The following is a 67,896-nucleotide window of genomic DNA, read 5'->3' as shown; positions in this document are numbered from 1 at the left end:
TCAAATCTGAGTGAAAGCTTCAGTGACACCCTAACCACAGAATTCTGCATTCTGGCATAATCAGCACGACATAGAAAATGTCGGGGTCTGCCACCAGCTCAAGCAGTAGCTTGGCCCCCTTGAACAACTACTATAGTATACACACAGCAAAACTCCCCTTCTCAGTATCAATTTTTTTTTGTACCAGGGAATGAACCCAGAAGAGCTTTAGCACTGAGCTATTTTTATTTTTTATTTTGATGTAGGGTCTCACTAAGTTGCGTAGGGCCTCACTAAGTTGCTGAGTCTGACTTTGAACTTGCAATCCTTCTGCCTTAGTCTCCTGAGCTGCTGGGATTGCAGGCATGTACCACGTCACCCAGCATCAATTTTGTGTCAGTCAGCTTTGCGTTGCTGTGACTAAAATAACTGAGAAAAACAACTTAGGGAGGAAAAGTTTATTTTAGGATCATGGATTCAGAGGTCTCAGTTTATGGATGGCTGACTCCATTGCTCTGGACCTGAGTCAGATGAGAAAAACAACTTAGGGAGGAAAAGTTTATCTTAGGATCATGGTTTCAGAGGTCTCAGTTTATGGATGGCTGACTCCATTGCTATGGACCTTCTGAGATGAGGCAGAACAACATGGTAGAAGGGCATGGTAGAGGAAAGCTTTCCAGCTCACAGCAGCCAGGAGAGGAAGAGGCTGGGGACTAGATAAACCCTTCCCTGACATGCCCAAGTGACCTACTTCTTCCAACTAAGTCCCACCTCCAAATAGTTCATTCAGCTACTAATGGATTAATCCAACAAATGGATTAATTCACTGATGAGGTCACTGATGAGCTCTAATTATTGCCTATAAGCTCCACCTCCAAACCTTGCTGTATTGGGGACTTGCTTTCAACACATGAGCTTGGGAGCATTCCATATACAATCTATAATACATCTCATATGTCACTTCCTTGAAGAGGCCTTCACTGATCACCCCATTTTATGTGTCTCTCTCAGAATGTAAGTTTCATGGTGACATCTTATTTACTTCTGTGTCAGTCCATAACCAATGTCTGTTTCAGTTCAAATATTTAATAAATGTTTATTACATGTACAATTATGTATTAACCAAAGAAGATAAATGAACACAGATCATACAAGCTTTGTAAATACTTACATGATATACTCCTGTAGATATATATATATATATATATATATATATATATATATATATATATACTATTATATAAATTTATTGATTTTATGATATTGCTACTTCAATAAAATTTAAATTCCATGAAAAGTTAAAGAATAAACATTTCTTGAATGAACAGTGATTGAATGCTCACTTTGTTCTCTGACTGAGTCTCTGGAAAGTACAATAGAATCAAGTTTTCCCTGAGGGAAATGGTGCTTATCTAAAACTCCTGAAGATACCCATTTCTCTCCCCCTTTGAATAAATCAATCTTATCTAAGGGACCAATTATAAAACAATAAAATAATTTTACTCCTTTCTCCAAAACTTACCTGTTTTCACTCTACTTGTACTACTAGGAAACCACCTGGCAGCAGCAGAAATAGGATCAACGGGAGAGAGATCAGTTCCAAGAAAAGATATGTTTTCAGGCTTTACTCAAAGATTGTCCATCACCTGCTGTCTCTTCTGCCTTGCTAGTTCTTTACAGGTCCAGGAGGCACACATTAGTGGGCCTGACTCGACTACTTATTAGGAAAAAAGAGAATCCCTTCCATTGAATCAACAGACTCAGAAAAGGCCAAGGAACTAAGAGGACTTCCATCTAAGATTTTAAAATGTAAGACCTTGAAACAAAGCAATGGCTATATTTTGTCCCTCATAAGTTTTTTTTTTTTTTGTTTTTAAAAAATTTTCCACTTTGAGTTCTGGCCTGCCTGAGAATAGAGAGGTGAAACCTAAAGACCTCCCAGCTCCAGACTGTAGGACCTATGACAGGTGCTAAGATAAATTGATATCTTTTTTTAAACATTTTTTAGTTGTCAATGGACCTTTATTTTGTTTATTTATATGTGGTGCTGAGAATCGAACCCAGTGCCTCACGCATACTAAGCAAGCACTCTGCCTCTGAGCCACAACTCCAGCCCTAAATTTATCTTTACAAAGTCTCTTGGCATTTTTTCATTGGTGTTTGTTTTCCCATCTCCTTTACAATCAAAAGAGGCTTCTAAACGACATCTTTGATGTTTAACTAACTAAAATTGGGCCTTTCCTGTAATAAAATTGGAGGGATTGTTTGTGAAGATTCAGGCAAGGTGGGGAGGAAAGTTGATTTAAAAAAATCCCTCCCTTTAAAGGTAGGGAGGAAGTTTGATGTTTAAGACCTACTTCCCTTCAAAGGCAAATCTTCTTCGCTGGGTACAGTAGAGCATGCCTGTTATCCCAGCTACTTGGGAGGCTGAGGCAGGTGGATAACAAGTTCAATGTCAGCCTTGGCTGCTTAGCAAAAAAATGTCTCAAACAATAAAAAGGCTTGGGATATAGTGCAGTTGTAGAATATTGTTGGGTCCAATCCCCAGTACAAAAAGATAAAAAAGACAAATCTTCTAAATAAAGGAAAAAAGGAACTTAAACCATTTTTTTGAGATCAGTTCCCAACTTTCTTCCATTGAGTCTCCCCCAACCTGTTTAAGTCAGTGGTTTTAAGTCCTTGTGGGTTGTGGACCCCTTAGAGCAATGCACATAAATCACCTGGTAATCCTGTTGAAATGACAATTCTAAGTCAGTGGTTCTGGGGAGAGAATTGGGGTGAATCAAATGGGTCTTTACTCTTCCCCCTTTAGGCACTTACTTTGGCTTCAGTCCATTTCCCAATGCCCAACTCACTCCTCTTCTACTGTTTTTCAGAGTGCTCTGCTGCAGCACCCTATTCTAACTACCTTTTTTGCCAGTGCATCTGTTACAGATCTTTATGGTTTTGCCTCACCTTCAGATTGACCTCTCCTAGCTTCCTTTCTCTCTGGACATGCTCTGTGTGAAAATATGAGAATGGGCTGATGAATTACTTCCCCCTCTCTCTCCTGGACAAAAGAACAACTCCTCACCCCTTCACCACCACAAGGTAACAATCAGGAGTTGAGGAACAGAGACAGAGCTTGTCAGCACTAGAGCTGAAAGTAAAAGGATGCCATCAAGTCAAATAAAGGTCAGGAAAAAGCAAGATGGTGAAGGAACAGAAAAAATATAGAGAAGAGAGAGAAAGGAATCCATAGAAAGGAGAGAGGAAATCCACCTCAAAATATGCCCCATTTTTTCTTGTAGTATGTTGAGTTGTTTCTGTTTTTTAAGTTACAGGGCACATTCTAGGGCTGTGGTGAGGAATATATACAATTAGCATCTTATAGTAACAAAAAATAAGGAATTGCTCAAACAACCAAAATTATGGGGGCAGGCCATAGGGACACAGAAGCCAAACTGAAAGAACTCCCAATGATGTCTGAATAGTACATTATAGTTTTGTTATGTAATATTTTACTTTTTCATTTTTGTTTTCTTTTTAATTTTTTCCTTTTTTTCTTCTTTTATTTTTTTTCTTTTTTCTTTTTTTTAACTCTCTGTATATATATTTTCCTCTCACTTATCTGTTTCCCCAGAGTCTCTTTCTCTCTTTTCTCCTAAGAGTCAAATTCTTTTGATTTCTCTTTCACACTTCTTATGATCTAATACCACTATATTCTCACCTCATACCTAATGAACATCACATCCTACACCACCCCTGTTCTTTGTCTACCATTAGAAATGGTAGATCCTTTTGCAAACCTACTGTTTATATTGTAGACAATAATTGAGCACATAATTTCCGTTTATTGTGACAAAACTGTAAATGTCTTAATAGGTGCTATTTGGTTTAAGGCTGCATATTGTTTGCACTGGGTGCTGTTAATATTGATCTCCCCCTTAAAGGTGAGGTATTGGAAACCTACAGGGGCACTATAAGTCTATAGGGTAGAAACAGTTATACCTCAGATCCACAATGCTAGATGGGAAGACACACAACAACATGAAAAAACAAGAGAATAAAGTGTCCCAAACAAACCAAGATGCTACAATAATACATTGACAGTAGAAGAAATGCCAGAGAAGGACTTCAGAATGTGCATACTTAAACTGATCTGCAAAGTAAAGAATGATGTAAGGGAACAAATACAGGTAGCAAAATATCAATTCAATAAAGAGAGATTCTGAAAAAAAAAAACTGAAATCCTTGAAATGAAGGAAACGGTAAACCAAATTAAAAATTTAATAGACAGCATTATCAAAAGACTAAATCACTTGGAAGACAGAGCCTCAGACAACAAAGACAAAATATATAATCTTGAAAATATAGGTTACCACACAGTGAAGATGGTAAGAAACCATGAACCAAATATCCAGGAATTATGGGATAACATGAAAAGACCAAATGTAATATTTATCGGGATAGAGGAAGGCATAGAGATACAAACAAAAGGAATTCACAATGTCTTCAATGAAATAATGTCAGAAAATTTCCCAACCCTGAAGAATAAAATGAAAAATTAAATATAAGAGGCTAACAGGACACCAAATGTACAAAATTACAACAGATCCACACGAAGTCACATTATAATGAAAATGCCTGGGATACAGAATAAGGATACAATTTTAAAAGCTGCAAGAGAAAAGTACCCGATTAAATATAGGGGAAACCTCAAAACTAGGAGGTCCTGGAACAACATATTTCAATCTCTGAAAGAAAATGAGTGCTAATCAAGAATCTATTATCCAGCAAAATTAAGCTTCATATTTGATGACAAAATAAAAACTTTCCATGATAAACAAAAGTTAAAAGACTTCACAGTTAGAAAGCCTGCACTACAGAACATGCTTTGCAAAATATACCTTGAGGAGGAAATGGGGGGGTGGGGAACCAGCAAAGGGAGGAATTACACCAAAGGAAAGGACAATCAAAGAAGAAACTAAGTCCAGTTAAAAACCAAAAATAAACTAAAATGACCAGGAATACAAATCATATCTCAATAATAACCCTGAATGTTAATGGCCTAAATTCATCAATCAAAAGACATAGACTGGCAGATTGGATATTTAAGAAGACCCAACAATATGCTGCCTTCAAGAGACTCATCTCACAGGAAAAGACATCCACAGACTAGAGGTGAAAGCATGGGGGTAAAAACATATCACTTGCATAGACTGTGTAAACAAGCAGGAGTTTCCATCCTCATATCAGATAAAGTGGACTTCAAGCCAAAGTTACTCAGAAGGGATAAAGAAGGACATTTCATACTGCTTACAGGAATCATACATCAAGAAGACATAACAATCGTAAATATTTATGCCCCAAACAATGGAATATCTATATACATCAAACAAACCCTTCTCAATTTCTAGAATCAAATAGATCATGACACAATAATAATGAGTGACTTTAACACAGCTCTCTTATCACTGGATAGATCTTCCAAACAAAACAAACTAAACAAAACTAAACAAAGAATTATAGAACACAATAATACAACCAATAATTTAGACTTAATAGGCATATATAGAATATTTCATCCATCAACAAAAGAATACACTTTCTTCTCAGCAGCACATGATCCTTCTCTAAAATAGACCATATGTAATGCAACAAAGCAACTCTTATCAAATACAGAAAAATAGAGATACTACTCTGCATTCTACCAGATCATAATGAAATGAAATTAGAAATCAATGACAAAATAAAAAATAGAAGCTATTCCAACACCCAGAGACTAAAAAATACACTATTGAATTACAAATGGATAATAGAAGAAATCAGGGATGAACTAAAGAAATACATAGAGGTAAATGAGGATAGTGATACAACATATCAAAATCTCTGGGACACCATGAAGGCACTGCTAAGAGGAAAGTTCATTGCATTGAGCTCATTCATTAAAAGAATAAAAAGTCAAGATATAAATGACCTAACATTACATCTCACAACCCTAGGGAAAAAAGAACAAATCAACACCAGAGTAGTAAACGACAGGAAATAATTAAAATTAGAGCTGAAATCAATAAAATTGAAACAAAAGAAACAATTCAAAAAGTGAACAAAATGAAAAATTGATTCTTTGAAAAAAATAAATAAATTGATAAACCCTTAGCCACACTAACAAAGAGAAAGAAAGACAAAACTCAAATTACTAAAATTCATGATGAAAAAAAGAACTATCACAGTGGACACTATTGAAATACAAAAGATAATTAGAAACTATTTTGAAAATTTATACTCCAGTAAAATAGAAAATCTCAAAGACATCAACAAATTTTAGATACATATGATCTACCCAAACTGAATCAGGAGGACAACATAATTTAAACAGATCAATTTCAAGTAATGAAATAAAAGAAGCCATCAAAAGCCTACCAACCAAGAAAATCCCAGGACCAGATGACTTCTCACCAGAGTTCTACAAGACCTTCAAAGAAGACCTAATATCAATTCTCCTCAAATTATTCCATGAAATAGAAAAGGAGGAAACCCTTCCAAACTCATATGAGGCTAGTATCACCCTTGATACCAAAACCAGACAAAACACATCAACGAAAGAAAACTTCAGACCAATATCCCTGATGACTATAGATACAAAAATTCTCAGTAAAATTCTGGAAAATCACATATAAAACCATATTTAAAAGACAGTGCAGGGTCTGGAGTTGTGGCTCAGCAATAGGCACTTCCCTAGCACGCATGAAGCACTGGATTGTATCCTTGGTACTACATAAAAATAAAATAAAAGTCATTGTGTCCACCTACAACTAAAAAAATTTTTTTCTTTCTTTTTTTATTTATTTCTTACATATGTGACAATAGTGGAGTGCATTATATTCATAATTATCCATTCACAGCACAAGTTGCTGTAACTCTGTATATAAAGTATGTTCATACCAAATTATGCCATTATACATGAGCACTCTTATTTTTTGCATACATATAATACACCTTTATACCACCATTGATAAACGTTGACACCAAATTCACATCTTCATACATGTATTTTGTATAATGATGACCCTTTCCTTCCACCATCCTAGCTATTCCCCTTCTCTCTCCCTTTCCCTCCCACCCCTATTCCCTAGCTAGAGGTAATTTTCCTCCCATGCTCTCCCTCCCTACCCCACTTTGAGTCACCCCCTTATATCAGAGAAAATATTCGGCATTTGTTTTTTTTTGAGATTGGCTAACTTCACTTAGCATAATCTTCTCTAATGCCATCCATTTCACTGCAAATGCTTAAAAAAAGATAGTGCACCATGATCAAGTGGGGTTCATTCCAGGGACGCAAAGTTGGTTCGACATATGGAAATCAATAAACGTAATTCATCACATCAATACACTTAAAGACAAGAATCAGATGATCATCTCAACAGATGCAGGAGAAGGGCTGGGATGTAGCTCATTGGCAAAGTATCTGCCTTGCATTCGCAAAGCTCTGGGTTTGACCCCCAGTTCCAACAAAGACCAAAAAAAATAGAACCCCACCCCAAAAAAATAAGATAAAAAATAGATGCAGAAAAAGCATTTGACAAAATACAGCAAACCTTCATGTTCAAAACTCTAGAAAAACTAGGGATATTAGGAACATACCTCAACATTGTAAAAGCTATCTACACTAAGTTCAAGGCCAACATCATTCTAAATGAAGAAAAAATGAAAGCATTCCCTCTAAAAACTGGAACAAGACAGATATGCTCTCTTTCACCACTTCTATTTAACAAAGTTCTGGAAACTCTAGCCAAAGCAATTAGATGGATGAAAGAAATTAAACAGATATGAATATAAAAAGAAGAACTCAAACTATCACTATTTACTGAAGACATGATTCTATATTTAGAGGTCCAAAAATTTCACCAGAAAACTTCTAGAACTAATAAATTCAGAAAAGTAGGATGATATAAAATCAATACCCATAAATCAAATTCATTTCTATACATCAGTGATGAATTCTGTGAAAGAGAAATTAGAAAAACTACCCCCACTCACAATAGCCTCAAAAATAAAATGTTTGGGAATCAATCTAACAAAAGAGGTGAAATACCTCTACAATGAAAACTATAGAATACTAAAGAAAGACATTGAAGAAGACCTTAGAAAATGGAAAGATCACCCATGTTCTCAGACAGGCAGAATTAATATTATCAAAATGGCCATACTACCAAAATATTATACAGATTTAATGTAATTTCTATTAAAATCCCAATGGCATTCCTTATTGAAATAGAAAAAAAGCAATCATTAAATTCATTTGGAAAAAATTAAGAGACCTAGAATAGCCAAAGCAATCCTTAGCAATAAGAGTGAAACAGGAGGCATAACAATACCAGCCCTTAAACTATACTACAGAGCAACAGTAACAAAAATAGCATGGTATTGGCACCAAAATAGACATGTAGACCAATGGTACAGAATAGAAGATAGAAAGACAAACCCACATATATACAGTTATCTTAAAATAAACAAAGGCACCAAAAACATACATTGGAGAAAAGATAGCCTTTCCAACAATGGTGCTGGGAAAACTGGAAATCCATATGTAGCAAAATGAAATTAAATCCCTCTCTCTCACCCTGCACAAAACTCAACTCAAAGTGGATCAACAACCTAGGAATTAAACCAGATATCCTGCACCTAATAAAAGACCAAGTAGGCCCAAAACTTCATTATGTCAGATTAGGCCCCGACTTCCTTAACAAGACTCCTAGAGCACAAGAAATAAAATCAGGAATCAATAAATGGGATGGATTCAAACTAAAACCTTCTTCTCAGCAAAAGAAAATAATAATGTGAAGAGCGAGCCTACCAAATGGGAGAGAATTTTTACCACATGCACATCAGATAGAGCACTAATCTCCAGGATATATAAAGAGTTCAAAAAACTTAACACCAAAAAAACATAAAGCCCAATCAATTAATGGGCTAAGGAACTGAGCAGACACTTCACAGAAGATATACAATTGATCAACAAACATATGAAAAAATGTTCAACATCTCTAGCAATTAGAGAAATGCAAATCAAAACTACTCTAGGATTTCATCTCACTCCAATCAGAATGGCAATTATCAAGAATACAAGCAACAATAAACATTGGTGAGGTTGTACATTGCTGGTGGGACTGCAAATTGGTGCAAGCACTCTGGAAAAGAGTATGGAGATTCTTTAGAAAACTTGGAATGTTTTGACCCGCTCCTTGGTTTATTCCCAAAGCACTTGAAATCAGCATACTACAGTGACACAGCCACATCAATGTTTATAGCAGCTCTATTCACAATAGTTAAACTATGGAACCAACCAACTTAGATGCCCTTTAACAGATGAATGGATAAAGAAAATATGGCATATATATATATATATATATATATATATATATATATATATATATTCACAATGGAATATTACTCAGCCTTAAATAAGAGTGAAATTATGGCATTTGCAGGTAAATGGGTTGAGTTGGAGAATATCATGCTAAGTGAAATAAGCCAATCCCAGAAAACCAAAGGCAAAATGTTTTCTCTTTTATGAGGTTGCTGATCCATAATTGGGCGGGGGAGCAAAAGAAGAAGGGAGGATCTTTGGATTGGGCAGAGAGAAGTAAGGGGAGGGGAGGAAGTATACAGGTGTGAAGGATGGTGGAATGAGATGGACATTATTATCCTATGTACATGTATGATTACACAAACAGTGTGACTGCAACACATACAGCCAGAGAAATGAGAAGTTGTGCTCCATTTGTGTACAATGAGTTGAAATGCATTCTGCTGTCATATGTAACTAATTAAAACAAATTAAATTTTTTTTAAATAAATAACAAATATTGGCAGAGACATCAACCAATTGGAACTTTTTGCACTGAACAGTGAAAAATAGTACAGTCACTTTTGAAAATGGTATGACAGTTCCTCAAAAATTAAAACATAAAATTACCATATGATCCAGCAGTTCTACTTCTGGATATAAACACAAAAGAATTCAAAGTAGAAATTCAAAGTACACCCATGTTCATAGCACCTTTAATCACAATAAGTAGAAGTTGAACAAACAATGGATAAAATATATGGTACATACATATAATGAAATATTATTCAGTCTTTAAAAATAAATAAATTTGGACACATACTACAACATAGACAAACTTTGAAGACATGCTCAGTGAAATAAGTCAACCATAAAAGGACAAATATTGTATGATTCCACTTATATGAGGTACCTAGAGTAATCAAATTCACAGAAACAGAAGAATGGTGGTTTCCAGGAGGTAGGAGGAAGGAATGGAGAGTTAGTATTTAATGGGTATAGAGTTTCATTTTGGGTCAATTTTTTTAAAGTTTTAGAGATGGATGATGGTGACAGGTGCACAACCTTGTGAATGTACCTCATTCCTAAAAATGGTTAAAACGGTAAATTTTAAATTTGTGGGTGCATTTTACCACAATAAAAAAAAAGTCCTACTAAAACTATCTCAAAGGTTTTTGCAAGAATCAAATTCGATCCATGTAGATAAGACTTAATCTATACATCCTGTCACAAATGTTAGCTCTTAGTCATTATCACTCTCTTTTCCCCAACCAGATAACATTATCCACATGCTCTACCTAGCCATGCTTAACAAGCAGCATGCTGTTGGAGTTTGAGTGCTATCTGGTGATATTTACCTTCATTTTGCTAAACGCTGGATGCTATGTCCTAGGTAACAATATCCCAGAGTTCTGGTTCTGAAGCAGAACAAAATCATATACTCTACACTTTTCCCAAAAATGGTAATAAAATACCTTGAGTCATTTGCAGTTTCTTGGTTATACTCGACAATAGATACAGTAGTAAAGCAGCCTCTGGCACCAGAGCAACCTGTTTAAACCATGCCTTAGCTGCTTGTTGTGGGGCAAAAAAAAAAAAAAGGTACTTAAACTTCTTTAAATGTGTTAATCAGCAAAATAGTAGTGGTAGGCAGAAGTTGAGATGGCCTCCAAGAGCCAGGCACAGTGGTGCAAACCTGTAATACAAGCAGCTTGGGAGGCTGAGACAGGAAGATAGCAAGTTCAAAGCCAGAGTCAGCAACAGTGAGGCACTAAGCAACTCAGTGAGACCTTATCTCTAAATTAAATACAAAATAGGGCTGGGGATGTGGCTCAGTGCCCCTGAGTTCAATCCACAGTACCGAGGGTGGGGGGAGCTCCAAGATTTCCTGACCCCCTGATGTATTTGCATGCATAATTCCAAAGATCTCACATGATTATAATGGATTTTACTCTCATAATTTGGTTGATCTCAACACAGGAAGATTATCTGGGCAGGCCTGACCTAAACACAAAAGCCCTTTAAATACAGAATACAGGGTTGATATGTACCTCAATGGTAAAGCACTTGCCTAGCATGTACAAAGCCCCCGGTTCAGTCCCTAGCACCACAACAAACTAAATAAAATAAATAAAAGATTACTCCCCAGTTGGTTACAGAAAAGGAAGCCAGAGATTCAAAGCATAAGGTTTCAATGCACCATTGGTGGTTCTGAGATACAGTAGTAGCAGTCTGCATACAAGGACAGAGAGAACCTTCTAGGAGCTGAGAAACACCCCCCCTGAAAATAATCAGCAAGGAAACAAGAACCCCAGTTCCATGATTACAAAGAACCAAATTCTGCCAATATATATGAGGTTGTAAGCTAATTCTTTCTTCAGAGATTCCAGATAAGAGTCCAACACCCTGATTCTAGATGAGACCCTAAGCAGAGAACCAACCAAGTCTTCTGACTAGAACCCAGACTTCCGATCTAAAGAAGGTAAACTAATAAATGAATGGTGTTATAAGCCACTAAGTTTGTAGAACTACATTACAGAGCCATAGAAAACATATAATGATGCTGGGTGCAGTGGCACACACCTGTAATCCCAGTGGCTGGAGAGGCTAACGCAGGAGGATCACAAGTTCAAAGCCAGCCTCAGCAACAGAGCGGCACTAAGCAACTCAGTGAGACCCTTTCTCTAAATAAAAGTACAAAAAAGGGCTGAGGATGTGGCTCAGTAGTTGAGTGCCCCTGAGTTCAATCCCAGTCCAAAAAAAAAAAAATCTAATACAATGAGGATAGGACAAATGCTCAGTAATTTTTTTTTATTGGGATCAGTTGTAAGCTGGTTAAAATACAGATTTTTCCATGCAAAAGCTGGCAAAGCAAGAAGGCCTTCAGATCCAAGGTCCATTTGATCTAGTATGGCTTGATATTAACAGTGTTTTTCAAGGGGAGAGAACATTATTTGCATTTGATGGAGTTAAGAGGCTCATTAAGTAGGATCTGCCCTGATCTTCCAGTCCACTTACCATCTCTGGAGAAGAGTTCCCAATAAGAGTGCTCATCAGTTCATTGCAACAACCCAAAACACCCTTCCAAACAAGGGAACTGGACTGAGAACATTGAGAATTGCTGTAAGGGAAGTTTCCTTAAATGTGTTGCTGACTCTGGCTTTCCTTAAACCCTGGGCTGGGGTTTTGGCTCAGAGGTAGAGTACTAGCCTAGCATGTGTGAAGCACTGGGTTCAATCCTCAGCACCACATAAAATAAAATAAAATAAAAATAACTACGGTTGTCCTAAATTTTACCATAAAACTATCTCAGTAATTGCAATGCTACCAAATTGCTTGAATCTAAGAATCACCAGGGGCACCTATTTAAAACAAGGACTCCCAAGTTTCTTGCCTGGAATCATTCCACAAAACTCAGGTGGAACCATGCAGAAATCTCTAATTTTAATTAAACACCTCAGGTGAACCTTCTGTTCATCCAAGCTTAGAAAATACTAAGTTAGAAATATACTTAGCCATACATACATTTAGCAAAACACACACACACACACACACACACACACACTGGAACAGTGACTCACACCAAAACTCTTTGAAGTCATGCCTTTTATAGAAATGTAAATCTCATACTGGACAATTCTATTATACAAGATGTTCCCTAGGTCCCACAACAATTGTAAATGGTACTCAAGTCATGAAAATGGGAGTCCTCTTCCAAAACTTTCTTTACCAGAATTACTCCTTGAAATGATATGCTCCATGGTGTAAAGCAGCACTTAAGTTTTTCAAAATATTTCTCACATTTGAAGCAAGAGCTTATATACACTCTTTTAATACGTCTGCGATTTTTAAAACGTCAGTGCCTCAAATTCTGTACCTATTTTACTATCTCTGGCTTTCTCTTTTCGGAGAGCAAAATATAACTCTCTAAGCAAAAAGATGCTTCCCTTTCTTTACGGTCTTGTAGATTTTCCACAATATCATTGAGGGAGTTAGACTAGCCTTCATCTTCTATGTTTTTCCCTTTTCATTATCAATTATCTTTTTTCCTCCTCTATCTAACCCAGTTCTCATTAGGTATTCTACTCTGGATTTCCTCCAACCCCGGCAGTTACCCAGATTGGTAACTACAGCAGTACGCCATATCCCAAAAAGATGGATGGGCACCAGAGTATGATAACACCAGTCAATAATGTTTTCTGTTCTATTTCCAAACCCTGCCTTCTAATGTGGTCTCCTGCAGCGCTCCACCACTACAAACCCCAGGAACCCACAGGCCACATGAGAAATACAGGGGTCTGTTCTCTCTTAGCATCCCCATCTCCTCACTAATGTTGGCGCACAGACATTTGTGCCATGCTCCTTCTCAAAATTCTCTTGGCTAGCGCAATGTTCATCTCACTCCGTAGTCACAACTTCTGCAAAATAATAGGACGAGCGCTTCTAGGGCACACGCCTCTGGGCGGACCGAGCATTACCCTCCACCAATAGGACGAAACTAAAATGAAAGTGTCAAGGATAAAAATGACTTCTCTGTTACCAAGGCAAAGCTGCTGCCTCTCTATTTATTATGCCGACTAATACTTGCGTCAGCCAAACAAAAAACGAATAATAACAAAATTCTGCAGACTGAAAGCCTTCAAATTCGCCTAGACCCGCCCAAATCCCGTTTGGAACGGAGTTATTCACAGAACGCAGCCAAGCCCTAACAGAAGGTTAGTCCTTTCGAGCAATTACGCCAGCCTGAGGCTGACAAAATGACGTCAGGGGCGTGGCTCTGCGTCCGCTTCATTCAGGCGCTTCCGGTTCACGCGTGGTACGGAAGCGTGGTCGGCGCTCGGCTCACGCGCTGTACGGAAGTGTGTTTAGGCGCACCGGAAGCCACCGGAAGAGAGCGATGGCGGGTTTGACTGTGAGAGACCCTGCGGTGGATCGTTCTCTACGTTCTGTATTCGGTGAGAGGAATTCAGTGGAACCAAGCATCTGGGAGGGACAGAAAGAGGCAGGGGAGCAGCAAAGAACCCTGCACCTCCCACCTCCTGGATCGCCACGAAAGCCGGCATTGGGTCGGGCTTGCAGGGCTCTCTGCCTATCCAGTGGGGGGTCAACCTGATGGACCCGTGAGCAAAAAGATGCTTTCCTTTCTTCACGGTCTTGTAGATTTTCCACAGTATCATTGAGGGAGTTAGACTAGCCTTCATCTTCTATGTTTTTCCCTTTTCATTATCAATTATTTTTTAGAAGCAGGCACATGGCGAAGCGCCTCAGTGTTCTGTATTCTAGAATGGAGATACCAGAAAATAGAGTATATGCGGAGAGTATAGATTCCTGAGCCCACTTCCCGCCCTTTAATCAGGACTTAAATCCTTTGCTTTTTACCCATAACATTTTAGTTCATCCATAGTTCTAACGGCCACCTGGCATCTTGAGGAGGATTGCAAATGAATGAATGAATGATTAAGACTTTGTCCGAGGAATCTTAAAGAGGATTAAAACTATTCTGAGTAATATTTTCTGCTGGAATAAGTTAATTTTAAAAAATACTTGTGGTGGGCTGGTGCTGTGGCTCAGTGGTAGAGTGCTTGCCTAGCATGTGTGAGGTACTGGGTTCAATCCTCAGCACCACATAAAAATAAATAAAATAAAGGCATTCTGTCCATCTACAACTACAATTTTTTTTTTAAATACGTGTGGTGATTTTAAAGCACCTTTTGAAAAGTTCATGACAAAACAGTTCAGAATAATTTCCTCCACTCTATTCATGGTTATTCTCCTGTAAGTGTGTGTACGTGTAGATATAGGGACATTATGTACCTGTTTTAACATAATGTGTTTTTAGTAGTCACTGTTAAAAGTTGAAGACCTTCAGGTACATACCAGTCCTTAAGTATTTATTTTTGTCAAAGTTAAGGAATATCTAACACTGTTAGATCTGTTGGAGAACTCCTTGGGAGTATCTACACTTTTTGTATTTAGTTTCAGTGGTTTATTTCCCTTGTTAAGAGGTCTGAAGAAACACATGGAAGTGCATTTTTGGAGAACACTATTTTGAGCCAGTTGTTTTATATTCAGTGAAAGTAGAAACTCTACTGTTTACTTTCTCATTAAATATCTAGGCTACAAACTCAGAATTTTAATATGCTATCTGTTCCTTAGTGGGTAACATTCCTTATGAAGCTACTGAAGAGCAATTGAAGGACATCTTTTCTGAGGTTGGACCTGTTGTTAGTTTCAGGTGAGATCCTCTTCTTCTTGGTGGGAGAGTCTTATAAACCACCACAAATTTGGCCTTTAGTAATAATGGCAAGGGTTTTTTTTTTTTTTCTTTTTACTGGTAATTTTCACATGCATTTTATTTTTGTTAGCAACTTTATTGAGACATAATTTAGGTACCATATAATCCACATTCATTCTTACCTAAAAGATATGGATTTTCTTTTTTTATTTCAACTGTTTTAAATATACTTCAATGATGCAGTCTGTTATAAAGCTGTTTATTTTACAAAGGGCCATATTAAAGCATGGCAGTATTAGCAAGAACCCTGTATGTGTGTAGCATTTGTGCCTGATACTTGGTTTTGCTCTCCAGATTGGTGTATGATAGAGAGACAGGAAAACCAAAGGGTTATGGCTTCTGTGAATACCAAGACCAAGAGACGGCACTTAGTGCTATGCGAAACCTGAATGGTCGTGAATTCAGTGGGAGAGCACTTCGAGTGGACAATGCTGCCAGTGAAAAGAACAAAGAAGAGCTGAAGAGTGAGTATAATCCCAGGATGTATGCATTATGAATTAATACATATGTGGCAATAAAATTTTTTCCACTTATGATGTTTTAGAATATGCTAAAATGGTTAGCCACACAGCTTTGTTTAACCAGCCTGAGGTACTTGAATTAGGAAAGTACATATCTTTGAGAAACAAGGTAAAGTTGACTTTAGAAATCCTTCTGTTAATTTCCAGTTAAAGATGAATTCAGGTCCACCAAGATAATAATTGTGCTGTGTCATTACTCCTGTGACCATGTATGTTGTCAGATCTGTAACTGGTAGGGGTACTAAGGCTTTTTTTTTTTTTTGGCTTTTTTTATCTCTTTAAACCTTTTTATCTTTTGAAAGAGGTCAGTATGCCTGATTCCTTAACATTGACCATCTAAGTGATCATGGTCCCAGCTGTCTGTCCTCTGAGAACATAGAGAATATAGACGAGATTTTTAAATCATTTATTTCTCAGCTCCAGAGAATTTATCTATTGGTTCTTGTAGCAACCATGGAAAATAAAAATAGATACTTAGAATGATTTAGCTGTTTTTCCCCTAACTTTCTTCCTGATCAGGCCTTGGCACTGGTGCCCCTGTCATTGAATCACCTTATGGAGAGACCATTAGTCCTGAGGATGCCCCTGAGTCTATCAGCAAAGCAGTTGCCAGTCTTCCACCAGAGCAGATGTTTGAGCTGATGAAACAAATGAAGGTGGGAAGAAACATTAGGTTATGAATAAAGCAGTTCACCTCAAGATTTTTAAGGAGTTAATTGAAATTTAATGGAAATAGTTTCGGAGCTCAAATAGAATTTGTATGTAGATACAATTTTATGCATCTTCAATATGCCATGTGTGAACAATATACTTTACATTTTGTACAGAGAGCTTTCTATTTATACAAAAACACCTACTCAAACAATCCAGCTTGTTTTTTGTAGCCCCCGTAGATATCAGATATAGATATTAAAAATACAACTTTATCCTAAATGATAGTATTATGGTATTTGAAATGCCTCTTCCTGCCATTGCTAAGATTTTTGTGTGCCATATAAAAACAAATGATAACTTAAAGAGCCCCTTGAGTATTACATTTGTCAGATGTAATACACAAGCTCTAAATCACCATCGATTTCTAAGTAATTAAGTATTGAACTTAATAATGAATCTGCTTATCTTCTCAGCTCTGTGTCCAGAATAGTCCCCAGGAAGCACGGAACATGTTGCTTCAGAATCCTCAGCTGGCTTATGCTTTGCTGCAAGCACAGGTAGTGATGAGAATTGTGGACCCAGAGATTGCCTTGGTGAGTGCTTCTGATTCTTTTATAGAAATGATAGGGTAGGTCTGGGGAATATAGCTTAGTGGTAGAGGGTGAGTTTAGCATGCATGAGGCCCTGGATTTGATCCCCAGCACTGCAAAAGAAAGAAAGAAGGCTGGGGATGTGGCTCAGTGCTTAAGCAGCCTTGGGTTCAATCCCTGGTACCAAAAAGAAGAAAAGAAAGAAAAATTAATGGCATGATAAACCTTGAGTGGGATAGGGACTGCCTGATTGCTTTATTAAACAGACAGCTCATAGGTTTGTCTTTTCATTTTTAGAAAATTCTGCATCGCCAGACAAATATCCCAACGCTGATTACAGGCAACCCTCAGCCAGTCCATGGTGCTGGTCCTGGCTCAGGATCCAATGTGTCAATGAACCAGCAGAATCCTCAGGCCCCTCAGGCCCAGACTTTGGTAGGGCTTTGTGCCTGTCCCTTTATTTTATCTGTCTTAGAATCTCATTTTTTTTTAGGAGAATATATTGAAAGAAGAATGGTCAGAAACCAGAGATGATAATTTTAACTTCCAGACATAAAAGCAGTTTCCAGGTTGCAGAAGCACATGGCATCTGACTGAATATAGATTTGGTTCCAAGTTTGTAAAACAAAGTGATTTTTCCTGTATGCCCTTTTCTTATAAGCTAACTTACAAGAAATGTGTATATGCATGCCTGGCTTTGTGGTTGGCACTTTGTTGTTCCATATGCATTATCTCAATTAGTCCTCATAACAGTTGCATAAGGTAGGCACTCATATTTAAATCTCTCTTTTTACTGATGAAAAAAGTAAAACTTTCTAACCATGATACAATACCCTGAACCTATATAAAATTGATAACGTTTAAAAACTGAAAAAAATCTGTATTGAGGAAGAGAAGTAAACATCAAATACAAATGACAAAATAGAGGAAGAATTTGCCAAACATAATGGACAAGAGGCAGATTACTTGATTAAAGTTCATAATTGTGTTCAAAAATGTTCATTGCCACATTATACTAGTGAAAATTGGTAATATCCTAAATGTACATCTCTGGAAGAATGAAAAATATGTGGTATATTTATCCCATGGAATACTTTAAGCAGTTAAACTACATATTATAACATGAATGACTTTCAAGAACTTAAATCCATGTGGCATTAAGATGAACTAGAGCTGGGCATGATGATGTACACCTATAATCCCAGTGGCTCTGGAGGCTGAGGCAGGAGGATTGCCAATCAAAGCCAGCCTCAGCAACTTAGCAAGGCACTAAGCACTTCGGCAAGACCCTATCTCTAAATAAAATACAAAAAATGCCTGGGGATGTGGCTCAGTGGTTAAGAGCTCCTGGGTTCAATCCCTGTTACAAAAAAAAATTAACTAGAACATATGGTATTAACATAGATAACTCAAAAACATAACAGTATAAAAGTGAAACTAAGTTAATGTGGAATGTGGAAACATTTCCAACATGTGGGATATATGTGTCTGCATAAATCCCAAAAATACATTGAGTGAGATTCAAAGAACATATTCAGAATATAATGATTCATATAAAATTTTTAAAAATCTATGAGAATTCTTAGTGATTATCTAATGAGATGGGGATCTTGGGTATATTGGGGAAGATCATATAGATTTTCTTAGTATATATAATTTATTTCCTAAGATAAGTGGTTATAGCTATAATTTTTCATAGTAAACCAAAAAGGACTCATGAATTAGTGAGAAAATTGCAAATAATTCAGTAAGAAAATGGGCAGTGGACATAAACAGTTCACAAAACAGAAATCTAAATACATAAAAGTGTCTAATCTAAAAATAAGGTAAATGTAAATAGAAACTACAGAAAGGTACTCTTTTTCACCTATCAGATTGACAGAGGTAAACAACCTAGATGTGTCCTTCAAAGTTACAGTGCAGGGGATGGCAAAGAATTAATGTAAATGACTAGATAGCAAACATGTTTGACTTTATAGGCCATAGACTTTCTGTCACAACTACCATAATAGTATGAAATCAGCCAAAGACAGTATGTAAACAAGTGTATGTTGTTGTGTTTCAGTGAAACTTTATTTATAAAACCAGTTAGCCATATTTGGCCCATGAGTCATAGTTGACCAGCCCCTTCTCTAAATAAATAAATATTTTTTCAGAGATGGGAAGGAAACGAACTAAGACTAAGAGAGGTTAAATGGTCAAAAAATAGAATTGTATGTGGCGAATGCAGGTTCTATACTTGGTCCTTTCTGACCTCGTAGCCTGTTTTCTCCTAACTACCTCGCTACATGGTTTCCTATCTTCTGTTTTAGACTTTTGTTTTCTAATTGCTTATGTGATTTTGTTTTTTATAACTTCACTTTTATTCTTACTGAGTTCTTTCTGTTTCAAAGGAGGACTCAGTTCTCTAGGGAATTCATGGCAAAAAATTCATATTCCTCCCCCCTGCCCCCAAACAAGAATTTTGTTTAAGGACAAGAGTAAACTTGGTCAAATGAAAATTATTTTCACTGTTTTAAAAATATTTTTAGCTGTAGATTGACATGATACCTTTATTTTAATTATTTATTTTTATATGGTGCTGAGGATCAAGCCCAGTGCTTCCCATGTGCTAGGCAAGCACTCTACCACTGAGCTATAGCCCCAGGCCTATTTTCACTTTTAAAAAGTGGACTACCAGCAGTTGCTTTTTAAAAAAGTCCCAGCCCCTTCTTTGTCTTCATGGGTTCAAGACACTTTTTTATTGTAACTCTTACTGGTAGGCCCCAGTGATGAAATCAAGAATAGTTGCTATATGCTTCCTTGCCACACAGATAACTTGTCAATCTCTGCAGCAAGGGTATGTTCCATTTTAACTGTATTCACATAACAAAACTCATGGCACATATCATAACTTGCTTCTATGGAATTGAAAGTGTACAAAAAATATAATGTCACACAAGACATGCTATATAAAAAGGATGTTTGATAGACTATTTAGGCCACCAATTTGAAGAGGTCTTTAAGATTGTAGACTTAAAAGTATTGAATCTGCATAGAGGCATGTACCTACTTTGATTTCTCTCTTGTTCAGGGTGGAATGCATGTCAATGGTGCTCCTCCTCTGATGCAAGCTTCTATGCAAGGTGGAGTTCCAGCACCAGGACAGATGCCAACTGCTGTAACAGGACCTGGCCCTGGTTCCTTAGCTCCTGGAGGTAAGTCTCTAGACTTCACCATCTTGTTACCTTGCTAAAGTTTTGTCTTACTGGGACTGGGGTTGTAGTTCAGTGGTAGAGCGCTTGCCTAGCACATACGAGGCCCTGGGTTCAATCCTCAGCACCACAGAAAAATAAATAAATAAAATAAAGGTATTATGTCCAATTACACCTAAAAAATAAATACTTTTATAAAAAAGTTTTGTCTAAGTGCTGCAATATAACCAATTATTTGATAACAGAATCATGATATCACACACACACACACACACCCCCCAAACCCCACACCCCCCCCCACACACACACACTGGGGTTTGAACCCAGAGTCTCGCACATGCCTAGGCAAGCTCTCTACCTCTAAGCTACACTCCAAGCCTTAGGGGATTTCTTATATACAAATTCTACATTTGACTATGAGAGCAGGGAAGGGGCTACAAAAGTAGAAAGTACACTAAAACATCCAAAGTAAGGAGGAGAAAATGGAATGAATGGAAACAAATTCAAGGTGGCGAAAATAGAGAAAAGGAAAGACATTGTAAAGTAAATAATGAATGTAGAATAAGATGGAAGGAATAAGAAGTAGTGTAGTAGTATGGTCTTTATTCTGTCAAATACAAATGGACTGAATTCTCTCATTAAAGCCCAAAAACTTTTAGATTAGGTTCAACTCATAAAGAAAACAGGCGTAAAATACATTCAAACCAAATAACAAAAAGAAGAAAGAAAATATAAGGGCTGGAAAGGTAGTTTAGTGGTAGAGCACTTGCCTAGTGTGTGTGATCCCGGGTTTGATCCTCAATACTGGAAAAGAAAGAAGTCTTGAAATGACTCATTCAGTGAAGCACAAAGATTGGCAGTTGATAGAGTATGGCTGTTACACTTGTAACTTCATTATTTAACAATTACAACTAAAGACATTGAATGAAATAGTGATTCCCCACATGGAAACATATGAACAGATAATGTTTCATCAGTAAAGTTTTTTATTAATTTTTTTGTTGTAAATAGACATAATACCATTGCTTTATTTATTTTTATGTGGTACTGAGGATCGAATCCAGTGCCGCACATGTGCTATGCAAGTGCTGTGCCACTGAGCCATAACCCCAGCCCTCAGTAATTTTTTTTAGGCAAGTAAATTTGTTATCTAATCTGGGATTGATTGACTGCAATAGTATTCCTAGTGAACTGTTTAAATCTAAGTTCTTCTAAGAACTGAGTTGACAAGGAATGGGAAAAGATTTTTAAAGAAGTTTTAGCAAACTCAAAATTTTTATTTATCTACTGTATCCTAATGCAGTTGTAGTTAGATTTTATTTCTGTGAAAGTAATGGGATCTGTATCTTACACATCTTTTAGTTATAGGTATCTAAATTACCTTAAAATATCACCAAAATTTAGGAATGTGGTGCTACTGCACATAAAAAGTTTGCAGTCTAAGAAATAATTTCACTACCAAGAGTTGGGCAACACTTAGACTAATCTATACTTTGTTTAGTGAGACAGGTAAATTGATCACACTCTTGGGTTATCACAGCAATGTCAGATGGCTCTAGAAATTTCTAAATGTCTGCTCTCTGTTTCTGTAGTTAACTTTATCATGAAGGGTTTACCATTGTGTTATAGATCAGCACCATTTGTGGACCACACTTAGAGTAGCATTGTTCTGTTAGACTATATATATATATATATATATAGAGAGAGAGAGAGAGAGAGAGAGAGAGAGTGCTTATTGAGAAATTAAATAATAAGCTTTTCTTAATACATAGAGACTTATTTCTTTTAACTACAAAAATACACTTCCTACTCCAAATGACCATAGAATCATTTTTTTATTCTTTTTTAAAATTTATTTATTTATTGTGGTGCTTGGGATTGAATCCAGGAGTGCTTCACCCACTGCCCTTTGTGGGGTTTTGTTTGTTTGTTTGTTTGTTTAGTTTGAGGTAAGGTCCCACTAAGTTGCTGGGGATGTGATCCTCCTGCCTCAGCCTCCCAGGCAACTGGGAGTAGAGGCATGTGACACCACACCCACCTTGAAGAATGCTTTTGTTTGTTTTCTTTTGTTTTTTAAAAGAGCATGTGTTTAGCCACAAAGAAAGACCTTAACAAATTTGAAGTGGAGAATTTACAGACCACATTCTCTAATTATAATTTAATAAAATTAGAAACAAATAATTAAAAGGTTACTGAGGAAAATCTTAACTTACAAATTAAGGAACATACTGTTCCTGAATTAAAGAAGAAATAAAAAGAAATTTATAAATCATGTAAAGGAAAACAAAGTTATCCATATATACTTCATATAAAAAGCACAGAAATTGTAAACACAGTGCTTAAAGGAAAATTAATATCCTTAAATGCCTATATTATTTAAAAATACAGAGATTCTAAGTACTAGTTAGGAATTTTTTTAAAAAGACACCAAGAAGAGATTAATAAAGATAAAAGTCGAATGTAAATGTTAAATAATTAAAATTTCACATGGTGTTTTTTATGAATTTGTAGCCTTTATAATTTTGAACTTATTAAAACTTTGTGAAGATTTTTGAGATACCCTATACAGAGCTCTTTGGTAATCGATGAGAAGTGGGGAAACAACCTACAACCTAGTAGAAAAGTAGACAAAGTAAATGTGTAGGAAAAAAATGCATAGAAAAGAAGCACAAATGGCCAACAAAAAAACAGATTTATTTATAGTTAAAAGATTACAAATTAGGGGCTGGGGATGTGGCCCAAGCGGTAACGTGCTCACCTGGCATGCGTGCAGCCCAGGTTCAGTCCTCAGCACCACATACAAACAAAGATGTTGTGTCTGCCGAAAACTAAAATAAATAAATAAATATTAAAAAATTCTCTCTCTCTTAAAAAAAAAAAAAAAAGAAGATTACAAATTAACACTGAGATTGCCCTTAAACCCATCTGACTAGCAAATGTCAAATAGAGATGACACTTAATTTTGGTGGAGAAAGCGGTACTTATACATTGATGGTAGAACTGTAAAGTTTTTCAGCCTTTTAAGAAAGTAGTCTTAACATTAAAAATTAATACACATTTTGACCGATCAATTCCACTTCTGGGAATCAAACCCATATAAATAAAAGCACCATTATGTGATAATGCATAATATGAGAAATTATGTCCTTAATTCCTCCTACTATCACTTTTCTCATATGCTAAATCTTTGTGTTGTTTTAGACATTGGTCTGGATAGAAGGAATAGTATAGAATTTTATGTCTCCAAGGGAGCTTTGAAATCATTTAGACCAACTTAGATGTCTGTTAGAATAACCTGATTGCACTTATAAAACATAGATTGCTAGTCCTCACCTCCACACTCTAACTCAATAGCTCTGAGGTGAAAAACCCAGAATTTGCCTTCTAACAAATTTTCTGGTGATGCTGAATGCTGATGCTGGTCTGTGTACCACATTCTGTGAACCAATGTTTGGACCATCTCATTCATTTTATAGATAAGGAAGCCTAGGAATGTGTTGATTTTATCAAATTGTTTGTTCAAAATCAATTTAATTGCAAGGGCAGGACTGGCACCCAGGTTTTCAAGTTCTTAATCCATAACTCTTTGGTGCTTGACATGCTAAATGAATAGGGGTGTGTGATGTGTTCTTGCTATTTTAGGGGGAAGTATTAATGAACTGCAAACATAAACTTGTCTTTTGTCCCCACTCACAGCATATATGCTCCTTTGAAAAAAAGAGGATTATTGTTAGGTTGAAGGGAACAGAAAAGGACTTGGGGTACATGATTATTCTTTGTGTAAGAGTCATTATACTCCAACTAATTAGAGTAGATTTTTGGTTCTTGACCCTATTAGACCCAGTGTCTGCTTATCATAACATATTTTGCAATGATTTTGCAATCCTGAAATGAAATGCACAGATGATGTGACTTATGTAACATGATTTCTATAATATTAAAGAAAAGTAAAAGGCAGGTACACTAGAAAACAAAATGTAGTAGTCAGATGATTGCACCTATGCCATGAATGTAAAAACTTAAAATGTAGATAGATATAAGCATGGTTTTTTTGGTTTGCTTTTTTTTTTGGGGGGGGGTGGCAACTCAGAATGCCAAAAGGACTATTGACATTGGTAATATAACTTTCTGAAATAGTGAAAACTTATAATAAAATTCTGAAAATAAATTGTTGTACTCATAATTTACTCAGTAATTTCATTTCTGAAAAATTCACATATATATTTCTATGGCTCTAGGTCCAGGTAGCTATAAACAGTTTTTAATTTGTGTGAATGGTCAGTGAGACATTTAGAAGATTTATAAGACACAGGGTAATTCTCCATTTTGTGGGACTATCTCAAACATTGCAGGAAATCTAGTATCCCTGGCCCCTTCTCACTCAATACCAACTGTGTCCCCCAAAAAATCTTTGTCACAACTGAAATAGTATACCCACACATTTACAGAATGCCCCAGGAAGAGTGCTGCCTCCCATGAAAGGAGGTCTATAGGTAAGTGGCACTGTTTTCCTGTATTACAGAAGAGCTTTTTGCAACAGTTTTGGAACTAATGAGATGAAGCATTCTAACTGAACTCACCTTTCTGTCACTGAAGCAGGAAGTATACTAACTCCATCGTCTGTCTTGCTGCATTGTTGAGTGTTAGTTTTCCTCTTCCTTTGTAGGTTTCTCCTCGTAAGGCAGAATGAGAAAATTTGTAAACTCAGCCACTATTCTAATTTTTTTCCACTGTGCTAATTTGTGCTTTCCTATCCTGCCCTTTTTCTTCTACCAGGAATGCAGGCCCAGGTTGGAATGCCAGGAAGTGGACCTGTGTCCATAGAACGGGGACAAGGTAAATAAATATTAATGCCTGATTATATGGACTGGCCTTAGAAATGTTCCATATCTGCACTCTCTAATATGGCAACTGCTTATCACCAGTAGCTATTTAAATATTAAGTTAATTGAAATTAAATAAAATTTAAAATTCAGTTTCTTAATCACCCTAGTCACATTCCAAGTACACAGTAGCTGCATGTAGCCAGTGGATACTGCATGGGACATTGCAGATATAGAACATTTCTATCATAGAAACTTATAGTGAGCATTACTAATCTGGACTTTCTACCCAGTAAGTCAGAACCCAACTCTACAAACATCATCAATTCTTAATAGTGTAATGAGTTTCCTAGTAATCTAATGAGTCCACTGACATGTTCTTTCTCCCTCTATGGGTGTCTGTTGAATTAGTAAAGAATTTTAACAGCAAACATAATATATGACTGAGTAGGTAGAAGACTAGATTTAAACCCCAGAGCAAACTGGAAGGGGTTATAGGTCTATAAAGACTACTTGAGAAGTGTCCATTATACTGCAGCAGGAACACTGATATCCACATTATTTCTCCATGTTACTGGAATTTGAAGAATAAAATGCAGCAGCTCAGTTGAAAACAAAGTTTAGGAGGAGAGAGGATTTAGAAAAGAGAAGGAACTGAGGGCATACTATATTTTGGGTACTTTGATTTTCATAAACATCCTTGTGAGTTGGGTGGCAGCATCTGAGTTTTACAGGTGAAGGGATGGAAATCAGAGTTTTAAAACTTAGGACAAGCTAAGTAAATGCTGATTTCTAGGTATTATGGACCAGATTTAGTACTCTCTTCCGCTGTTCCAATTAGTAAGTGTCAGAGCTAAGATTGAGAAATATCTGACATCAAATATCTGTCCTTTTTCTTTCATCTTATACTGCCTCTATTAAATATTTTTCACTATATTCTACTCTTATTCATTGGGTCACTGTGATGGGTAAAGATTGCTTTGTTCCGGCATAGAGAATCTTTAAGTTTTTTTCTTCTGAGCACGTGGTCTTTTAAAAAACAAAATGGTAAGATTCAAGCAAGTGGTTTGTTTGCTGGCATTGGTGGTTAAATTGATATAACTAATAATTTTTTTCATTAGATGCCATGTCTAACAGCAAATGAACTCCTGACCAAATGTTAAATCTTTTTTCTAAGCATCTCATGCTTTTGTGCTATTGTGTCTTCCCACCTCACCACTGTCTGTGGAGCATGTATGTACCCCAAGGTATTTTTGCAATAATGAGAAGGGATTAGGGCTTCAGTCAGACTTACACCTTTCCCCAAGCTATTAATCAATCAATCAAGCTTTAGCTGTTTAATACATACTTCCACATGACATGCCATCCTGTTACAATTATCTTCATCTTTCTGGTAAAAAATTAACATAAGGAAATGACTCACATTTTAAAGATATTTCAAGGATATCTTCATGAAGAGACAGAGTGAGATGAGCTTTCTTTTATAGTTTCCTTCAGTGCCCAGCAGAGGAAGCAAGAATCTTATTTGTGTCCAGATTGTCTCACTTTTTTTTTTTTTGTAATCCATGCTGCTTCTACACATTTGTAGTGGTGAAAGGAAAAACAGATATTTGAGATGATACTTCTTCCTTTCCTACCATCTTTGTTTAGTGTTGGTTGGTACTCTTCTCATCTCATTAGTCTTTGCTGTTGTCATGATGTTTATTATCAAAAACTTGCTGTAGCAGATCATTTCATATAGGGTGGTATTCTCTTTCCTCATCTAAAATTCATGCACTGCAATTTCCCCATTTGATAATATTTTAATAGCAAAAGTTTTTGTGCTTGAAGATATGACAAAAATAGTACTACCCACTTCTGTTATAGCTTCTCCAGAATAAATCTTGCCTTCCAGATTCTTTCATGTTTTACTTCTGAAAATATGTTTATGTTCTTTATGTTCTATGTTGCTTAACTAGAGGTTCAAAGCTATCCTTTTTATATTTTGTTTTGTTCTGGGTTAATCTTTTTTCTTTCTTTCTTTCTTTCTTTTTTCTTTTGTAATAGTGCCATAAGGAATGAGGGGAAATAGGGAATAGTAGGAGGAAGGAAAAATTGAAAATCACTGGTTATTCCTAACCAGATAAAACCCAGTGACCCTAGGCTGGAGATGTGGCTCAAGTGGTACCACGTTCGCCTGGCATGCATGCGGCCCGGGTTCGATCCTCAGCATACAAACAAAGATGTTGTATCTGCTGAAAACTAAAAAAAAAAAAAAAATATTAAAAAATTCTCTCTCTCTCTCTCAAAAAAAAAAAAACAACCCAGTGACCCTTGGGTTTCCCTCTGGGAAGCTATCTGGTCAAAATGGTACTGTATAACATACCCAGAGGAACTAGTGTAGTTTAGGAAGATTTTGTAGCTTGGGGCAAGGCAAGTTAATGAACTCTTGGCTTTTTAACTTATATGTGTAGATCTTTAGTCTGCTTTTATGTATGTTTGTGTGTGTGTGCACGTGTGTGTGTGTGTGTGCACTCGCATGCACGCAAGCTATTTTAAGTGTCTGCTCTTTCTCCTTTTGAACTTACTGCTCACGTAGGAACCCTACAGCACTCGCCCGTGGGACCCGCCGGGCCTGCATCAATTGAGCGAGTTCAAGGTACCCATTGTATCTGCGGGTTTCCTTTTGCTTGTGGTGTTCAGGGTGGGACGTTAAGAGGAAAAGAGCTGCTTCGCAGTCATCCTCATGTTCAGAACCCAAAAGGGTAGTGTTTTTGTTTTTCTTAATTTTTTCCTGTTGAGGCCACAAGCCTAAGATTGACCTCTTCACACAGGGCAGAGAACATGGATGATATGTGCATCTGTCCGAGGCTGTACTCCCTCCCTACTGGTGTCAGGAGGCTTGGATGGAATAGCAGTCTGTAAGGAGACAGCAGGTTCTTGCAGAGCCATGGCAGTGTTCACATATGCCAAGACCCTACCTCTCTTTTGTGACTCTGGTCCTTGAACTAAGATTGATTAGAAGGAAAACCAGGAGCATAAGTTTCTTCAGGTTGCAGTGCTAGTCCTTGGCAGGTTGCTCCCCAGTTTGCTCTTTATATAATTCCATCCATACCTCTGACATGGCACAGATTCTGCCTACACCCTGCTTCTGTTCTTGAACTGCAAGAGGATTCTGCTGTGGTGAGGTTTCACCCACTCTAAGGTGTCTGAATTATGTTGTCAGTGGTGTATAGAGTCATTTCTTGTTTCCTTATGTGTCTTTCACAGCAGTAACTCCCGTTTGTTTCCCTGTCAGTGCCGATGCAAGACCCCAGGGCAGCTATGCAGCGGGGATCCTTGCCTGCCAATGTCCCAACTCCTCGAGGTTTGTTAGGAGATGCTCCAAATGACCCACGGGGTGGCACTTTACTCTCTGTAACTGGAGAAGTAGAGCCTCGGTAAGTGTTGACATAGAAAAAAACAAATATGAAGCCAGAATTTCTCCTTGCTTTGAGAACAAACTCTTTCCACATCAGTTGTACTTGTTTGCCCACTTCAAAAGATAAATATTCATGGCCACTGTCCAAGACTAAGCACCTATCCTCAGGCAAAACTGTAGTTGAGTATGTTTTTTTGAACTAATCATGACTATTGTATATTCAAAAATTGAAAATCCTAGTACACATACCTGAGCAAGGAAAACTTGTGGTGGTAGTAGTAATATTATTAACAATAATAATAGTAGTTGCTGTTAATAGGGATCATACTTATGACTCTGCTCTGAGTACTTCACTTAGGTCATCTCATTAAGCCCACACAACCCAAGCTGGGGATGTGTAGCTTAGTTGTAGAGCAGGTGCTTAGCATGCACAAGGCCCTGGGTTCATTTCTCATCCCTGCAATTAAATAATCCACATAACCCTAGAAGATTAATATGTTTAGTCCCATTGTATAGATGAAGAAAACAAGGCATACTGGTTTTTCTTTTAAGGAGATGATATTTAAAACTACAAAGAGTGTTTTATTTTTATTTTTTTAGAAACTTAAAGTTTCATGTTGATGCTTCCATGTTGAAAGACTTTTTTTGATTTAAAACCTTTTGGGACTTACATCCTTGGCCTTGATGACTTGAAAAACTTCCCCCAAATTTTGAAGATTTAGAACTCATTTTCCTGATTATCTGCTTTCAGTAGCAGGAATGGGAATGTTTAATGAGCTAATGGTAGGATAAGCATTTGGGGTAGTGTTTTTTTAACATATTTGTAAGTACTTGTGGAAATGTGTAGTTGACTAAAACCATATGTAGCTACAAAAGCCACTTTTGTAGTTCAGAGTATACAGGTTTTGTGTGAATTTAGCTTATTGTATTAAATTGCCCTTAGCTTAAAATAAGGATTAAAATTGCATTTAAAGAGATCACTGAGTGTTACTGTTTGTGAAACTGAACTTTTTGATTCCACTTACAAATAGTATATATAAATCAGTACCTGGGAAAATTTTACTTTCTTAACCTATTGATACAAGGAATAAAGTATAAAAAATTAAACAGAAAAGTAAATGTGCCCAATATGACACAGCTCATAAATGATATTGCCTAGATTTGAACTGTAGGTCTGAATTCAGAACCTGTGTTCTTAAGCACTGTGTTAACATTATTCGTTATGCATATAATGAATATCCACTAAGGTTTGCATTGGTTCTTTGTTGAATATTTACTTATTGGTCTTCTATTGACACTTTACTGTTGTTGTTATGTTTTGTTTTGAAATTAATTTCTTTCCATCTCTAGAGGTTACCTGGGACCTCCTCATCAGGGTCCTCCCATGCACCATGTTCCTGGCCATGAAGGTCGTGGACCACCCCCACATGAGATGAGAGGAGGGCCATTAGCTGAGCCCAGACCTCTAATGGCAGAGCCAAGAGGACCCATGCTAGATCAGAGGGGTCCACCCTTGGATGGCAGAGGTAAGGGGAGATAACATCACAAAGCCAACTGTTGGTCATGGATTGATAAAGAACTCAGCTGTCTCTGTCTCTAATCTGGGATAAAGATTGCTGGGGCAATAGGGTTGGCAAGCATCTTTAAGGCTTACCAGCAAATCTGAGAAACTAGAGGGAGATAGCAGTCTCAGTTAAGGGGAGACATGAGTAAGGGAATAGATTTCTATCTTTTCTTGAATAGTTTTTACAATACAGGTGAATAACTGCACATTGATTTTCTTACAACTTTGTAGGTGGAAGAGACCCCCGAGGAATAGATGCACGAGGGATGGAGGCCCGAGCATTGGAAGCAAGAGGATTAGATGCTAGAGGATTGGAGGCCCGTGCCATGGAAGCTCGTGCCATGGAGGCCCGCGCCATGGAGGCCCGCGCCATGGAGGCTCGTGCCATGGAAGTCCGGGGAATGGAGGCCAGGGGCATGGATACCAGGGGCCCAGTGCCTGGCCCTAGAGGACCTATGCCTAGTGGAATCCAGGGTCCCAATCCAATGAACATGGGAGGGGTTGGCCCCCAGGGATCCAGACAGGTATGCATAATACTTCTAGCATCTGTGTGAAATCTTGATCTATTCAGAATTGGTTATTGAGCCTGGTTATTACTGCCTTCTGGCTTGAACTTTTCCTTAGCTTGTTAGAAAGGGAAGACTAGGATCTCCCTCTATTTTGTCTGTTAAGCAGGTGATTTTTCTGGCCACCAGAATTGTAATCCAAAAGAACAACCTTGTCCTACCATTTCAATAACTATTCATTTATAGCAGAGACCCTGAGAATTTAGGAGTCAGAGAACACTTCATTGGGGGTGCAAACCAACATCATATATAAGGCTTTTTCCAAAAGATGCTTGCCTGAATCTCAGCCCAGGTCTAACTCTCAACATGTCTACTAGTAGGATCTGGGCCTTGGATGACTTGAAAAACCTTCCCCAAATTCTGATATGCAACCCTGACCAAGAACCACTGGGTTAAAGCATATGAAGAGCAGTGGTGATTTACTTATCTTCAGTTTGCAGAAACCTATGTTAATTATTGTCATCACATAGCCCAAATAAATGGGCAATGCAGTAGCAAAGGCAATTCACTAATGATCACCTTAAAATCTGTAGAACTGAAATCTGTCTCTTCTTTATTTGACTCTCCAGGTGTGTGTATGGTACTCTACAGTTATCTATTTCCTCCCTTTTCATTCACATTTGATTGTGGGCAAGTGGTATATGTGTATCTTCCCTGAGTTTTTATATGCTATTTGCCTATAGCACCTGTACCTTTCTTTTTCTTCTTTCTTTGTATTTCTCTCTTTCCTCTTTCATATGTTTAAATGTCTTCCTCCATGTCTGTGTGTGAGAGAAAAAGAAGGAAAATATTAGAGCCAGAATAAACACAACTTCATGTAGTTCTCTCATTTTATAGGTTTGAAAACTGAGACCCAGAAATTCAGGTGACTTTATAAATTCACATAACTAAAAAATGGTAAGGAATAGAGCCTACTGGGGTTTTTTGCTGCTGCTGCTGTTGTTTTTTGGTTTTGTTTTTGTTTTTTGGTACCAGGGATTGAACTCAGGGGCACTCTACCACTGAGCCACATCCCCTGCCCTATTTTGTATTTTATTTAGGGACAGGGTCTCACTGAGTTAGTTAGCGCTTCACTTTTGCTGAGGCTGGGTTTGAACTCTCAATCCTCCTGCCTCAGCCTCCCGAGCCCCTGGGGTTATAGGCGTGCACCACTGTGCCCAGCTGAGCCCACTGTTTTTTCCACTCCATTACTGTGTTCTGTATCTACACATTGGTATATCTGTATATGTGTGGCTATCTTATCTACACTTCTTTAATTTGAAATAAAATTTGTTTTCCTAATCTGTGGAGAATAAACGTATTCTATTGTTTTTCAAGTTTTGCTTTTAAATGGGCCTTGATTTTTATTGTTCACTCTATAGTCAGTAGCCTCATAATAGAATTATTTTTATGCATTCATTCAACTATTATCTATTGAGCCCCTACTATGTATGAAAGGTACTAAGGATATAGCAGTGTGAACAACAAAGTCCGTACCCCCATAGAGCTTATGTACTAGCTAGGGAGACAGTCAACAAATAACTACATAATGTACTTATTTATGTAGTTCTGCTGATAATTCTATAAAGATATTGAAAAAAACGGGTTGAAAGACCATTTCTGAGTAACATCTTTTTCTTTTCCACTAGTACTTCAACTCATTATTCTGGAATACTAGGTTTTTTTGTTTTTATTTTTGTTATGTTTTGTAATGCTAGGTATCAAACATAGGGCTTTGTATACACAAGGCAGTGTTCTACCACTAAGCTATATACCCCAGCTCAATGTAGTTTGTATTAACAGAGTCAATGAAACCATTTAGATCCAAGGTAGAGGCATTTTTATAAAGCATCTTCAAACTTAAAAAAAAATATTTTCACTTATAAATAAATATATGGAATACATTGACTTATCTATGAGATATACATTAAGAACCTCATCTCCTTTCCTATGCCTCTCTTGCTTGTGATAATTGCTTTTATTAGAATGTTTAAGTAGCTTTCCAGAAAATATGAATGTAGATTTTTATTTTCTTCTTTTCACTGTTTGTACTTTGTTTTTGTTTTTTTCACCTATGTCCTTAGTTTGTTATTTTAAATCAGATTACAAAAAATTAATTCCAGTCCATCCAGTTGGAAACCTGTGGGTAAAAGTCTTATTGTTACTGGGATAATTAAATAAGTTACCATCCAAAGAAGGGCGTGTTTGAGAATTAAAGAGAGAACTATTAATAAATTACTCTGAGATGAAAGCTTAAATTGGGACTGCCTTAGGCAAATGAAGACGTGTGGTCATCTTGCCTAGTACTTATCTGCCTAAAATGGGTAACCCTATAATCTTAAAATGGCCATTATTAAGTAGTTACTTCAAATTGAAGTACCTCAAATTGTTATTAATAAGTGTTGCTAAGTTTTAGAAAGATTATACTTGTAGATGTTTCAGATCTATAGAAATCATTTACATTCAGACACTCTCTGGATTCAGTATTAATAAAGAACAGAACAATGATAATATTTTAAGAGTCTATACAAACCTGTACTGGTGCTTCTTCCACCCATTATCTGGCAAATGAGTTATGCATGTATGTGAATGTTCCAGATGCTAGAAGTGTTCACTATATTTTAAAACTATTTGAATGAAAAACTATAAGATATAGTTCATGCTTTCTTTCTAATTAAACAAAATATAAAAAACAGGGTATAATAAAGTATTATTTTTAATCATTTGTTTACTCAAGGTCATCATTAAATAGACCCATTATTTTACATAGTTAAGCCTGGGTGGTTTCTGGTCTCTTTCACTGTCGTCACCTGGCTCTTCACATTGATGCCATAAATTTGCTCCTAACAGTTGTTTATCTATATTTTTTTATGTTTTGCTGCTTCTAATATGCTGGGGAAGCAGGTAATGAGTTTATTAACAATCTGTGTTTAATAAGACTACTTAAACTCTGGGTGAATGCCTGAATGTGAACATAAATTCTGGTATAGGGCCCATCTGATAGTTACACTAGGTCCTCAGAGGCCTTTTCCCTGGGTCCTGATAATCTTCCAAAGGATTGAACTCACTAAAGATCTTAAATACCGATAAGTTTGCTATATTTTTTACTTTGTTCTTTTACTCAGGTCAGTTATATTTCTTGGTCTCTGTTAAGCAGGACAGCATATGCAGCATGTTCTCTATGGAACTCTGTAAAAAGCAATTGTTGGTCTAATAGCAGGCTTTCTCCCAGAGACCTCTCCATCTCCTTTGTGCCTCTCTGACATGATTGTCTTTCCCTTACTTGTGGGATAGGGCCCTTTGGGACGAACTACCTATGTCTGATTGAACCAGAGGTAGGCAGTAGCCCTGTGAATGTAGTTTCCCCAGTGGACCAGCACACATTACCTCTAGATTCTGTTGGCTTTCATTTGTTTCCACTGAGCACTAGTTTGCAGAATGCTAACAGTTTTTCCTCTGCTTATTTGGCTGAATTTTGCTTAGTCTGATGGTATCCAATTGTGCTCTGTGATATTTGTTGATGATGCTAGAGCTATTGTAAGTAAGTATGTGTAACTTGCTAGTTGATTTCTGGCTAAGCCCTGCCTTCTACCATTGCTAGTTGTAGAAACTGATTCAGAGTCATTTGTTTTTATTCCTATCAGTAGAGATATCCTAATTTTTCACACTGCCATTTCTGTATTTGGGTTCCCTATATGGCAGGAATTCTAAAAACAAATCTCTTCTCTCTCTCTGTGCACGTAGGTCCCAGTCATGCAAGGAGCAAGCATGCAAGGTGGAACCCAGCCTGGTGGCTTTAGTCCTGGGCAGAACCAGGTCACACCACAGGATCATGAGAAGGTAAGCAACACAGTCTGACTTCTCCTTATGCACAAATCTAGTCTTTTTGATTCCTCTTTTCACAGTTACCGTGTGGTGATCCTGGGTCTTCAAAGTCCCTTTGGAGGTGATGTTTACCCTAACTTAGAACTCTTTTATGACTTATTGACTGAAAATTTGTGGACCTGGTTCTAAAGTTTTTAAGTGTATATAAATAGCAGCTTATCTTACATTTCAGACTCATCTACCAATAGCAGATTGTGCATGTGTGTGCGTGTGTGTGTGTGTGTGTGTGTCTGTGTGTGTATGTGTAGGCCACATTGAACTGGAAATCCAAACCCTGTTCTTCCTCCCCTTTCTACTTCATCCTTAAAATCAATAGCAGACTCCCCACAAGTGTATCCTTTTGTTTTTTATATTTGGTCATTGTGGAAAGCTCATGTCTAATGGAAAAGCTAAAACATTTGAATAGGAGAGACTTTCAAAACAGAATTAAAAACTGAAGAATTCCCAGGGCTCATAGATACCATCTTAGCATGCAGCAACTTTGAGTTCATGAAGGTGTCTCTTTTGAATTATCTAATCTTAGGTATTTTAATTTGTACTTGTTCTTTTCATTGTGCCTTTTCTCACTGATCTTTTTTTTCCTTTTTGGCCCACTGTTTGTTTTCTGTGTGTTAAAGATCTCCCTTTTTCCATTTGCTTCATATTCCACGACAGTAGCTTTTTGGACAGAAGCTGGTGATTTTTTTGTTGTTGTTTTTTAGTTGCCATGACTGAAACTCACTACCTTCTTTCCTCTACACAGGCTGCTTTAATTATGCAAGTTCTTCAACTTACTGCAGACCAGATTGCCATGCTTCCTCCTGAGCAAAGGCAGAGTATTCTGATCTTAAAGGAACAAATACAGAAATCCACTGGAGCACCTTAAAAGGTGAGCAAAAACTTAATCCCACCCAAGCAGGATTAGCTCCTTGTATATTTGGAGTGTGTACTTTCAAACTTAACCAGAAATTGTTCTCTCTGGAACCCTACGTCCTCTTAACTATACTCTCCTTACCCTTTAGTAGTCAGTGCTGTGGGGATAGAGTAAGACTATTGAACATTACTCAATTTTTGAATTGTTTAGAATATTTTTGAACCTTTCCAAATGAAAAAAGTAATATATGATCAGTTTAACAAAATTAAATCAGATCGAGAAGTGTAGAAAGTTAAAGGTACAAAGCCCTGCTTCCTCAATATCATTCCCCAAACAGAAACTCTTAATATAGCTTTGTGTGTATCCTTCCAAAATCAGTTGTATTATTTCATTTTAAACTATGCCTTCAAAATGAAGGAAATATAAAACAGTTAAATAAAATGTAGAACTAGCCAGGACAGTGGCACATGCCTGTAATTCCAGCAGCTCGGGAGGCTGAGACAGGAGGATCACAAATTCAAAGCCAGCCTTAGTAAAAAGTGAGGCACTAAACAACTCAGACCCTGTCTCTAAAATAAAATACAAAAAAATAGGACTGGGGATGTGGCTCAGTGGTTGAGTGCCGCTGAGTTTCATCCCTGGTATACCCCCCTACACACCCTCAAAAAAATGTTGAACTATTTTAGTTTCTAGCATTCTATTTAGTTTCTAATGAGTATTTTGGTATTAAAATATTACTGTACATTTAAGGTAATAAATGTCCACTAGCACCATCAGTTCTATACATTTTGGACATTGCTGTACACTATCACCCTTATTTTTCTTGCTCATCAATTAGGTAAAGAAGGTTCAGGTAAACTGCCTCATAAATGATCATGTGACCTAACCTGATATACAAGTATTGGTTTTGTGGGGGTTTTTTTCCCCTATATCTTTGTATCTTATATAAACGATTCTATTTCCAAAATAATTTAAAGATCTTATCGTCTCAGTATCTGCTGGGATATCTCCTTTAGAATTTCTGCTTTTACCCCATTTGTATTGTAATTTCTATCCATATATTATCATACAGTAGTGAACCCATTTATAATAATTAATAGTTTTATTAAATATATATTTTAATCCACATTTGTAATATCTTTTTAACATCTAAATAAACTGTAATAGGAGGTTATCATGTATAGCTGTCTAAATTTTTGTTTGACCAGCACTGTAACTTTTTTTCCATATACTGCAGACATTCTATTTTCTTCAGTGAAAACAGACTCTATTATATTCAGAGGAATTTACTTTTATAATTTACTTATGGCAAAGAAGGTATTCTCGGCAATGTGAGAAAATTGTCATTTTTGGCTAGTCAAGGTAGAAATATTTCTGGAAGTTCTTTCTTTATGTATTCTTGCTGATGAGATATCTAATTTAAAGCCTTGCACATTAAACACAGGGCAATTTTTGTCTGTTTTTTAACTTTTGAAATAATTATAGATTCACAGAGGTTAGAAAAAGAGTGCCAAGAGCCTTGTGTACCAGCTTCCCCCAATGGTAACATCCTATCTTTTTGCTTTTAGTCAAAACCAAGAAATTGATATTGGTACATTACTTTGAACTAGACTATAAACCTTATGCAGGTTTTTTAAAACCACAGTAATTTGTGCCCATGTGTGTATAACTGCAGCTGTGCAATTTTATGTTGGCAAGGTTTTGATATCTGTGCAAAATGTGGCCAGAGCATTAGCTATCCTTTCATCCTATACCTAGCTTTGGTGATCTCTCTGTGCTGTCACTAATAGCCTTCTTTATTATTATTGTTAGAGATAAGCAGTTCTCAATCAGGGACAGTTTTGCCCCTGAATGGGCATTCTGGCAATGTCTATAGATATTTTGGTTGTCAAATTTTAGGGAGTATTGTATGCCACTGGCATTCAGTGTGGGTAGAGACCAGAGATGCTCCTGACCATCCCATAATGCATAGGATATTTTCCTCACCTGCTAATATCAGAGAGTACTCTGGCACAAAATGTCATTATAGTGCTGAGGTTAAGAGACCCTGCTAAAAAGGATGATTGCTTTGGGAAGTGGGAAGCAGGAAACAAACACCCAGAAATTCTGCCCTGGGAATTTGATCTCATGCATATTGTCCTTCCCCCTAGCCTTTTTTGGTTTTTTCCTAATGTTTGGGGAAGAGAACTTTGTCTCCACTTCTAATGGCTTTCTCCCGATTTTTTCTTTCAGGTTTTTAAAAATACCTGGCAACAAATGTGGAAATTAATTCCATGATTTTGTTGAAATGTTGAAAAAAGGTGACTTCTGCATCCTAACCCTTGAATGACTCAATTTGGTGCCAGGTGGAGGACTCCCATCACCTTCTCTCAGAACAAAATCAGTTCATTTTGTCTTAGTTTGTATATTTTCTGTGACTTGAAATAAACTTTGAACACAATTTTAGTACACTGCAAGTTGATATACATTACCTTTTTGCTTTTAAAAAGCTGATCACCAAGGGTGAAACCTTAGATATGTTTTCTACCCTTACTGCAGCATTGTACTTTATGTTATATTGTCATAACTGTTTTTTTACTTTAGATTAATAACCATTTATTCTTCTTTATGATATTTGAGGATTTCTCAGAAGCATTGTTTTCTGGAACTTAGTTTTTGTTTCATTTGCTTCCAGCAAGAATAAGGCTTTGCCCTTTGAAAACTTTCTAGAACTTCTGAAATTCCTGGGAGAGAATAGCATGTGCATGGAGATATAAAATGATCAGGAGGCCAACAAAGCAAAGGTCCTACAACAACTATATATTTATTTTAGAAGAATGCAAATATAAAAATGCAATTTTTTGTCAGTAGCAGTTCTGAACATGCATAGTTTGGAGTTACAACAAAGATTGTGTTGACACTAGCTGGAGTGTGTGTGTCAGCAACACAAGGGATTGTTGACATTTACTTGTGTGTTCTAAAACTCTTCAGTCTAGGTAGTCAACTTTAAAAGTTTAAAAAGTCCATAGCTTTTCACATGTTCAGGATAAATTAAAAACTGAACAGAAAACAAATGAACAAAATACATTTCATCCTATTTTCCAGGAAATCACTGACCTGCAGTCCTACCCTGTAACCAAATTATTCTGGGAACTTAAAACATAGAAACCCCTAAAACTTTTACATTCTTCTCAATGATTTTAAGAGGACCAAATGTATAACACAAGCAGTCAGATTGCCCTTTAGGTCTGCCCTTGCTTGCTTCCTTGCAGATAAGTATGAACATAATTAGTGCCACTAGCTCTAACTTATGGGTCTCTCCTTGCCTGGTATTCTCTCTCTTATAATGGCAATGAGGAGGGACATGGTTTCTCTCCATCAGGCCAACCTTGAGAGGTTAAGTGTTGCCTTAATAATTAGTAAAGTTCTACTGGAACTACTTTTGACCCTATTTATATTCTCAGAATCCTATCCTCTGGGTTAGGATTATGGTCAGGTGAATTAAAAGTCTGGCATAGGCTTAAAGAATGTAATAGCATATTGCTTACAGGTCAAGCAAAAGAGTGCAAAGATAATCAACTTCATGAGAGACATTAAAATTGAGGGATTTTCTACTCTGATATATAAACACTTAAAATGAAAATTTGCTGGATATTTCATATTTCAACCTCACAATACAGCCGAGGAGATTTCTGGGTATCCTGCTCATCCCAAATTCAGCTTGAATGTTAGTTGTGCATAGAGTTTATTGTTTTCATTAACTTTTCTGCCTATTTCCATGAATATTTAGTCCTTGATGTGTTGGTTTTGGCAGCTGTCATCTCTTGAAGTGTCATTATATTTAGACATTGAGACCAAAAGTGAAACATTTCTTGTTAAGAACTCAGGTTTCAAAGAACTCAGATTTCGAATCAAGGTCATTGAAGATGAAATTATCTAGTAAGCAGTTATCAGGAAGCATATCTTCACGTTCCATTGTTCATGTTCCCAAATCCTTATTAATCTTAGACAGCTGAAATTCAGATGAACAAATTGGCAACAGTAGTGGCATTTCAATTTAGCCCTACAGAAACATTCATTGGTATATTTTACTGATGAATAACAATTTAGCTACCAAGACCTATTATGTTCAGACTAGTGACTGAAAGAAACAATCATTAATTCAAGCCATGGAGGTTCCTGGTAGTTAGAAACAACCTTTTGTTCATTCTTGATCAGTTAATGGTAGAAAAATAGGTGCTGTAGTGCTAATTTAGTAGAAACATTCTTATAAATCTATAATGAGTTGAATTGTCTTTGAGCACAATGAAGTGTGTGTATTTTTCCCCTCTTTGAGAGCCTGGGGCTCCTTTCCTCCTGGTTATTCACTGTGACAACTAACATCCCATAGCCAGTTGTGGTCATTGTACACTAAGGTAGATAGGAGAAGTAACATTTCGGTAGGAGAAAGAAAGGCATTTTGCTTGTGTCATTAGGTGAATGATTCTTTTGTGAAAAGTAAGTAGGAGCCAAAAAATTTTTATCAAAATTATAAATTCTTTATTTTTACATTAGATGTTAATAAACATCCCTTAATAAAAATGGGGATAAAGAGCTTCTGCTGACTAAGTCATCCATGATGGTGATCAAGTTTTCCCAATTATTTCCTAAATACAACAATACAAAATAATAATATAGCTAAATGAATTTATTATAATTCAACTATTATGTTTCAATGATGATTCACATTTTCAAAATTTTCTTTCCCAAATGGAAAGCCCAGAAAAAGTAACAGACAGATTCATTAAGCAAAAAAGAAAATCCTTCATTTTTGACCAGCAAAAATAAAAGTATAAGTTGTTGTTCACACTGGATAAGATCATATTTAAAGTAACAATGTACCTAGTCGGCATTATATGGGGATGGGGTTCTTGGTAATTTTATGTTCATTGTTATTTATGGTTATTATGTTTTGTCATTAATTCAATAAATTTATTTAAAAAGTCACCCTACTTAGAAATCTTCTGTAAGGGCAGGAGGGAGGGGGGATTATGAACTAAAGTCCAGGAGATGGAAACACTTGGAATCAAAGTCACCTGGAGTTAAATAGTGTAACTGACAACCACCAAAGCTCTGCCATCAAGCTTTGCCATGGTCTTGGCTTTTTAGGATTGACAATTTCCCAAGAAAGGATCCATGTGCTTTGCAATTATTGACTTCTCAAGTTCTTAGATTGGTGAAGCTCAAGTATTAACAAAGTTAAATGCATTTCTTTTAATGACAGCGAGTCGAGTCAAGTCAAGGCTTGAGAGGTACAGTATTATCATGAAGTGGCTGAACAAACCTGACCAGATGAAGTAAGTTGTTGAAAATCCAAAAGAGGGACAAAATGCAAACTACTGTGTTTACTCCTATAGTTCAGAAATTTTCTTGATTGAAGTAGAATTGAACCTTCCGAGGATCCAGACTGGAGTATCGGTGACAACATTTGCGCAGGCTCTTTGCCAAAGTCAGAGGACCACATAGAAAAACCCCCACCACGGACCTATACAAATAGAACAAAGTCTGTTGATATAAAATGGAGAAATGGCCTTCTACTACTCCCATCAACACTGAACAAAAATTCCATCATTGACTCCCACATTCTTCACGGTAAGTGTTTTTAACCTTTTCAATTTGCAAGTCCCTCATGTGCTCTCAATCCAGATCACTCTCAGCACTGAGCCATTTCATTGAGAACACAGCACCAAAGAAATATACAACACATCAGTAAGACTCTGGAGCCAATCTACCTGAGTTCAAATCCCACCTCTGACATTTAACCCACCTTCATAACTTAAGGCAAGTTGCTTAACATCTCTCTCTGTGTTTTAGCTTCCCTTCTGTAAAATGGGAATAAAAATAAAACCTACCCCATAGGTTTGTTTTGAGAATTAAATGAAAACATACAATTAAAAAAATGCCTAGCACACAGCAAGTGCATATGTGTTAGCTGACATTAAAGCTGTCCACTGTGAACTTATCCCCACCTCAAAATTTCTCACACTAAAGAGGAGATGTTCTTGCCAAAGCTAACTTTTCCAATTGTGCTCTGGGTCTCACCTGCCTTCTCTCTTTTTAAATCTAATTATGGTGCAATTCACATACCATAAAATTCACCCTTTTGAAGTGTGCATTTAGTGCTTTTTAGTATAGCCACAAAGTTGTGAAACCATCACCAACTAATTCTAAAACATTTTCATTATCCCCAAAGGAAACCCCATCCACATTAGCTAGTCACTCTCCATTTCTTCCCCATCACAATCTCTCTGCCCTAATCTACAATCTCTATTTAGATCTGCCTATTCTAAACATTTCCTATAAGTAGAATGATATAATAAGTGGCTTTTTATGTCTTCTTTCATTCAGTATAAGGTTTTCAAGCTTCATCCATGTGGTAGCATGTGTCAATATGTCTTTCATTTTTATAGCTAAATTATATTTCCATTATGTGGATGTACATCTGTTAATGGACACAGGTAGTTTCCACTTTTAGGTTATTATGAATAATGTTGCTATGTATACTCATGCATAGGTTTTTGTGTGTGCATACATTTTCACTTCTCTTGGATATATATACCAAGGAATGGAATTACTGGGTCATATTGAAACTGTTAACACTCTGAGGATTTGCCAAAGAGTTTTTCCCAAGTGCTACAATCTTATTCATTCTCACAGCTTTAACTATGTTCAACTCAAACAACATGATAATTAGTATAATCTCATTTGCTTGTATGCTGCTGTTTTACAATTTACAGAGCAATTTTCATATATTGTCTCATTTAATCTTCACAACAATCCTGCAAGTGAGTACAGTAGGTATTTATTAATATAACCCCCATATTACAGATAAAGAATCTGAAGATCAGAGGGTTTTCTACCTCCAGGTCCCAGAGCTGGAAAGTATCAAAACCAATATTAGGACCCAGGATCATCCAAATCCAAATAACTAAGGGCTCTTGCCACTCCTTTCACAAGGTCTTTCCCAAGCACTTCGTGTTTTTAAACCATAGGTGTCCATGCACTTGTTTCAAGGAATACATCATTCTACTTTGAATTGATTGTATGCATCTCTTATTCAGATGTGTGCTCCTTGAGAGCAAGAACCATACCCTATTTCTCTTTCAACTTCCAAAGTTCCTGTAATAGTGAATGTTGAGTTTATAGAAAGTAACCAATAATGTTTGTGCAATTGAATTGATCTCACCTGCCAACTTGTTCAGGGAGTTTACCTACCATGACCAACTTCATCTCCTTCCCATTGGAATGGCTGGTTTCATAGCACTAGGTTTTCCTGTATGCTCTAACATGATTCAAAACCCTCCAAAAAGACTGAGATCAGTTGAACTAGATAATACATTCCAAACCCTTGTTTCTGTAGAAACACCACCAAAAAAAAAAAAACACACACACACACATTTAAATTGCTCCAGTTTTCTGTTTTATTTGGTAAACTGAGAACTGAGCCTCTTTGTCTCACTGTTTGAATGGAGGCTTTCTGGGGCAGCAGCATCTTCTCATCAATTACAAGATCACGACTCTTATTTTGCTAAAACCCCAGATAAAATTTCCTCAGTTTTAAACAAGAGTCTAGGATAGTTCAAATAGTTTCTACCCCAGAAATCTTTTCCCAAGAGTGTTCAACATGCTGTAGTACTTTTCCTAAATTCTAACTCCACAAACTCAATTAACTAAAGGAAAATATACCTACTTGGGGTGGGTGGTAGCTATTGTAGAAAACTCATTGTCCCACATTGGTCTCCCAAAGGAGGTTTTCTGTTTCAATCCTGTCAGGATGTCAGTAGCCTTGTCAAAGTTTAATGCCGCATGACCAGCCTGAAGTCAGAAATAAGAAGTTAAAAAAAAATCCTCATAACTGCCTTCAGTCACTTTTAAGCTTGAGTGTGAGGGTGAAGGCAGGTAGGAAATAATTATTTCTAATCTATCTTTTGTCTGACATTCATCTACACTTAACATGGGAATTAGTGTATTGTTTGAACTCACAATGTTGCTGTTCCATCCAGTGAGGAAAAGACGGTAGTTTAAAAAACCCACTTTGCCTGATTCTTCCATCTCCTGTTCCAGGGAAGTCAGTAGGTCCTTGAACCAGGCAAAAGCACCTGTTTCCCTGCAGATCCAGTAGAAATAAATCTGGAATCAGCAAAAGAGACCACAGCATTATTAAGTGCCCTTTACAATGTATTTTGTGTGATGGGATTATACACATGCACACACTATGTTTGTTGATTAAGTCTAAGGGTGATCTGACAAATCATGTATACAAAGTGGAAGACCTTAGGCATCATGAATGTCAAAACTCCTGACAATTTCCCTAATGGAAATAGCCCTCCAAGGTCATCTTTCGTTTGGGATTATTTTAAACGCCAGACTGAAAAGAAGACCATGCTTTTCTATTGAAACTGGAAGTAGATGCCTTGGCAGAGAGAAGTGATTGCTCACTCTATTTATAAACTCTCTAAAGAAAGTTTACTCCCTTATCATCTGTGAAGACCTTAGCCTATGAGGGCACTAGAACTGTCAGGCACAGGCTACATAAAAAGTGATATGCTGGAGGGTACCTTTTGTGTTTTGAGTTTGTGGTCTGAATGCTGCAATTTGAACCAGATGGATTTCAAGATGGAAGCAAAGGGGGTGACCCCAATTCCTGCCCCAACCAGCACAGCCACTTCATACTGAAAAACATCCTCACTGGCTGTGCCAAAGGGACCATCCACCTCAATCCTAGAAGAAGGGAGAAGACAACATTCAAGTGAAGTTTCACCTCCTCTCCCAACCTCAAACATCCTCCCACAACAACAGCTCCCACAGCTGACTTCTGCCTATTTGTTTCAATCACAATTCATCTTACCAGAGCAGAGCTTCAGTAAGGAATTGTTTCCTCTCTTCTACCAGTCTATATCCTAGTCTGAGTCTCTGCTGATTTCAGAGACCTACCTGGGAATTAGTGAATTCTGTTGTTCAAACGTCCTTATGAGATTTTCTGTCCAATCCCCTGCTGCTCGGATATGAATGGAGAAGAAATCTTCTTCTGGAGCAGAGGTCAGAGTAAAGGGATGCCACTCCAGGAAAGAGATTGAGGGGCAATTAACAAAGATGTACTGTCCCACTTCCATGCTAAAGCCACGCTTCTTCATCTGCAATTCCAAAACTTTGGATGGGTGCATAACAACCTGTGAAGGAAGCACATAGACCAAAGGAGACAAACTCAAATGGTGACAAAGTCAGGCATTTAAAGTAGATGAGCAAAGCTGGAGGGCTGATGACAATGGTAAACTGAGACCAAGTCTTTTCTAAAGGGGGCAGCAGCAGCTACTTAGCTCCAGAGAATGCTTGCACCATGGGACTGTGACTCAGTGTTACTGGGTTTTCTGATTCCACAAGAGAAGTAAAAAAAAAATGCCTCTTTTTTTAAAATGTTAAAGCCTCCATCCAGAGTTTTAAATAACAGCAACCAGTTCAATGTTTCTTTTTTCACAATGCTAGGGATCAAACCCAGGGCCGTGCACATGCTAGGGAGGTGCACCTCTGAGCTACACCTCCAGCTCCAAGTTAATTTTTAAACAAACATTTTTAGGCCAAACAATATATATCTGAATGGGAGAGGGAGTGTATCTCAGTGGTAAAATGCTTGCCTAGCATGTTCAAGGTCCTGGCTTCAATCCCCAGGAGTAGATACACACACACACACACACACACACACACACACACACACACATCTCCACTGGCTAGATCTTCCCAGGCCACCTGTTTGCATCCTCTGACACAGACCCATCCTGGTGGTTTCTGTCAAACTCCTCTTCCCCTCTTTCCCATAGTTCTGTGCAGCACTAGAAAAACACATATTGCCTCCATGTGTTCTTTTTTATTCCTTTCAGTGTGACATGACCATTTAGTTCTATGCTCAGAATACCACATTTATCACAGCAAGATGAATGTGCATATTTATTTATTTATTTACCTTGGTGATCACAACCTTCTGCTGGGATCGATAAAACCGGAGAAACCTTTCAAAGATATATAGAACAACTGGTGCAAGGGTCCACTTCCAAGACTGCACAGGGAGATTAAAGAATGAGATTCCCTTTTAATCTCTCATTTAGAACTTTCTTTGTGTAGCAGTTCATTGCTTCATTCAGTAAATATTTGTCAAGCTATTGATGTGTATCATTACTAACCCACTAATTTTACCAAATCCTGAAGACAGAAGTAGAAATGAATATACTGCAATAGTTTTGTTTGCTAATCTCTTACTCATAAAATAGTCCATTCTTTGAAAATTTGCATTTCTGATAGGAAGCAAAAGCAACAGTAATAAAATACATGGTACTATATGTATATATATTTATATTCTTAAATAATATAAAATTTGATTTCGAAAATCTAAAACTATCTTCCAGGACAACTTATCCAATCTGAAAAACCAATAGAAATGGTAAATGTGAAATAGAAGCAAATGATTTAAAACAAAACAAACAAAAAAGGGAAAATATTGGCTGATGTTTTGGGTAACAATATATAAAGCTTGATATTAATTCACTCTTTTGTCAGGTGTTCAAAACATTTAGCATAATCATGATTTTTAAAATTATTTAAATTATAAATTATAAATTTAATTTAATAATTAAATTATAATTATTAGCACATATTACTTGTTTAAAATAATATTTTTCTTTGTGACATTTTGTAATACATATTATATAATTTGTATCCACCTTCCCTATCATTCTGCCTTACTCATGCCCACCCTTCCTCTTTCCCTTCCCTAATATCCCCCTTCTACTTTCATGTCATCTTTTGGTAGTTTGTTTTTATCTTGTCTACATATATATATTTTTTAAAGCAGACTTTCTATCCCCCAAGATCTTCTCAAGATAGCAGATAACTTCAATATGCACAGGATCTACTAAAAATATATTTCCTAATAATACTAAGTCATGTCCCTTCTTGCACAATTGGTCAAGTATGATATATTGGAGCTATGTAGAATGAGGTTTCTTATGCTGTTGCAGGTCAATAACTTCCTTGGATATCTCTGGGGAAGGAAGTAACAGAGATCTGGCTAGTGTTAGAGTAGACATTATACAATTTAGTGTTATTTGTTATTTGAGAAAAATCCCCAGCTGTATTCAGAATACATGAAAAAAACATACTTAAGGAATGGGTAGTAACAATGTGATAAAAGTATTGGCCTCAGAAATAGAGAAATGTTGGGCTGGGGATGTGGCTCAAGTGGTAGCACGCTCGCCTAGCATGCACAGGGCGCTGGGTTCGATCCTCAGCACCACATAAAAATAAAATAAAGATGCTGTATCCACCGAAAACTAAAAAATAAATATTAAAAAATTCTCTCTCTCTCTCTTAAAAAAAAAGAAATAGAGAAATGAATATTAACAAGATAGCATTTTAGTCTCTCAAACTTTGAGCAATAATTCCCAGAATTAACTAGGATTCAGGGAAATGGGCGTGCTCCCACATATAGCTAATGGGGGTAAAAATTAGCAGCATCTTCCCAGAAAGCAATCTGGCAGTACATCTCAACAGTTTCAGAAGCATTCCTTCTCTTTGACCTAGGAATTTCACTTCTAGGAAATGGAGATAAAGAAATAATTAAGGTATGCACAGAGTACATGGCACACTTATGGCCCCAATATTTACTACCTTCCTTTTTCTTTCCTTCCTTCCTGCCTTCCTTCCTTCCTTCCTTCCTTTCTTTGTTGTGCTAGGGATCAAACTCAGGGCCTTGCACATGTTAGGCAAACACTCTTCCACCAAACTATATCCCCAGTCAAGAACTCAGTTTCTTAGTCATCCACTGTCTAGCAGTTTCCAAGCATAACACCAAAGAAAACCTACTTCAATAATGCTTTTTTTTTTTCACAAGAAAATTTGATTGGGATTTCATAGCTGAGTTTTTGGATGGTACAACTGTCAAAACTCTGTAAAGCCTAGGCTTGAATTTAATCTTTTGGAATCCTAGTCCTTTTGTCCCCAAATGGAGACAAAAGAAGTACCTACCCCAGAGGTTATTGCTATATATAAATGAGATTAATCAATATTATGCTGCAAGGCTGAGACATGGTAAAAAGTATCAATAATGTGGACCAACATTATTACCTTTATAGGGGGTCATACAATATGCAATGACTTTTAGTCCTTCTTTTTCAATATTCCCTATTAATTGTCATTTTACCAGTGATGCTGGAAGTTCCTTGAAGATAGAAATATTGTAGGTATCCTTTATAGGACCCAGCACATGGCTGAGCTAATAATGATGATAATAACAATAATAAGAGTAATATTAACAATGATAATAGTAACAGCACATGACAAGAGGCTGTCCTTGTCCGTAAGGGTTCTTACCTCAGGGGGATGTCCCTCAAATTGTGGCTCCTTGCAGTCAGGGTCATGATCATCCCACTTTTCAAAAGACTGTGCACACTTATGGGGATGACTCTCATTCATGCTCTTCTCTGTTTGACCCCGGACAATTCCACTGAAACAAAGAAAGACAGTTTAAGGTAAAGAATTATGCAAGGTTGAGAGCTGGAACCTGAGAATGAGGGTTTGAAGACCTTACCCCATGCCATGAATCCATAAACAGATGATATAGATGATAAATAGGTGGTGTGTATACCAGAAGAGCTCAAAATAATTCCTCCGAATAAACTCCATAGATGAAGTTACCATGAGAATCAAGGCTATGGTGATGATCACTCCAGAGAGACCAGCAATAGTGGTGAATGTCACATACAAGACTGTCTGTGAACGGAGAAATGTCAGCCTGACATGATGTCCAACAAGGATATTTTGGCCTTCCTGCTCATGACCAGATCCCAGAGGCTTTGCCATTGAGTCAACTCACCATGTCTGGCGACTGTATGGGATTTAGCCAAAAACCCCCCTCTTTGTCATGATGTAGGCTGGAGAGAACAGAGGCAAGGGATATAGTTGTGACATGTTGGCTTCTGCTGTAGCGTTCAAAGTTAAACAGGTGTGCAATGATGTGGATAGCTAAAAAGAAAGAAATGTCTCAGGAACATTATGGCAGGCACAACTCACTAAAATAGGAGAATCCTACATAAAATGCTAGTAGAATTTTGAGTCCATAGAAGGTGCCCTGTAATGCAGGGAGATCAAAGATCTTATACCTAATCACTTCCCAAAGGAATAGAATGTAAGCTCCAGGGATATAGGCCTAGAACACTGCATGAAAAATAGTCCCAGGTGCTCAATATTTTTTGAATGTTTATATGCATGGGTAAATGAAACTAGACTCTGAATACCCTTGAATTTTCAGTTTCATGGTTTTACTGAGTTACCTGTGAATATGCAGATCATATATGCCACCAGCTTATGGAAGGTGAGGTTGTGATCCAATGACTTTCTCAGTGTGCGACTGCAAAACTACAAATATAAAGTGATCATGGTCAGGTGTCACCATCCTGCCTTATGAAATTCACTAACCTATAGCCAACTTGTCTTAGATATAGCATGCCAATCAATACCCACCCATCCTTACCTACACCCTTAGTCACCAAAAGAGACCACTAACATCAAGGATATCAGGGTCTCTTTCTTTCTTTTAAGAGAGAGAGAGAGAGAGAGAGAGAGAGAGAGAGAGAGAGAGAGAGAATTTTAATATTTATTTTTTAGGTTTCAGCAGACACAGCATCTTTGTTTGTATGTGGTACTCAGGATCGAACCCAGGCCGCACACATGCCAGGCAAGCGCACTACTGCTTGAGCCACATCCCCAGCCCCAGGGTCTCTTTCTTTAATGTGAAAGTTGACCTAGTTGTAGCTAGGACTCACGGAGCAGGATCCTCTCAAGAAGGACAGCAAATTGCGACACACAGGAATCAGGATCAGCATGCTGTTAAAATTCAAGCAGAAAGCAGAGGCTCGGGCCACAGCCAACGCTGTCTAGAGTAGAGAAGAAAAGAGTCAGACTGCTGCTTCATGTTACCATCTAACAGGTGAGCAATGACCCAATCCACTTGTCTGAGATCTGCAAATGGACAGAGGTGCAGCTGCTTCCCCTCTCTCTCAGTAACTAGCACCATCAGGCCAGTCTCTATTTGTAAAAGGCAGAAAATGTGCTGAACTTAACACTGAATTGAGAAATTCCCATGAGAGTGGTTTAGAAATATATTTTTTAAATATTTATTTTGTTAGTTGTAGGTGGAAACAATTATTATTTCATTTTTATGTGGTGCCTCACGCATGCTAAGCGAGCTCTCTACTGCAGAGCCACAACCCCAGCCCAGAAATATTTAACTATACGTGAATTAACATGAAAGAGAACAGGATTTAATGATTCCATGTTAGCAAATACATTCCATGGATATAATATTTTGAATAAGTATTTCTGTTTAATACACTTAATTATGATTTTATTATTTTTCATTCATAAGACAGTCTTGAGGATCATATACACTATTTTTCGTACTGGGATGGAATCCAGGGGTACTTAATTACTGAGCCTCTTTTATTTTTTTATTTTGGGTCAGGATCTCAGTAAGTTGCTTAGGGCCTCACTAATTTGCTGAGGCTGGCCTCAAACTTGTGATCTTCCCAGCCTCAGCCTCCCAAGTTGCTGGTATTATAGGTGTGCACCACCACTCCTGGCTCATATATAATTTTATATGCATTTTAAATAAAGCCCATATTTAAAGTTATAATTACAGATGGTGACTATTTTATTCTCTTTTCTGTATTTTCTAATGTTGACATTATAAGCATATAATTGATAATAATAATTAAAAATTTAATCACATATTTAAGATATATTTAACAATTGATTAAAGCTTAAGCAAGATTAGCAAACTCCTTGGAGTAAAATTCTTAAACTTAGGTAGAGATTTAAGAATAGATAACTTTCTTTTTGGGGGTGGGGACAGTGCTGGGGATTAAACCCAGGGCCTTGCACATATTAGGCAAGCACTCTACTACTGAGCTATAACCTCAATTCTGAGAAGGGAGAACTTCTAAAAGCAGAACTTCAAGCTGAATTCCTAAGGTGTCCAGGTGTCATAAATCAAGAACAACCTGATATAACAGTAGAAGCTTCTGGAAAAGGAGACAAGAAGTCAGTGATCTACAGAAGTTTTTAGCCCAGCAGCAGGCCTAATCAGGTATAGACTGGACAGAATATGCTCAACTTCATGGCAGCTAAGCTTCACTACTCAACTCTGTGCCACTGGTTTCTAAGTCTGTGTCATTTACTTGAGACTGCAGGCTATAGAGTATGACAATCTTGTAGTAGTAGTGGAGATGGTGGCAGCAGCCAGGCAATTCTTGTTGCACAACAGTTGACTGGCCAGCTTTACATGTATGTCTGTCAAAGACTTGCTAAAAATACAAGTATGGGTTAGAGTTAAAAATTTCTCAGTCATTTCCTAATTATATTTAAGGTACAAACTATCTTTCCATACAACCTAAACCCAGAACAATGTGACATCAGTTTGATAAGTGAGGTTGAGATTTGCCTAGGGTCCATAATGGCTTATAATGTAGGCAGTGCAATGAACAAGAGCTGCCCTACTGTTTTCCATTTCTGGCTCTTCCATATGACCTGTGTTTTCTCTCTCTGCTGAGTCACACTCTGTTTTAGGTGGAGACAGCCTGTTCCATTTCAGAGTAAATTTTCTCTGTTCATCTCAGATATCCTACATTTCCACATTGGTTCCCGCAGCTTGCTTATTTGAGTCACAGAGGTTTCTTAAAGCTAAAATTGGCAAGTAAATTGAAAATGTAGGAATATAATTTCACAGCTCCATATTCTGGGGCAGCTATCTATATGGAATGAATTCTTTTTAGAGAAAATGTTTTTTCCCTCCATTGCAGCACATTGAAATATCCCAATGTATATTCATTTCTCTATATCAACTCTCACTGATGTTATAATTGAAATTCCGCTATCATTAATGCCTCATTGACTATGTATTTAGACTCCTTCCTCTGCTACTTATTTTCTCTGGTTCTTAGTGAATTAAATTGCCTTCTGTGTTATCCCAAGGTGAGCATAAATTTAAGAAATGCCCTATGGAATCAATAAATCAATTATGACACATTAATGCGATGAACTGTTACCCTCTTCAAAGGCTGAGAACTACCTGCAGTAGTATAGCGGCAGTAAATGTTTTAACAACCAGCTTTTTTGGAGGGTGGCGGGGACATTCCCAATTTCCAGCATTTGCCTATTGTGATGATGTAACTACTCCCACTAGAGCAGATTTCAAGACACCAACTTGATATCACCGAACATCACTGCATGCAGAGTTGGGAAGAGATTCATACAACTCAATATTGCAAGTTAGTATGAGCTGGTTCCAGGTCTCACATGGAAAGATATCTGAGATACATTAAACATGGGAAGCATTTTGAGTTAAGATCTACAATATGATCCCTTTTTTGATTTAAAAAATATCCTATCTTTGTTAATCAAAACTCATAGCATGGTCAAGTGCAGTGGTACACACCTGTAATCCCAGTGGCTCAGGAGGCTGAGGCAGGAGGATCATGAGTTCAAAGCCAGCCTCAGCAAAAGCGAGGAGCTAAGCAACTCAGTGAGATCCTGTCTCTAAATAAAATACAAAATAGGGCTAGGGATGTGGCTCCGTAGTCAAGTGCCCCTGTGTTCAATCCCTGGTACCAAAAAAAAAAAAAAAAAAAAAAACTCATAACATGGCCAGGGGTGGTGGCACATGCCTGAAATCCCAGCAGCTTGGGAGGCTGAGGCAGGAGGATTGCAAAGTCAAAGCCAGCCTCAGCAATTTAGTGAGGTCCTAAACAACTTAGAGAGACCCTGTCTCTTAAAAAATGAAAAAAAAATTATAGCACAACAAAAAAGCGAATTTCATTCTTTGGAAATTAAAAGCAAAAGTACCTACCTTAAAAACAAAAACAAAACCTATGTGATGCGTTTGTGAGTGTATGTCAGCATATCTATACACACACCAAACTATTAATGGTGGTTATCTCTGGGGAGAGGGATTAGAGGGGAATTTCCACATTTTATTTATACTTCTGTGTGGCTTGGTCTCATTGAAAGTAGTATTATTTATAATTAATTTATTTTTAAAAAAAGGCTTTCAAAATAAAATGTCCACAGGATATCAGTATGATTCATTTTTATGCTGCTGATTTTTTGTCATGAAGTAATCAAGTTCTTAATAACCAGTCACATTTATTGCATCATACTCTTAATAAAAAGCTATTTTTAAAACAAATTAACACTTCCTTTCGAATTTTAGTTTCTAAACAGGGATGAGGGATGAACATTTAAAATTAAAAACAGCAGGGTGAAATAAGCCATGAACAGAACATTCAAATCCGTTGTGATCTCAAATGGATCCTTTGATTATGGAGAGAAAAGGATTTTTTAAAAGGACAAGCTGTCTTTAAATATGTACATTGAGTGGGCCTTTGTGTAAAGCTATTGAAAAAAAAAGCACTTTGGGGATGAAAGTGATTTAACCAAATCCCTAAACTGTTACTGCATAATAGAGATGGCAATCAAATTTGTTGTTCTAAACTGGTAGGGTCCAGGTGCATTAGCTTGGGAAAAAAAACAGCCTCACCTCCATATTTCCTCCACACTAAGTGCCAACCCACCTCCTCCCTCTTCCATACTTAATATGCTACTTTCCTAGTCTGCTCCATTTGGTACCTTAACCTGACCCACCTTTCTGCAAGCCTAGGGTTCTGCACCACCCATCTCCCAGGCCCCATATCCCTTCTGTTTGATAGCAAGGTGACATTAATCCACAGGAGTGGTTTTCAAATGTCTTTCTTTCTTCCTTTTTCTTTCTTTCTCTCTTTCTTTCATTCATTCTTTTCTCTCTCTCTCTCTCTCTCTCTCTCTCTCTCTCTCTCTCTCTCTCTCTCTCCTTCTCTACCTTCTTCCTTTGTTTCCAAATTCTTTCTTAAAATAATAATCAGGCATCTGTAAGACAGGTAAAGGCTGCTCTGACTGAAGTAAAGGCAAGAGTCAGGAACACTGCCCAGTTAGACTTCCTCTCACACCTTATAGGAGCACCTGAGTTTCTGGAACCAGTTTGAAAACCACTGCCTAATAGTTTTCTCTATTGCATGTTTTCTTTATACATCCTATGGAGTGTGCCCTAGATAGGGTTTTCAGATTTACTAATAAAAATTAGAGGCCAAGTGTGGTGACATATGCCTATAATCCCAGCAGCTCAGGAGGCTGAGGCAGGAGGATTGTGAGTTCATAAGCAAGCCCCAGCAACTTAGTGAGGCCCTAAGCACCTCAGCAATACTCTGTTTCTAAATAAAATATTAAAAAGAGCTGGAGGTGTGACTCAGGGATTAATTGCCCCTGGTTCAATACCTGGCACCAATTAATTAATTAATTAATTATAGGCTATCCAGCTAAATTTGAATTTCAGAAATAAAAATAAATATTTTTGTATACCTATACTCCATGTGATATTTGGAACATACTTATATAAAAAATGATTCCTTGTTTTTCTGAAATTCATATTTAGGTGGGCATCCTATATTTTTTCTGGCAATCCTAGCCCTAGAAGAAATCAGAGCATTGGGTCACAAAGGAGCCAGAATCATATACCATGTATATTTACATCCATATCTACATATTTCAGGTGTGGTGGCACATGCCTGTAATCCCAGCTACTTAGGCTGAGGCAGAAGGATTTCAAGTTCAAGGCCAGCCTGGGCAAGTTAGTGAAACCCCCATCTAAAACAAATAATGATTTATCACATCACAACTGTGATACTCACCCCAAGAATTTCTCTTGTGTAGTAGTATTTGTCATCCTTCTCATATTTCAGGAAGGTATGTACAAACAGGAAAACATTCAGTCCCAACCAAGCAACCTACAGGAAGAAAAAAGAAGCAAGGAAAACAGTGGGATTTGGAAAGAAGTAGATAAGGTATAGGAAGTAGTGTCACCATTTTGATTTCTTTGTGTTTATCTGTTTTTGTTTTAAATGTGTAAAATCCTGCAAGTATCTAATCTATTTTCAGAGTAAGGTAACACTTTGAGACATGCATTAGACACTAATGATCAGGGTCAGCAATCTAAGGTCCATGAACTAAATCTGGTTTGTTACTTGTTTTGCACAACCTGCAAGCTCAAATTTTTGTTTTCATTTTTTACTTTTTTTTAAAATTTTTTGCATTGCTGAGGATTGAATCCAGGTCCATGTGCATGCCAGGCAAATACTCTACCATTGACTGTTTTGACAGTTCTAAACAGTTAAAAATAGAAAAAGAAGAAGAATATTTCATGACATGAAAATTTTATGAAATTCAAATTTTAGTGACCATAAATAAAGTGATATTGGCACTAAGCCACACCTATTCAATTCTGTAATGTTTATGGCTGTTTTTGTGATAGGATGGCAAAGTTGAGTAGCTGGGACAGAAGCCATATGGCTCACAAAGCCTAAAATATATACTATCTAGATTTTTACTGAAACATTTGCCAATTCTTGGACTAGAGCTTTCAAACTATTGCACCTAAAAAATGGCAATAAGTGAATAAGTGAATTTCTGAAGAAACAAAGAATAAATTTAGCATCTATAACAATACCCATCTGAAAAGGGCTAATCCATTCCCAGATGGCCCTGCCTCTTTAATTACACCCTGACATACATTTTCCTGTTTTTAGATTGTGAGTCTTTTTTAAAATTAACCTATTGTTACTTCTACTCATTTTAGCCCTTAATACTGCTTTTGCCTGTCCAAAGCTCTGACTTCATTGGCTAAGAGGGCAATTTGGAACCCACTGCTCATTGCCTTAGACACCAACCAATTGAGCTGTAGCCCAGGTTTGGAAGTGCTGGTCTGTAATTCAACAGGTCTCTATGGTACTGGGATGCCTCTAGAATATATTCTTGGCATCAGGATGGATAAGAACCATCTCAGCCTACAGATAAAAGGCCTTTAGCCTAGGGCATAGTTATTTCAGATTCACTGGATCTGGACCACTTGCAGACCTCTAGCAGAAAAGCATAGTGATTCCAAGTGTGATATTGGAATCATACTCCAATTTCTAACACCACCACTTACTAGCTCTATGATTTAAGCTCTGCGATTTAAGTTCTCTGAACATCAATTTCTTCACCCATAAAAATGAGGATAAGCCAGGCACAGTGTCACATGCCTGTGTAATCCCAGCAGCTGGGGATACTGAGACAGGAAGATCTCAAGTTCAAAGCCAGCCTCAGCAACAGCAAGGCACTAAGCAACTCAGTGAGACCCTGTCTCTAAATAAAATACAAAATAGGACTGGGGATGTGGCTCAGTGGTTGAGTGCCCCTGAGTTCAATCCCTGGTACAAAAAAATGAGGAAAACAGGGCTGGGCATGGTGGAGCACAGCAGTAAGCCCAACAGCTGGGGAGGCTGAAGCAGGAAGATTGCAAGTTCAAAGCCAGCCTCAGGAATTTAGTGAGATTCTGTCTCAAAATAAAAAATAAAAATTGCTGGGGGCTGGGGATGTGGCTCAAGTGGTAGCGCGCTCGTCTGGCATGCGTGCGGCCCGGGTTCGATCCTCAGCACCACATACAAACAAAGATGTTGTGTCCGCCGAGAACTGAAAAATAAATATTAAAATTCTCTCTCTAAAAAAAAAAAATTGCTGGGGATGTAGCTCAGTGGTAAAGCATACCTGGGCTCAATCCCCAGTATCAAAAAAAAAAAAAAAGATTTCACCTCATTTACCTTTTTTAGTGTAGTTACTAGAAAAATTAGCAATTACATGAGTGGGTCGCAATATAGTTTTAGTGGGAACTGCTGGGTCAAGATGATCTCTAAGATCACTTCCCTCTCAAACATTTAATTATTTTATGAAATCTTGATGACAGTAATATGAAAAGGAGAGAAACCAAATGCTCCATGGCAACAGACAGAAGTGAGATGGTAGAGAAAAATAAGTCAGAGAATGAAAACAAATTGAAATTCCAAGTATGGCAACATGAACAATTGCCTATATGTTTTTTGTCTCTGTTCTCTCATCTGGCCTAGAGTTCAAGTTTCTAAATGATAACTGTCTTGATGAGCCAAATAATTGCCATAGACTCTTTCACTTTTGAGTAATTTTACAAATATTAACAAACTAGATGTCTCCTGTGTTAACTAACATTCTGAACTAATAGGAAGTGAAACATCACTTACCAGAAACAAAACTGCCAACCAGTGGTTAACCACCCAGTTCCCCATTGTCAAGAAGTGGTTTGGAGTCTCTCTAGGTGCAGAGCAGATTCAGAAATCTGGATTCTGAAGAGGTTCTTCAGGGTTGGGACCTCTGTCCAGTTCTGAGTCTCTTGAGCCTTTAAGATGTGAATAGTGCACACCTACCCAGAAATGACTAAATGTATTCTGCCTTCCTCCTTTGGAAGGAACTATGTTATCAGCTTAGGTAGACCAGCCCTACATAGGAGAACCACAGGGGTTTTCCCTGTTAGGGATTTTACACCTTCAGGAAATAGCAGTCTTCTTGGGTGAAAATATTCTTGCTCATCATCTTATCAACATGACCTAATGTGAAGCATTACCTTCCTTGATAAGAGATTTGCTGTGGTTTCTCATGAGAAAAAATAATTAGGCTGGGATTATACTCAGATTACCTCAAGAGAAGCAGGGAAGGAAGTGTGTGTTTCAAAAAAGCTGCTTTGAGTTGAGCTTTTGGTAGAATTCTCCTATTTGCCAGCTGTCAGTTGGGCCTCAGCTTGGCTAGCTCAGAAATTTCAGTATACCAGTTTCTATGGAGGATGATCCATGATTGATGGATATGATAATTGCTCTGAGGAAAACTTGACTGGCTGAAAGGACAAACCGAATAAGAGAAAAAATAACAGTATAAATGTACACCTTGGTTCAAAACAGGGACAAGGCATTCAAAACAAGGGAGATATTTGTCTTCTAGTGTGATAGATTAGCTAGAGTTGTGTTTTCAGCTCTGGGCATATATTTTTTTCTTTTTTTTTAAATGGTGAAATACACATGGTGGGCTGGGGATGTGGCTCAAGCGGTAGCGCACTCGCCTGGCATGTGTGTGGCCCGGGTTCGATCCTCAGCACCACATACAAACAAAGATGTTGTGTCTACTGAAAACTAAAAAAAATAAATATTAAAATTCTCTCTCTCTCTAAAAAAAAGAAAGAAAGAAATACACAGGAAGTGTATATAAAGCATATATATGTACTTTAAATAATAATTTTAAGGAATGAACTTAGAAAACTTGGAATGGAACCACCATTTGACCCAGCTATCCCACTCCTTGGTCCATACCCAAAGGACTTAAAATCATCATACTATAGTAACACAGCCCCATCAGTGTTTATAGCAGCTCAATTCACAATACCTAAACTGTGGAACCAACCTAGATGTCTTTCAATAGATGAATGGATAAAGAAACTGTGGTATATATACACAATGGAATATTACTCAGCATGAAAAGAGAATAAAATTATGACATTTGCAGGTAAATGGATGGAGTTGGAGAATATGCTAAACAAAGTAAGTCAATCCCAAAACACCAAAGGCTGAATGTTCTCTCTGATAAGTGGATGCTGATCCATAATGGGGGGGGCATGGGAAAAATTGAGGAACTTTGGTAAAGGGGAGGGAGGGGGGGAGGAGTATGGGGTCAGGAAAGATGGTGGAATGATTTGGTCATTATTATCCAAAGTACATGTGTGAAGACACGAATTGGTGTGAATATACTTTTATTACCCTAGGTACATGTATGATTGCACATATGGTGTGATGCTACGTTGTGTACAACCAGAGAAATGAAAAGTTTCGCTGCAATTGTATATAATGAATCAAAATGCATTCTGCTGTCATATATACTTAATTATACTTAATTAATTAATTTTTAAAAATAATTTTAAGGAATGAATATTTATGTTCTCACCACCAGGTTTTCCAGTGTTTTAAAGATCCCAGTGTGAGCTCGGTGTAGTGGTGCACACCTGTTATCCCAGCTACTAGGAAGGCTGAGGCAGGAGGAGCCAGCCTCAGTAACTTAGCAATGCCCTAAGCAACTTGGAGAGACCCTGTCTCAGAAAAATAAAGAGGGCTTGGGATTTGCTCAGTGGTTAAGCGTTCAATCCTTTGTGAAAGAAAAAATGGGAGAGAGAGAGAGAGAAAGATAGATCAATGTGTCCCTCTTCTTTGCCTCTCCCTCCCCCATCAGAAGCAACCTAAACTTTGAGTTAATCATTCCCTTTCTTTTCTTTATAGTTTTACTAGCTATAAACGCATCTTTAAACAATACTGTTTAATTTTTCCTGTTTTGAACTTTTGGTAAGTGGAATTTCACTTACAAAAATGTTTGTATGTTTGTGATTTGTTTCTTTCAACATTCTTTTTTTTGAGATTCATACATGTTGGCACATGTAGTTGCAGTTCATTTACATTGCTATTTAAAATGTCACTGCATGAATATACCTTAATTTATTTATTCATTCTACTACTGAAAGGTATGACGATGGAATAATGTTGATTGAATGACACATTTGTGATATAGTTTGTGTAAGGTATATACCTAGGGGTGGAATTCTCGGGTCCTGAGATTTGCACATGTGCAACTTTATCATATAATGCCAAAGTCTGTTCCAAAGTGTTCACAAAAATGAACACTCCGATGAGTTTTGAATGAGAGTTGCACTTCCTGCACATGCTTACCAACACATGGTATTTTCTAGATTGTATTAGTTTTATTTACTTTTTACTTTTTTGTTTTTGTTGTATATATACACAATACCTTTATTTTATTTATTTATTTTTCTCTGGTGCTGAGGACAGAACCCAGTGCCTCACACATGCTAAGCAAGTGCTCTACCACCAAGCTACAAGCCCAGCCCAAGATCTTATTAGTTTTATAGCAGGCCTAAATACTATTTTATTATTATTTTAAATTGCATTTCCCTGATTACGAATGGGTATCTTTCATTTCAACTACTGGCCATTTGATTTTTTTTTCTTTTAATAAATGCCTTTCTAGTTTATGATCTTTATTTCTATTGGTCTAGTCCATAACCTAGAAAAGGGACTTATTAAAAGAGAAAACATGGGCTGGGTTTATGGCTCAGTGGCAGAGTGCTTGCCTAGCACATGTGAGGCACTGGGTTCGATCCTCAGCACTACATAAAAATAAATAAAAGTACTGTGTCTATCTACAACTAAAAAATTTATTTAAAAAGAGAAAACATAACCTTTAGTGGTTATTTTTATGACTTTTCTTTTCACTTTTAATACTATTTTATTCTATATATGTCAATTAAGTCTAGGTTATTAATTGTGTTATTGAGTTCTATAGTTTCCTTATTCAACTTTTGTTTGGAAGATCTGTCCAGTGGCGAGAGAGGTGTGTTGAAGTCTCCCATGATTATTGTATGGTGGTCTATTAGACTCTTGAACTTGAGAAGAGTTTATTTGATGAACATAGCTGCACCATTGTTTGGGGCATATATATTTATGATTGTTATGTCTTGTTGGTGTATGGTTCCCTTAAGCAGTATGTAGTGTCCCTCTTTATCCCTTTTGATTAACTTTGGCTTGAAATCTATTTTATTTGATATGAGTATGGACACTCCTGCTTGTTTCCGAAGTCCATATGAGTGATATGATTTTTCCCAACCTTTCACCTTCAGCCTATGTATGTCTTTTCCTATCAAATGCGTCTCCTGTAGGCAGCATATTGTTGGGTCTTGTTTTGTGATCCATTCTACTAGCCTGTGTCTCTTGATTGGTGAGTTTAAGCCATTAACATTTAGGGTTATTATTGAGATATGGGTTGTTCTTCCAGCCATATTTGTTTATTTCTGTTACTAAACATGGTTTGTTTTCCTCTTTGATTATTTTTCCCCCCTTTACTGTCCTACCTCCCACTGTTGGTTTTCATTGTTATTTTCCATTTCCTCTTCCTGTAATGTTTTGCCAAGGATGTTTTGAAGAGATGGTTTTCTAGCTGCAAATTCTTTTAACTTTTGTTTATCGTGGAAGGTTTTAATTTCATCTTCCATCCTGAAGCTTAATTTCGCTGGAAACACAATTCTTGGTTGGAACCCATTTTCTTTCAGTGTTTGAAATATGTTATTCCAGGATCTTCTAGCTTTCAGAGTCTGTGTTGAAAGATCAGCTGTTATCCTGATTGGCTTACCCCTAAATGTGATCTGCTTCCTTTCTCTTGTAGCTTTTAAAATTCTCTCCTTATTCTGTATGTTGGGCATCTTCATTATAATGTGTCTAGGTGTGGGTCTCTTATGATTTTGCACATTCGGTGTCCTGTAGGCTTCTAGGATTTGGGATTCTGTCTCATTCTTCAAGTCTGGGAAGTTTTCTCGTATTATTTCATTGAATAGATTGCTCATTCCTTTGGTTTGAAACTCTGTCCCTTCCTGTATCCCAATGACTCTTAAATTTGGTCTCTTGATGTTATCCCATATTTCTTGGATGTTCTGCTCATGGTTTCTTAACAGTCTTGCTGAGCTGTCTATGTTCTTTTCAAGTTGAAATACTTTATCTTCATTGTCTGATGTTCTATCTTCTAAGTGTTCTACTCTGCTGGTAGTATTCTCAATTGAGTTTTTAAGTTGGTTTATTGCTTCCTGCATTTCTAGGATTTCTGTTTGTTTGTTTTTTATAACCTCTATCTCCCTGTATAGTTGATCTTTTGCTTCTTGGATTTGTTTATGTAATTCATTGTTGAAGTGATCTTTCATTGTCTGATTTTGCTGTCTGATGTCTTCCTTGAGACTCCAGATCATCTGAAGCATGTATATCCTGAATTCTTTATCTGACATTCCATCTGCTGCAGCTATTACCTCTTCTAACGTTGAGTTGACCTGCATTGCTTGTGGTCCTTTCTTTCCTTGTCTCTTCATACTGTTCGTGTTCCTTTCTACTTGGTGAAACTGTTGTGCTATTGAATTTTCCCCCTATATATTTATATTGGTCTTGTATAGTTGCAAAGTCTCCCTCGCAGGCGCGGGCGGCGGCTCTGCCCCTCCTCCAATTGGGGCAATGTGCCTACCACGCCGGCAGGCCACTGGGCCTGCTCTGCCGGTCGGTAGCAGGTCCGCCGACCTTGCAGGCGCGGGCGGCGGCTCTGTCCCTCTGCGGGCCGCTAGGCTTGTTCTGTTGGTGGTCGCAGTTCTGCCTACTTTGCAGGCGCAGGCAGCAGCACTGCCCCTCTGCAGGCCTCTGGGGCTGTTCTGCCGGTGGGTCGCAGGTCCGCCTACCTTGCAGGCACGGGGGGGGGGCGGCTCTACCCTTCCTCAGGCCACTGGGCCTGTTCTGTCTGTCGGTTGCAGGTCTGGCCTGTTCTGATGGTGCTCACAGTTCCGTCTACCTTGCAGGCGCGGGGGGAGGGGCGGCTCTGCCTCTCAGCAGGCCGCTGTTCCTCTTCTGCCGGTGGGTCGCAGGCCCGCCTACCTTGCAGGAGTGATTGGAAGCTCTGTCCCGCCGCGGGCCACTGGGCCTTTTCTGTCGGTGGTCACAGTTCCGCCTACCTGGCAGGCGCGGGGGGTGGGGGGCGGCTCTGCCCCTCAGCAGGCTGCTGGGCCTGCTCTGTGGGTGGTCACAGTTCCGTCTACCTTGCCGGCGCAAGGGGAGGGGCGGCTCTGCCTCTCAGCAGGCCGCTGCTCCTCTTCTGCCGGTGGGTCGCAGGCCCGCCTACCTTGCAGGAGTGATTGGAAGCTCTCTTAATACTATTTTAATAAATGGAAGTTCTTAGTTTTAATATACTCCAATTACCAATATTTTTCTTTATCTATGACATATACTTTGTGTCTTGTTTCAGAAATTCATTACTATCCAGAGATCAAGATAGTATCTTATATTTTATTCTAAACTTTTTTATTTTTGATTTTTCACATTTATGTTTTGAATTCACCTGGGTTTTTTATGTATGATGTGAAAGTTTCAATGTACTATTTTTCACATGGAAAAACTAATCATCTCAGCACTATTTTTGAAAAGTACACTTTCTTCATTAATGTAAAATGTCATTTCTATCACATATCCAATGTCCATATACATGTAATCTTATTTTTGAGCTCTCTTTTCAGTTCTCTCGTGCCACTGCCTTAGTTCATATTAATTACTATGGTTTTATAATAAATCTTAACATCTGAATCAACATATTTTCCCACCTTGCTCTTTGAGAGTTCCTTGGATATTCTTGGCTTTTTGTTCTTTCCTGTAATTTTAATTCCTAAATACTGTGTATATTTTTATGCAATTTTAAATCCTATATTTTTACTTTAATTGGGCTGTTATATAAAGATGCAACTGGTTTTTATATATTGATTTTTGTTTCCAGCAACATGTCTAAACTCATTTGTCAATTCTAACAATATTTCTATACTTAAACTTTAGGATTTTCTATAACCACAGTCATAGTTTTGGCTCTAATCATGGTTTTCTTCCTTCCCTATTCTTCCACCTTTTATTTGTTCTTCTTGGGTTACTGGGTTGCTGGATTCAGTATAAAGTCTAGTACAATGTTGAACAAAGACAGTAATAGTGATCCCTTATCTAATTGTCAATCTCAAAGAGGATTCGTTCTTCCACCTTTAAGTAGAATGTTACCATATGGGTTTGTGTAGATACCCAACTACAAATTCTTACTTTACTTTGTGTTAATCACAAAAGAGAATATCAAAAAAATAAAATAAATCATAGCATATTTTTAACAATTTTATTACAGTACAAATTATATTCCATAAACTTCTTTCATTGTAAAAGTACAGCTCAATGTACAACACATTTTGTAGTTATTTTTAAAAGCTGGAAAAATCCCTTTAATATCACAAACCCTATAAAATAACATTTCATTAGCTACCTAACACACCTACAGCATAGTGTCACACAATGCTGAATGAAATTGACACAGCAAGTGATAGGAGCATTTCTGGAAGCCATTCTTACACTAAAGTAGCTAGAAATCAGTTAACTATACAAAGAAATGTCAGAGAACCACACAGGGTATATTCTCCTAAACCCAAACTAAATATACCACCAACCCAACTTCCTTCAGCTGTCTTCTGAAATGCTTGTGACCATTCCAGGATCACTAGATGTGAAGGGAAGTGTAACAGGGAATTTAGCGTGGAAAGAGGCAGTCATTTTAACCACTTGTCATGAAAACATCTTACTTTTGAAAATTTTATTAAAACACATGTTATGGCAAAGACCATACCTTTTAAAAGAAACTAAAGTTTTTCTGTGGGAGGGTGACCAGGATGGTATAGTGATTTAAAAGCATCTGTATTAGAAAGAGTTAAATATTTGGGAGAATTTGGCCTGGAGGAAAGATTTGTCATGGACAAATGACAAATCATGGACACTTTTTCAGAGGTTTAGATTGTGTTGTATGTGGACCCAAGGAATCTACTTAAGAATTGAGGCTCTACAATATCAAGCCCATTCAAACAGAAGCATGGGAAGAAGAAGGCATCTATGACCAAACTCTCAGGTTTCATTGGGGAGGTAATGGCCAGCCAAGACAATTCACTCAGCCAACCCAGCAGTTTTACCAAATTCCACAAGCTCAGGAATAATAAGAGAAGAGTCTTTGTGAAGAAAGGACTGAAACATCCTAGTCAAAATCTGCTGATACACCATCTACTTTCTCTGCAGATTAAGATGCAGCCATGGTGGATATTTTGATTTAGAAAGAAAAAGCAGATTTTTAGGGGGGAAAATTTCAGCCTATAAATAATGGGGGGAAATACTGAGCTAAATGACACAACTAACTTTTACAAGTGAAAGGAAGAATTTTTTTTCTTCTGCCATCAATAAAACCATTGTGCTATTATATTAAAAAAAATAACAGATGCTCTAAAGTAACATATTTTGTTCAATATAAAACAATTTTCTAAAACAGATGTTCAAAGAAGTAAAGATAGGGACTTTCCTCTTACTGGAGATGTCCAAAGAAAAATGGACAATCCCTTGCTAGCTATTTTAGAGTAGAAATATCATCACCAAATGGACAATTAAATATCTTTTAAGTATACTCCAACCCTGAGATCCTGTAATTCATAAGAGAATGACATATAATCCAGATGAAACTTTATATTTTATCTAAAGGATTATAAATACCATGCTGAAATGGATCTTTATATCTGTGGATAGGGGCCCCCATTCCCAATATCAGAGTACTAGAAAGTCAATTGATAAGATGGTGATCATGGAATTTGAACTAAGACAATCAGATGATCATAATGGGAAACTGCTACTAAGTGACTGCAGCAGGATCAGTTGAGCCTTTTCAAAATAAGATTATACCAGTTACTTCAAATAAAATATTCATGCCTCAAATCTAGACACACCAAAATGTTTTACTGTCAACTCTCTTTTGTATAAATTCTGTAAGAATTGCTTTCCTTCTGTTAGTTTCAGACATATAATAGTCTCCCTCCACCCTGTGTTGTTTCACCTGACTGTCTTAGTGTTTGCATTTCCCAGGTTTATAGATTATTTGACATTGATTAAATTTGAGGTTGACTGCTTCCTGGAGATATCTAGGGAGTATTTAAATGTCATCAGTAACTTATCCACAGTCATAACATAGGCTGCAGTATTTTTTTGAAAGACTTCCTATAGACGGTTGATCCCACCCATGGTAGATGAATTCTTGTAAGTTGTAAACAAAGAGCCCTTCCCTGACTAACCTGTACTATCTTCTTCCTGATCACTTGTCTTGGTTGTCATTTGTCCTAAACTTACCTTTGCAGTTACAATTCTTGTACACCTCTTCCAGGAATTAATATGTAACAGATGGTATTGAATTACTTTTCAGTTTAAACATGTGCTTAAGACACCAAAAACAATTTTTTAAAAAAAATTTAAAAGAATTTTTTTTATTTATTTATTTTTCTTTTTTTTTTAATTTTTTATTGTTGGCTGTTCAAAACATTACATAGTTCTTGATATATCATATTTCACAATTTGATTCAAGTGGGTTATGAGCTCCCATTTTTACCCCATATACAGATTGCAGAATCACATCAGTTACACATCCATTGATTTACATATTGCCATACTCGTGTCTGTTGTGTTCTGCTGCCTTTCCTATCCTCTACTATCCCTCCTCCCCTCCCCTCCCTTCCCCTCTTCTCTCTCTGCCCCCTCTACTGACATTCGTTTGTCCCCCTTGTATTATTTTTCCCCTTCCCCTCACTTCCTCTTGTATGTACTTTTGTATAACTCTGAGGGTCTCCTTCCATTTCCATGGAAAAGAATTTGATAGATGGCATTTTTTAAAGAAAATTTTAAGTAGTCATGATGTAAAAAAAGTGGTATTTCAATGTATTTATTTTATTGTTTAATTGGAATTCATAGAAGATAGTGTTGGGAAGACATTTTTTTTCCTTTTAGATCTTAGAGCCTTTAAAGGTATTAATTTGGCCTTGATCACAGTGTCCAAAGTGAAACGTCTCATAAAATAAGAGTGATTAATGCATGCGGTATCATTTAAAATCAATTATTTTCAGTATCATCAAACTAGCTAGTCTTAAAGACAACACAATATGATGGAGCTGGGTTTGGCCTCCAGCTCCCCACTTCTTACTAATGCTGCCTTGGAAAAGTCTAACTCTTCTAGATTTCAGTTCCTTCATCTGTAACTTAGTGTACTGGATGGATAAAATATCCAAATAGCAACCTATATTTTCATTGGTTCTTTTTGGTTATACATGACAGCAGAATCTATTTTGATATAATTATACAAGCATGGAATATATCTCCCTCTAGCTAGAGTCCCATTCTTATGTATGTACATGGTGGTGGAATTCATTGTGTAGTTTTCATATATAAACATGGAGAAATTATGTCAGATTCACTTCACTGTCTTTCTTTTATTTACCCCCTCCCTTCCCTCCATTCCCCATTGTTTAACCTACTGCAATTCTATTTTTCCCCACACTGACCCCCTTAGTGTGGTTTAACTTCCATATATCAGAGAAAACATTAGACCTTAGGATTTGAAGGACTGGATTATTTCAGTAAGCAAAATAGTCTCCAGATCCATCCATTGCTGGCAAATGTCATAAAGTCATTCTTCTACATCACCATAGTATGCAAGGTTTTAAATCCTTTAGGTATAGAACAAGGAGTGGGATAGCTGGGTCAAATGGTGGTTCCATTCCAAGTTTTTTTGAGGAATCTCCATAGTGTTTCCAGAGTGATTTGACCAATTTGCAGTCCCATCAGCAATATATGAGTGAATCTTTTTCCCCACATCCTTGCCAATATTGGCCTATATTGACAGGCAGAAGTCAGAGTGGTTGTAATGAAAAGGTAGTGAGGCAGTATGGTATAGCGGTAACATTCATCTTCTATGAATTTGAATTTAAAATAATTATAAACAATAAAATAAGTACAATAAAATACAACTTTTTTCCTAATTTTTAACATGGCAAGGGGGAATGAAGATCAGAAATAGATTCCGGAACCATTCTACCTAGGTTTGAAATCTGCCTCATTATACTTACCTGCAAAATAAGTTGTTGTGGTAATTAAATGAGTTAAAACATGTACAGCAAATAGAGCAGTACCTGACATATAAAAAGCACTCCGTAGCTGTTTGCTGTGATGATGATGATAATGACGGTAATCTCTACAAAAATATAAGCAGAGGAGCTGGACTCAGTGGCACTTGTCTGTAATTCCATCCACTCAGGAGGTTGAGGCAGGAGAATCGCAAATTCCAAGACAGCCCCACCAACTTAGTGAGGTGCTATCTCAAAATTCAAAAACAAAAAGTTTTGGGATGTTGTCCAGTGGTAGAGTACCCCTAAATTCAATTCCCAGAACAACAACAACAATAATAATAATAATAGGAAGAAGAAAAAGAACAAGAAGAGGAACCAAACCCAATGTTACTCTTTTACAGTTGAAAAAAGAAACAGAAACCATAGGTCAGAGACCATAGGGAGCTGGGGTTGTGGCTCAATGGTAGAGCACTTGCCTAGTATGTGTGAGGCACTGGGTTCAATTCTCAGCACTGCATATAAATAAATAAATAAAAAATAAAGATCCATCAATAGTGTATATATATATATATATATATATATATATATATATATATATATATATATATTTTTTTTTTTTTTTTTTAAGAGAGACCATAATTACATAAGCTGTAAGATTATGGAATTTTCATCATTCTCTTAAATCTGTCGATCACTTGTTTTCTCCAGAGTTTAGCAGATAAATCTTAAAAGAGTTTGTGTATTTG

At 37.2% G+C, this 67,896-nt stretch overlaps 2 protein-coding genes across 6 annotated transcripts; one reads left to right on the top strand and one right to left on the bottom strand.

Annotated features, from left to right (window-relative positions):
* Window positions 1-13,971: 13,971 nt before the first annotated feature.
* Cstf2 (cleavage stimulation factor subunit 2) lies at window positions 13,972-40,599 on the top strand. 3 transcript variants are annotated; one of them, XM_071606210.1, is made up of 16 exons: window positions 13,972-14,265; window positions 15,467-15,545; window positions 15,900-16,069; window positions 16,646-16,782; window positions 17,254-17,373; window positions 17,668-17,805; window positions 20,444-20,567; window positions 25,341-25,400; window positions 27,966-28,025; window positions 28,201-28,302; window positions 28,665-28,806; window positions 30,138-30,313; window positions 30,583-30,875; window positions 34,641-34,736; window positions 35,524-35,649; window positions 37,867-40,599. In XM_071606210.1, exons 1-15 carry the CDS (start codon window positions 14,208-14,210, stop codon window positions 35,644-35,646), a joined length of 1,878 nt encoding a protein of 625 aa, XP_071462311.1. In that variant the 5' UTR covers window positions 13,972-14,207; the 3' UTR covers window positions 35,647-35,649; window positions 37,867-40,599. The 3 variants fall into 3 exon arrangements, with proteins under 3 accessions (XP_071462311.1, XP_027790356.1, XP_027790352.1); XM_027934551.2 differs by lacking the exons at window positions 27,966-28,025; window positions 28,201-28,302 and having other exon boundaries at window positions 14,106-14,265; XM_027934555.2 differs by lacking the exons at window positions 17,668-17,805; window positions 27,966-28,025; window positions 28,201-28,302 and having other exon boundaries at window positions 14,104-14,265.
* A 411-nt stretch (window positions 40,600-41,010) lies between these two features.
* Nox1 (NADPH oxidase 1) lies at window positions 41,011-56,861 on the bottom strand. Of its 3 annotated transcripts, XM_027932808.1 has the most exons (13): window positions 56,817-56,861; window positions 54,413-54,512; window positions 49,464-49,570; window positions 48,972-49,056; window positions 48,515-48,663; window positions 48,230-48,411; window positions 48,013-48,145; window positions 45,611-45,703; window positions 44,587-44,822; window positions 44,211-44,373; window positions 43,636-43,782; window positions 43,343-43,467; window positions 41,011-41,137 (listed from the first exon to the last, which is right to left on the bottom strand). In XM_027932808.1, the coding sequence occupies exons 1-13, from the start codon at window positions 56,859-56,861 to the stop codon at window positions 41,011-41,013; spliced, it is 1,692 nt and encodes a 563-aa protein (XP_027788609.1). The 3 variants fall into 3 exon arrangements, with proteins under 3 accessions (XP_027788609.1, XP_027788614.1, XP_027788612.1); XM_027932813.1 differs by lacking the exon at window positions 43,636-43,782; XM_027932811.1 differs by lacking the exon at window positions 49,464-49,570 and having other exon boundaries at window positions 54,417-54,512.
* Between the last annotated feature and the right edge of the window lie 11,035 nt (window positions 56,862-67,896).

This window comes from Marmota flaviventris, chromosome X (genome assembly GCF_047511675.1).
Source record: "Marmota flaviventris isolate mMarFla1 chromosome X, mMarFla1.hap1, whole genome shotgun sequence".
Classification (NCBI taxonomy): Eukaryota; Metazoa; Chordata; class Mammalia; order Rodentia; family Sciuridae; genus Marmota; species Marmota flaviventris.
The sequence above is the reverse complement of the archived record's forward strand: the minus strand, read 5'-3'. Positions and strand labels throughout refer to the sequence as shown.

Excerpts from the sequence above, each read along its gene's own strand:
- Cstf2 (XM_071606210.1), top strand. The coding sequence starts at position 14,208 with ATGGCGGGTTTGACTGTGAGAGACCCTGCGGTGGATCGTTCTCTACGT. Across the intron at positions 15,546-15,899 it reads GGACCTGTTGTTAGTTTCAG|ATTGGTGTATGATAGAGAGA; the intron begins GTGAGATCCTCT and ends TTTGCTCTCCAG. Across the intron at positions 30,314-30,582 it reads TCCACCCTTGGATGGCAGAG|GTGGAAGAGACCCCCGAGGA; the intron begins GTAAGGGGAGAT and ends ACAACTTTGTAG.
- Nox1 (XM_027932808.1), bottom strand. The coding sequence starts at position 56,861 with ATGGGGAACTGGGTGGTTAACCACTGGTTGGCAGTTTTGTTTCTG. Across the intron at positions 54,513-56,816 it reads GGTTGGCAGTTTTGTTTCTG|GTTGCTTGGTTGGGACTGAA; the intron begins GTAAGTGATGTT and ends TTCTTCCTGTAG. Across the intron at positions 41,138-43,342 it reads ATAGCTACCACCCACCCCAA|GTCCGTGGTGGGGGTTTTTC; the intron begins GTAGGTATATTT and ends CTATTTGTATAG.